The sequence below is a fragment of the Lytechinus variegatus genome, chromosome 4 (assembly GCF_018143015.1).
Source record: "Lytechinus variegatus isolate NC3 chromosome 4, Lvar_3.0, whole genome shotgun sequence".
NCBI lineage: Eukaryota > Metazoa > Echinodermata > Echinoidea > Temnopleuroida > Toxopneustidae > Lytechinus > Lytechinus variegatus.
In genome coordinates, this window is record NC_054743.1 from 19,305,579 (window position 1) to 19,377,667 (window position 72,089).

Genomic DNA, 72,089 nt, shown 5'->3' on the forward strand with positions numbered 1-72,089 from the left:
ATTTAACTGTAAGCAGTCCTTAACAGTTCCCTTTTGATAATGCTAGAACAGTTAATACAAATTTCTGCTCGTGCTTGGCGTTCGCAGTAACCATCTAGTTACATACGAATCTTGTTCAGGATTACACATAACATTGCCCAGAGTATTACATTTTCAGGAAAAAATACATAAAAATAAAAAATTAAAAATTAAAAAATCGCCCGCGATTCGCGCTCACACTTTTTCATATGGCTTATGAAATTATTTCATGTTTATTTTGTTTTATAAGAATAAAACTAATATGTGACTGATCGGGGAAATTATATATCTTGGTGAAGATAATTTCGGCCCCGTTCCCTATTGGCGAAAGTCGGATCCGCCCTTGTGACACATACACACACCGGAAAAAATGGCCGGTGCCCCCCCCTGAAAAGCAAGGACCCCCAGTGCCCCCAGGAAAAAAAATCCTTGTTACGCCACTGCGTATGTTTCCCTCTCCTTTCTCATCTATCCCGTTTCATTTCCAACTCAATATCTTTCGTTAGACTCCTCGTCATTCCCCCATCCAAATTCCATTTTTCAAAAATAGATTCATTTTCAGGAGTACTCGCATTATGGACTACATGAACTAGGAGGTTTTTCCATAAAATTGAATATCATGTTTACTAGAAAACAGAAATATTTGTGACTTGCTGGTGATATCTGATTTTTATGATTCATTTGATCTCAATCATATCATTTGACAATCTACATAACAGGTCATATTCAAATAGATAAGACTACCTTCATGTGAGGGCTAGTGCTATTGAAATGAAATAAGTCCAAACAATTTAAATTTCGGTCATATTGAAATAAATTTATAGTTACGTATATGTATTCTGAAAAGAACACTGTCAGTGAGTCTACCCTTTACGGTATGTCTTACAATTTGAATGGTTTATTTTATGTATGGCTCGACGTCTTGTTTTTCAACCGATCATTCTTAATGAAACTATGATTTGTTTTTATTTGTACTATTTCAATGTCAATTCGAGATTGATAAATATAATATTAATCATAAGACATCAATACTAACGAGGATAATTATGATGTCTGGAAATACTAGGAACACAGTTGGTGAATAAGAGAAAGTAGCTCCATGAAAACAGGGACTGAAACAGAGACTAGAAAGGTTTTATTGTTAGTAGTACATCCATGCAGGGAATATAGAAATAGGGATGGGGAGGGGTAATTTCGAAAGGTCGATAGACTTGTGTAGATCACTTTGCTCAAGGCGTCAATCATTTACAGCTAAGTAAACATTAGATATAACATGTGAGTTAAAGCAAACACACATTGTCATAAATTTGATCCAAAGAGCACTGACATATCTTCATACTATGTGTTACGTACCTTCAGAGAGCACTAGGCCTATACCATAACCATAAATATCTTGAAGCTTGCTCTTATGGCTCGATGATAGACCTTCTTGATAAACAAATGAAACAACTTCGATGAAATACACCTCACTGCAATAGCGTAAACATATTCTAAAGATATCAAAAAAATATGACAAACAGAAGATATCAAGCTTATCATGATCAGTCGTAAATAGAGATAACTTACACGCATCTCGTAGTTATGTACATGATGAATATTGAATAGTATAAAATACATTAAACATGACTAAGTGTTCTTTACGAATTCTTTACATCAAAATGTATGATACTTTTATTTTGGAACACTTCTCATTTTAGTAATTTCAGTTAGAGAACTTTAACTTTGTAATAATAAAGTACATGATATAATACATCCATATATATTATGCATGCACTTCGTGGAGTAAAAAAAAAAACCCTACAAAAATGAAGCAAAACACCCTGCATTTAACGGGGAAGTTCACCCTGAAGAAAAGTTTGTTTTTAAAATTGCAGGAAAAAAATATTGGTGAAGGTTTGAGAAAAATCCATTAAAGATTAAGAGCGTTATTAGAATTGTAAAGTTTGGATTTGCGACATCATAAACGAGCAGCTGCCCCATGTTTTATGCAACATAAAATGCATGAATTTCATCTAAAAAAAATTCCTGATGACTTATTTGTGTTTTCCCTTTAATGATCGGGTGTGATCATGATCGGGTCTATTTATATGCAAAGGGACAGTAACCAACAATGTAAATTTTCTCAGAAAATGACACTTCATTGATGCTTTACCATACGATATGTAGGAATGATGTTCGCATATGACGACACAAAACAATCTTTAAAATTCTTCATTCTTTGATGGATTATTATCAAATCTTCGGCAATAATTTTCATTAAATTTTCTGTTATTTCTAAAATTGAATTTTTTTCAGGGTGACAAAAGATATATTTCTTACAACAGAATTCAAACTCCGTAACCAAAACAGGATATAAGGCACGTATGAAAGGGTATAATGGACTGATTTAGAACATTTTGTTTTCATTTTTCATGGATATGTTCTTTTATGTTTTATGTTGGTGTTAAATTATGATCTCCACAAGCTCACCCACCATGCTTGATCTTTCACACCTTTATGACCATTGTTTCTTCATCGAGTAATAAAACCCCATCGTGTTTGGACATTGCTTATTGGCTTTAGGGAGGGAACCTTTCATATGAAAAAAATGAAAATGAATAGAATGGTAGAATTTATTGTGGTTTATTGGCACATGTTATGGCAATCATAAGATTAAATAAAAATGATCTAACAAATATTGACATTGATAAGATTTACGATAAATGGTAAGCGAAAAGAATATATGAGATTGGGTAAAGCTTTCAGATTGGTCCAGAGCATAAGTACCGATCGTTTCAAAGAGCTTCACCATGCTCATGGAATACAAACACCGGGGACCAGTAACATAAAGTTTATCGATTGATTCTGGAGCTCATTTCTACAATTGATTACATTGATTATTACCCAATATTCATCGTAAACAAATCCCACGATCAATTGCTAAGCTTGATGCTACGTGGCCCAGCTATCGAATATTATCATAAACTGAATTGCCCAAATGATTATTCAGTCATGTGATATTACATCCCAGTGGTATGAAAAACCCCGGGGAACAATATGATTGCGAAATGATGCAATCTTAAAAGTCAAGTGACTTAAGAGGCGTTGCCTTGAAAATTTCCTAAATCGTACAGAATGTACTGTGATAAATTTTTTTTTTCAATATGTTGATCTGGCGCCAAGGCGGAACGACTTTTTTCAGGACTCGGTGATACTGGCATGATTGCCGTCTCCGCTTCCCAAATTGAATGTTTTCATATTTTTCTGTTATCACGCTTCTTTTGAAAATTCAACTTAAGAAACGAACGAGACTAGAATATTAATTATCAACAAGAAGTACAACGCTGAATTATTGTGGAGAGACGATATTTCTGAATACATGTATGTCTGATCGATGAAAAGTAAGTACAGGAAATTAATATCAAACTTATTTTTTCAATTTTTTACAGCAAGCAATGAGAATTATCTAAGACAATGTACTATTAACATAATAGCGAATAGCAAAATAGCACGATATATTAAAAAAAACCTACATAGTCATTTGTGATGCAAATGTGATTTTGATCACACCAATGACAATCGTGTAGTCAGCTCTGTAATTTTACTTTGAGAAATGTATGTTTTTTCTTCCGTTCCTTGAATCTGATAAATCTGATGTGTTTATAAAGAGAATGTTACAAATTAGATGACAAAGAAAAAAAAATACTTAGACAAAAAAAATTTCTAACTTCTAATTTGGAACTTCATAATGTTCATATGACTTACTCTGTTGATCATATGTGAATTGTTTTTCTACAAATCATTCTCAAACTTTTAAACATGAAATGTATTTTTCTAATACATGAATCGAAGCATCAAACAAACGGTACAGGATTAATTTATCTGGCCATCTTGCTCTATTCACCGACAGTGATTTTGTATTCATCTCTTTTTTTTTGCACCGCAAGAAAAAAATAGCTCATAAATTTTGCTTTCTGTTATTCGTTTGAGACAATTAAGTCTTCCAGAACTGCGTAGATTCTCAAGATTCAACCTATTAGTAAACCGGTATCGGATGCCAGAGTTACCTAGATAGAAATTATCATAGCTGATAGACAAAGTGTGCAACTTGTGCCTGTCTGGCAAAAAGGTGTCTGTGGTTTTACTACCGGGTTTAGTGAATAAGAGATTGCCTCCTCCAAATAATTAAAAATAAGAAAAAAAACACACTACGGAAAGAACAATTGTGAAAATTTTTAAACCAAGAAAATGTTTTCCCTTTGATATGATATATAAAATAAGAATTATTATATGAAAATGCGTTATAACGTAAACATTCTCCACGAATGAACGCCTAATACAAGCAAAAACAACACATTATCACTACAGAAAGAGATGTACATGTATATATTTTTTTCAAAGTCTTTATATCAACTACTTGAACTGCTACACTCTTAATAAACTTAAAGAAGTTTTGCCGAGCTTCCTTTTCATTACTAACTCTATAATTATTTTACAGGTTGATTTCACCATGGGAGTAAATACTGATGGGGAGGAGGTGAATCCAGAAACATCACTTCGGGATGATAATCAGGTGAGCATACGAAAATTTAATTAATTTGCAGAAATTTTTTTATTACGTTTACTCATTCTAAAAAACCGTATAGTAGGTTTTTGTGGGAGTTGTGGTTGTTACTTACCGCTGTGTTGTGTGTCTGTATGCTAGTGTGGTCTTATGTGAATATATGACACAAGTTTAATCTCTCACATTTTGTTCATGTTTATGCGAAAAACTAGTGTCAAAAGTAATCAGTATTAGATCTGCCGTTTACATCATTGGCTAATACTGCTTTCACATCAAGGTACGGTCGGACAGATGTGCTTTCACACTGCCGTTAAAATTTGGTTAGGCCCAGAGTGATCGGTCGCTGTAAATTTGTGCGTATCACCATGAACCTATCGTGCCTATAGGTCCATGGTATCATGATCTGCGCATATTTTACACTATTGCACTGACGTAATCCATTTGAGACGCCCTCGAAATGCACCTCGCCGGGTGGCCTTGCAAGATAACATACAGGACAGGAAGGGTAGTCTTGCACGATTTCCTAAGAACTTTTCATTCCTCTCTTTCCTTTACTTTTCTAAGATTTGAAAGAAATTATTCTGTTTTGGGAAAAAAAGGAAAGCAAATTTACAAGGTAACAATAGTCAAAACTGACTAGTTTGCCTTTTCAAAATAACAACAACAACGTCAAAGAGGATGAATAGGGAATTTCGATCAGTCACCGAGTACGATATGCTTTCACACCAAGCTTGCATTGGTCGCGATCGGTCGCTGAAGTACGTCTCCGATTGTACTCAACGACCGATCACTTTTTATCAAAACGATCGGTTGCTGAGTACGATGAAATGATTTCATCGGTAGCTGACTACCGTCTCTGCGACTGTGCCCTGGTGTGAAAGCAGCATAGGGTATCTTAAGAAGAATATCACGGGAACATATGAATATCAAGTTGAAAAGATTTATGACCTCATTTTCATTAATGAGTGAAAACGTGGGTTCTAATAATGGCCATTACTGGAGTTTTATTTTTCTCATTTCATTGGATGCAATAAACCAGCAGTATAGTACTTGTCTGAGTGCATAACTCGTTTTGCGGGGAATGAAAGTTCTAAAGTGCAGATATAACTGAAGACATTGACGGGCGATCGATTTCAGTTCGGGCGGTTGCTGTTAGATTTTTATTTATTTACTTTATTTATTTAATCATTCATTTGTTCATCTATTAATTTATTTGTAGTTTTATTTATACGGGGTACTATTGTTAGTTTCATAACTGCTTTCCACAACGGCTCTGTCCACATAACATACAGTTTGTTATAATAATTGAATCTGTAATGTTTACATAATAGCACAATTAAATATTCACGTACATACATAACTGTATAAGTATTGTTCCACCATGGACCTATTGATGTCCAACTGTCCGCACAATGATATTACTCATATACTGAGAAACTCTTCATGCGAAATCGTGTTTCAATTTCAGGACTCGGCCTGGAAAACATACATTTCAGATAATCAGGTGCAAGATTATTCAGGCATTCATATACTTGGATCATTCTATGTTGATTCCATCGAATGGGCAGTTCTTACCACTGTAGTTCTCTAAACATATCATCTGAGTTCGTGGAACTGCTCCCAGAATCATTCTAGCCATTCAACTGTGTAACTTTACTAATCTATCGAGATTTTTTTATAAGGCATTTAACCATGTAACATCACAATAATCTAGAAGAGACATCGTCTTAAAAGCCCTATTGTTTGAGATACTTTACTGGCTGTGTAATCGATGTGCTCGTTCCATACTAATTGTTCATCAAACATGACACCAATTTTCTTCACTCTCTTTATGTGCTGATCGGAGAGCATTAAATGCAAATTAGAGAATTATTTAAGTTTCTGTCGAGTGCCTATACAGTGCGTATCAAAAAAAGTTTACACTTAGAAAAATCCTGTAAAATCAAATATCTGCAATATTCTGAAGATTTTTCCACATTCTAACATTGGTACAGATCAATTTAAGCAAATGACGATATAACTGTATTTTTCCGCTTGAGTGAGCACCTCTCACTTTTGAAAAGATAGTGAAAAATGATTTGCGCAGAACTTTGAAATAGTTCTACGAATAAGGTAGACCTTAATCATAAAAAAGTGGAATTTAGCTCGTAACATTGATTTGAAGATATGTTTTACCCTTTTTAACTTGTTTCCTTGCCCAAAACACTTCGGAGAGTGGATTGCGCCCCATCCCACTTCCCCACACACTGAAGCCATCGTGATGATATTTGCTTAACACTGGACTGTGATTTACATGAAATAGCTTAGGCTCAATTTCCATTTTCTTGATCATTAGATACAATTACCAATTGAAAAATGAAATGTAAACGTACTTTAAATGATAAAATTTTGGTGAAAAATGCTGGAGATGTCTGATATAAACTTTTGTTCAGATTCAGTTATGTCCTCAGATCCAGCTGGGGCAAAAAGTGTAAAGTTTGAGCTTACTAAGTGTTGAAATTTCAATTTGGGTGGCAAAATTATTACTAAATGCTTGAATGCATCCGTTTTATTTCAACTGACTAAAAGAGCAAAGGAATAGTATGAGAAATGTTGTGCAGGATAAGTTTGATTTCACCCTTTCCCCTTGACACAGCGTGAAAGCAAGCATTTCTCCGAAAACAGATTTCTGCGAGCTTTACAAAAATGGACAATGCTCACTCGAGTGTAACATTCTGTCAAAACTTTTAATTTCATTGGAAAGATGAGACCTAAACCCGAGATTATATGTGAAAAAAATTACCCACATGCTGTATATTTTTTAATTCCCAGGGCTTTTTCAAAGTGTAAACTTTTTTTTGATACGCACTGTATAGTAACATAAATTTTGCATTCCTTAGGTTCAGTGTCAGCTTATAATACTGGTAAACCATTTTCTGCTACCTTCATACTAACTTGCATATCATTTTGTAATTCATCAACATTCTTTTGCTATAAAAAGCAAGACGGTATCATCAGTTTACATATGTACCTTGCATTCGAGATCAGTTAAAGCCACTGGAAGACTATTGATTAAATTACAAACTTTAGTGACCCTAATATTGAGCCTTGTGGTAATAAAATGGTAACCGTGGAAAGTGAAGATATACTATTATCCCTTTAATTTACTTGTGCTCTCTCTTCAAAATACGATCTGAACCACTGTATTCCACGACATTTGACTATAAACTTTTCAATATTAACATCGAGAGATCACTTAGGCCAATCGGTATAACTTCTAATTTATTAACCATGTTAACCTTTTCTGGATCTGATGAAAAAATAAGGTAAATGCATGAACTAGAATTTTCTGTTAACATAGTGGGTTTTTATACAAGTTGTAATAAATGTGATCATAACAAAACTCGTTTAACTTTTCTTTATATTTTGGATCAAATACATCTATATTGAAGTCACCACCAATAATATATTCCTTGTCATCACTCTCTATCTGGTATAATGTTTCATCAAGTTCATCTCGCAAATCTGAATTTTTGTTTGTTAGATAGACGACTCCTATTTCTATTTCAATCCAGCACGATTCAAAAGTTTTTTCACGACATCGCGAATATTCTTAAATGAGATATTACTGTGTAAATCCGGGATGAATCCCCTTGTACGTCGTACGGGACATCTTAAATTAAAGCCAAACTTTCTTACTTTATGTCACTTTGACTTCTTCAATCACATTATTTGGCTGATGATAATGATAATCCCATCAAACTAAGACATTCATTAGGTTAGAAACCGCTATTAGGTGAATATTTCTGTCAATATATCATAAACAAATAATGTGTCGTACGGGACAATTGTGTGTCGTACAGGACACTTGTGTGTCGTACAGGAATCGCGTGTTGTACTGGGCAGCCTTAATAAATAAACATGAACTTTTTATCAATCAGAAGGAGCATTACCCCTAAATTATTGTTTTTTATGAATAATCTTTTAATAAGCAGTCATTCAGGACAATACAATTAAGTAACCTCAATATATACAATTGGGAGCAATATGTTATAATTTTTTTCATGATGGGAAATGTACAAGTGTTCACAGCATTTTTACGAGCTGAAAAACTTCAGGTTTTGTGTGAAGTTATATTTTAGGGAACTAATTGATGATTTCCAAACACTATTTAAACAATAAATGAATGAAACTTTGTATAAATTATGGGGCTAAAATGATGATGTTATGATTTTTTATATAAAATGTATATCTACATGATATATGTCACAACTGTCACTTTTTTGCTTTTTTGGTCACAATTTTTTTTTCTAAAGAAATGCGGTTCTACTTTTTCAAACCCATCTGCATTTCATGAAACCATATGGTTTGTCTTATTTTCCAGATTTTTTTTACAACTTGAAAAAAGTAAGGAGTTTCAATACTGTATATAAAAAATAGTGATCATCAAGGGAAGTCCAAATAGATGATCATGATGATTGATATGTATTTTTTTACATCTTATAATAATTCCACATTAGCATGCAAGAGGGAGTCATCTTCCAGGCTAGGTTGAAATAATTATAAGTTTTCTTTTCATGCTCAATGAAAAGAAATTAACCTGCTCTGATCAGTGAAAATCACCAGTTTAGCTGAAGGGATTCACAAAAGAATAAGCCTACATGAAATCAATTAAAATGTTTAGAATCACCTATTTCATATTCTGTGGAGATAAACAAAGTACTTTTTCAGTTCACTTTATGTTAAATCAATTAAATGAATTTAAATATGCCTACTATTTATGGTTTCTGAATCCAAATCCTGCAATTAAATGCATTATTATATTGTGTGTCGTACGGGACATGTCCCGTACGACACAGCGTGTGTCGTACGGGACATTTTTTAATAGGACAATAATTGAAAAATGAAGGGCAGTAATTAGATCCTTATGGGATAAATCGATCACCCATGGGTCAAACAACGAGAAACTCATTTTATGAAATTGCATCATCAAAAATAAATTTGTAGGAAAAAACTTTTGCATTATCATGTGTCGTACGGGACATTGCCAAAAATAGGTTCGGAAAAATCAGGCTGCCCCTATTATGGATCATGAAAATGTTGTAGATATTATTTGGAACCATCAATGATATATTATTCTATTGACCTGCAATATTTTCAATCTTCTCTTGCTTTGCAAATAATTGTTTCAGGTGGAATTTGTACTTGACTATTCAATGAGCAAAATTATTGAAAATTTAAAATTCCATTGTTCTCCCCCCAAAAAACTATATCTGTCTTCACTTTTGGTTAAAACTCATAATTTTCATAAAATTTAGGTATCATAGTAAAATATTACACTACTTATGACTTATTGAAAGCATGTTGAAATTTATGATATTTTTCAAGTTCTAGTGTGGAATCGCCCTTGGGATAAATTTATGGTTGCATGAGTTATTCAATTGAGATTAAACGCATGAGTGAGCAAGAATTGTAAATATAGTGTAGCATTATAACTTTATGCTGTGGAGCTCAGCAGTGTGTCCATGGGAGTGAGGATAACGTGAATACATGTTGCATGCAAGGGAGTGAGATAGGGTAAGACTTAAGAAGAGATTCTTCTTGTTGTTGTACTCACTGCCCCCCCCCCCTTCTTTTTCACTCACTCACTTCCTGGATGTGCAGTTGTTTAAATTAGAAAAAAGTCCATTCATGTGCAGTGGTTTTACGCAAAAATATTCAAATTTGCGTATCATGAATTGTATCATAAGGATGGATAGAACATTTACCACCCCCATCCTTAAAATGGGAGCATTTATGTTAAGCAAAAACTAGCTTTTCACATATGAGAGGTGCATAAGAATTTATTTAACAAAACGTCTCATTACAAAGATAAGGGTTCGTCAAGTGATTGTTAAGATTCGTCTTATTTGTTGTATAGTCTCAATAGATGCCCCTGAATATTTTTTCCCGAAACATTCCAGATGTGAGAAAGAAAATCAAAGCGGATAACTTTTTCACGTCAATTCAAAATTATAACAACGATATATATATATACATTTACAATTACAAAGAAATGATCATTAAAAAGACGGAGGGATTGCCCTACTCAGCGTTGATGGTTAAAATAATATTTTAATTTGTTATTGTTTCTGTTGAATTTAATTTTTTTCATTCAGCGTTATGTACTACTTAAATTGACAAATGATTGTATTTCAAAACGCTAATTCTAGATTTGTGTCAAGCTCTAAAATAGGGACTGGTTGAAGTTCTCCTGCTAAGCCCCCACCCCCGGTCCCGCACCCTTCGGCTCGGATACCTCGCTCCTTCGTGGAGCGTAACGGGCCTTTTCATTTACATGTTTTTGCAAGTGTAATGTTATCATGGTCATGATATTGTCAAAGACGCCTTTTCTATAAATTTGTATATAATTTTAGTGCTATGGTAGATTTGGCCTTTAATCCAGAGAGGCCTATAGATTTTGTTTCCGCTGCAAAATTGACGAGTCTTCATCATCATCATGACCAAATCTCCAAGAACATGTCCGTGTCATGGCAATAATTTTCCGTTATATCATTGTTTGTGTCCTTTCTGTTTGTTTTTATTTGCTTTTTTTCTCTCTGATGGCTTCATGATTACTTATGAATATTATTAATAATATTTATCAATTGTGTTTGATTTGGTATATTAGATTTGTATCTCACTACATATAATTATGACCAAATCGTGATTAGGTAAAATTAAGATTTTTGAGTATTTTATTCTTAGAACAAAATCCGATGTATGTTACCAAAAAATAACCAAAATATTCATCTTATTTTTTTTTTCATTAGCACACAACAGGGTTTCGGCCGATGGAACACAAGACAGAGCATGCTAGAAGCAAGGAGAGCTTTCTTTTAGACGATGATTGTACTGGGGGAATTCAAGATCCAAAACTGTAAGTTTTGTTCTATTTATAATTATCCAAATACATCAGTTCATTTATTTGTAATGGAAATGATAGACATGTGGATAATTGATAGGTAAAGGCCGCATTGTAGGAAATTTATTAATATCGGTTTCCAATTAAACCATTTTTTTCAACTACTATCTTCCTTTTTGGAAAATCATCATTATTATACTGAATGGAAGGGGAAACACAAATAGTACATAAAATAATGGGAAAAGGGAAGGCAAGAAAACGACTATGGTAAATATTTTATTGTTTGAACTTGTATAATTAAGCAAGGAAAATCAATCAAATCAAACCAGTCCATCAAATTACATACTAACAACAGCAGAAGCACAGAATATAGCTGAGGATCGTAATGTCCTCATCGCCATGTACGTCGCTTTCGAATAAAGCCTACACCAAAATTGTAAAAGGTTATATTTATTACACCAGTTATTTATCTTATAAAGTTCATACAGTATGTTGATCCTCCAACATTCCTTTGGGACTTAACTGTTTTTTTTTTATAAAGCCGGTCGTTTATTAATTATTTTGCCTAATTATATGCCATTCAATTCTCATAAATTCAAAAAGGACCGCCATTATGGAATTATTGTTCGTTACTCTTCATATTTTGAGTTGATGGACGATAAGATAGAGGACTCTTGGCAATTTCATTATTTGCCGAAACAAGAAAGTTTAATCATTATTATCATACTTTATGTCGTAAAGGAAGGTCAAATTCTGAGACTCTCGTTCCGTTTTTATCCCGTCTGCACCGCAGAGCGAAATTATATTCGCCGCTTTTCCCACTGCGGCGACGGCGTCGTCAGCATTGAAATCTTAATCAAAGCTAAAACTTTTGAATATCATCCTAACTTGGATTTGATTTTGTTTTATTTCATTTAGACTTAAAATTCATTTTTGTTTTATTTCATGAAACTTGGACATAATGGAATCTTGCACCATTGCTTACTCTCCCCGGTTTCAGTTCACATGACCAAGGTTAAAGGGGAAGTTCACCCTGAAGAAAACTTTCTTGTAAAAATAGCAGAAAAAATAGTAAAAAATATTGGTGAAGGTTTGAGGAAAATCCGTTAAAGAGTAAGAAAGTTATTAGAATTCAAAGTTTTGGATTTGTGACGTCATAAACGAGCAGCTGTCCCATGTGTTATGTTATATGAAATGCACAAATTTCAAATTTTGTATGGTTCCTGATGACTTAATTTTGTTTTCTTTTCATGGTCGGGTGTGAATCGATTTGTCTATTGATATACAAAAGTTACAGTGAAAACCATTTTCAATTTTCTGAGAAAATTTCTCAATCATCCAGTGAATTTTTTTATCAATAAATCCGGTCCAAGGTATGCAATTACTTAAATTATTTGTATTTCCCTGAATCATTAAATTTCGGTCAAAAAACAGTTTTAAATCGCGATCTATAAAATGCTAGTTCACTATACGTTGTCTGTAGCCACGGACCCCCAACCACTTCAGTCTATGTATGGTGAGTGGACCCAACGCAGTTCAGCGGAACAACCAAAATACAAAGACTGAAGCTTTTGGTTAACAAAGTTACGTGCTTTCAAAACCGCTTAAAAGCGAGACCAATTACATTTCCATAGGAGGTAGAATATGAAATGACCTTCATGTACATTTAGTTGAGAATGCTAACATATTTTTTGGTTAATTCACACCTGTGCCAGAGGGACATATTTGGGGGACGCCTGTATGTTACTAAAATGTTCAAAGTGACATTGAAGAACAATACGTTCAATTATAATTTAAAGGAGTTCTACAATTACCTCATATGAACCATACCGAGAACAATATCTGTTTCTTGCAGAACGGGTGCAACGGACACCTCCTTCATCTCACCTCAACAGCAGATGTCATCAAAAAATAGGTCTGTGGTTTCCATTAAAGAAAAACCGACATCTGTCGCAACCTGCAACTCTTGTCCATCAGATGACATGTGTGCCCAACAAAAGGAATGCAAGTTGCAACCATTTGATATCACTAAGATCTTAGACACCGACATTAATGGTGCTTGGGAAGATTGGGATAAAGCATACAAAACACTGCTCGATGAAACATTCTCTAGTGATGGGAATGGACCTGCACACGAATTACCACTCAATCCGGCGCTCAATCCTGATATAGACAAGGTGGATGATGAAGGATATACTCTCATGTACAAGGCAGCCTTAGTAGGTAATCTAAAAAAGGTTGAGTATCTTATTTCACAAGGAGCGAACATAGAGTCACCAAGCAAGGGTGGACTTCAGCCTCTTCATGTGGCAGCTAGAGAAGGGCATGCTGATATTGTGGATTGCCTCATTCTGCACGGAGCGGATCCTAGTGTCCAATGTGAAATGGGTCAAACACCTCTTCACAGAGCAGCAGTAAATGGGCATATCTGCATCTTGAAAAGTCTTATTGCAGAAGGGGTCAATGTCAACAAGGCTGATAAGCAAGGTTGGACATCATTCAATGCTGCCATTGCATACGGTCATCTAGTAGCTGCCAAATATCTCATGGATAAAGGTGCCAAGCAGCACAAATATGATGGAGCGACCCCACTATATGATGCAGCTGAATTGGGTCATTTAGATATCGTGGAATTCTTCATTTCCAATGGGGGTGATGTTAATGAAGAAAATGATAATGGGACAATCCCATTACATGGAGCTGCTATTAAGGGTGACCTGAAGATCATGAAATATTTCATTCAACAGGGGTCTGATGTGAACAAAGCTGATTCAAATGGTTGGACACCATTCAATGCTGCTATTCAATATGGCCATCTAGAAGCTGTCAAATATCTCATGGATATAGGAGCCAGGCAGAACATGTATGGTGGAATGACCCCACTCTATGCTGCAGCTCAGTTCGGTCATTTAGACATCGTGGTATTCTTCATTTCCAATGGATCTGATGTGAATGAAATTGACGATAATGGGAGGATCCCATTACATGGAGCTGCTATCAATGGTAACGTGGAGATCATGGAATATCTCATTCAACAAGGGTCTGATGTGAACAAGGCTGATACACAAGGTTGGGCACCATTTATTGCTTCCATTCAATACGGTCGTCTAAGAGCTGTGAAATATCTCTTAAATAAAGGAGCCAAGCAGAACGGATATGATGGCATGACCCCACTTTATGCTGCAGCTTTATTAGGTCATTTTGATATCGTGAAATACTTAATTTCTAATGGCGCTGATGTAAATGAAGAAGATGATAATGGAAGGATTCCTCTTCATGGAGCTACTATTAACAGTAACATGATGATCATGGAATATCTCATTCAACAAGGCTCTAATGTGAACAAGGCCGACAAGGAAGGTGGAACACCATTCAATGCTGCCATTCAATACGGCCATTTGGAAGCTATGATCTATCTCATAGATAATGGAGCCAAGCAGAACAGGTATGGTGGAATGACCCCACTCTATTTTGTAGCTCAATTTGGTCATTTCGATATCCTGGAATACCTCATTTCCAATGGGGGTGATGTTAATGAAGAAAATGATAATGGGACAATCCCATTACATGGAGCTGCTATTAAGGGTGACCTGAAGATCATGAAATATTTCATTCAACAGGGGTCTGATGTGAACAAAGCTGATTCAAATGGTTGGACACCATTCAATGCTGCTATTCAATATGGCCATCTAGAAGCTGTCAAATATCTCATGGATATAGGAGCCAGGCAGAACATGTATGGTGGAATGACCCCACTCTATTTTGTAGCTTTATTAGGTCATTTTGATATCGTGAAATACTTAATTTCTAATGGCGCTGATGTAAATGAAGAAGATGATAATGGAAGGATTCCTCTTCATGGAGCTACTATTAACGGTAATATGATGATCATGGAATATCTCATTCAACAAGGCTCTAATGTGAACAAGGCCGACAAGAAAGGTGAAACACCATTCAATGCTGCCATTCAATACGGCCATTTGGAAGCTGTGATCTATCTCATAGATAATGGAGCCAAGCAGAACAGGTATGGTGGAATGACCCCACTCTATTTTGTAGCTCAATTTGGTCATTTCGATATCCTGGAATACCTCATTTCCAATGGGGGTGATGTTAGTGAAGAAAATGATAATGGGACAATCCCATTACATGGAGCTGCTATTAAGGGTGACCTGAAGATCATGAAATATTTCATTCAACAGGGGTCTGATGTGAACAAAGCTGATTCAAATGGTTGGACACCATTCAATGCTGCTATTCAATATGGCCATTTGGAAGCTGTGAAATATCTCATAGATAATGGAGCCAAGCAGAACAGGTATGGTGGAATGACCCCACTCTATTTTGTAGCTCAATTTGGTCATTTCGATATCCTGGAATACCTCATTTCCAATGGTGCTGATGTGAATGATGAGAATGATAATGGGATGATTCCATTACATGGAGCTGCTATTAACGGTAACACGAAGATCATGGAATATCTCATTCAACAAGGCTCTAATGTGAAAAAGGCCGACAAGGAAGGTGGAACACCATTCAATGCTGCCATTCAATATGGCCATTTGGAAGCTGTGAAATATCTCATAGATAAAGAAGCCAAGCAGAACGGATATGGTGGAATGACCCCACTTTATGTTGCAGCTCTGTTAGGACATTTAGATATCGTGAAATACTTCATTTCTAATGGCGCTGATGTAAATGAAAATAATGATAATGGAAAGATTCCTCTTCATGGAGCTACTATTAACGGTAACATGATGATCATGGAATATCTCATTCAACAAGGCTCTAATGTAAACAAGGCCGACAAGGAAGGAGGAACACCATTCAATGCTGCCATTCAATACGGCCATTTGGAAGCTCTGAAATATCTCATAGATAAAGGAGCCAAGCAGAACAGATATGATGGAATGACCCCACTTTATACTGCAGCCCAATTAGGTCGTTTAGATATCGTAAAATTCTTCGTTTCAGATCCCGCTGATGTGAATGAAAGAAATGATAATGGGAGGATCCCATTGTTTGGAGCTACTATTAATGGTAATATGAAGATCATGGAGTATCTCATTCAACAAGGGTCTGATGTGAACAAGGCTGATTCAGAGGGTGGGACCCCATTCAATGCTGCGATTGACTGCGGTCGTCTAGATGCTGTCAAATATCTCTTAGATAAAGGAGCTAAGCAGAACAGATATGATGGAGTGACCCCTCTTCATGCTGCAGCTCTATTAGGTCATTCCGATATCGTGACATTCTTCGTTTCCAATGGCGCTGATGTGAATGAAGAAGATGATAATGGAATGATTCCTCTTAATGGAGCTGTTTTCAGCGGTGATATGAAGATCATGGAATATCTCATTCAACAAGGCTCCGATGTGAACAAGGCTGATACAAAGGGATGGACACCATTCAATGCTGCCATTCAACACGGTCGTCCAGAAGCTGTCAAATATCTCATAGATAAAGGAGCCAAGCAGAACAGGTATGGAGGAATGACCCCACTCTATATTGCAGCACAAGCCGGTCATTTAGATGTAGTCAAATTATTGATATCCAACGGTGCTGACGTCAATGAGGTAGATGACGAAGGAATTATCGTTCTTCACGCTGCTGCCCGAAACGGAAACATCGAAATCATTGAGTATCTCATTCAGCAAGGCTCTGATGTAAACAAGGCAGGCAACATTGGGCTTACACCACTGAATGCAGCAATCATTGAAGGCCGTCTGGAAGTTGTTAAATTTCTGCTCGCTAAAGGAGCCAATTATGTCAGTTATGAAGGTATGACTCCACTTTACATCGCAACACAATACGACCATATCGACGTAGTGAAATTCCTAGTATCCAAGGGATTTAATGTGAACGAAGGGACTGAATGCGGGAAATCTCCACTCCATGCAGCATGTTACAATGGCAACATTGATATGGTAGACCTCCTACTTCTCAACAATGCTAATGCTAATCAACAAGATCAAGATGGATGGACGCCACTCCAAGCCGCTGTACAAGAAGGATATCAGCACATATCCGATTACCTTTTAGTACATGGGGCACACATGAAGGATAGTGATGTTTTGGCATTGATGCATACGTCGCCAAACACAGGTCATTATACGCTAACAGAAGGAATCCTGAATATACACGACATTGCTGAAGATGAGACACGAGTACAAAACCAAAATGATCATCAGACAGCCATGAAAGAAGAATGTGTAATGGCATCCATGACGGACCTCGAGAAGCGGTTAAAGACAACACATACCAAACAATCCAAACTACAAGTGCAAAATATCTATAACGGGAATACATTCATCCAAGCTGACACCGAAGATGAAAGATGCGCTGAACTCTCGTTGAGGGCTTTCTCCACTGGGGCTTATAAAGCTGATGATCGCGCCAATCAGGAGCTTTATCCTTTTCTTGATGCCAAGTCGAAATCTCCTGAAAAATCTGAAAATGGTTCGACCCGGGATGACATTGACGCAGTACAGAACAACATGACTAGGAAACAATACAACCTAGCCAATGATACAAGCCGTCGTGACTCGCAAGTTGAAGATGGATGGACGCAAATTCAAGCCGCTAGACAAAAAAGCCACCTACAAGATACTGAGCATCACCCAGTGTGTGAGACACACATTGTGGATAAGGATGGCATGACTTCAGAACAGGCGCCGCCAAACATGGATCATTCCACACAAATAGAAGGAATTCCGGGTACTGATGCCCGTGCTCAAATAGCGACACAAGATCAACAATATAAAGGCGATCAAACTGCAATCACATCAGAATTCACGACATACATGGTAGACCACAATACGCAATCACGTGCAACAAATACAGAACAATCCAAACTACGCATGCACAATATCTACGATAGCAATGCATTTATCCAAGCTGGCATAGGAGAGGAAGGATGTACTGAACCCTCGTTAAGGGCTCCATCCACTAGGGCACATAGGGCTAAGGATAGCGCCAATCTGGAGTCTGGTGTCAAGTCGAAATCTCGAGACAAATCAGAACATGGTTTGACCAAGGATGGCATTGAAACAGTAGAGAACAGCATGGCTAGGAAACAATACAACCGAAGCAATGATACAAGCCGTCCAGTCTCGCTCGGACCTCAGAATTGGCAATTCAGCGGATTTGACCCACCAATTCTCCGAACACAGAAACACTCCATGACCAGTGGCCAAAATTCAGAAGACCCACGGTCGAGATTGCATCTCTTAACTGAAGAGATTGGACAAACCAGAGTGAGTCATCGTTATTTTTTTAGAATCAATATGTGACCAGCAACGCCAAAACCAAATATGAGCCGCCGAAATTGGGTTTGAAATTTCTATTCACCTTGATAAGGCATATTCTAGGCTTCAAATTGGTATCTAACTTCTTAAAGTTTATTCATACAACTATTAATGTCACGTCTAATTCATTCAATGAGACTTCAAAAAAATATGTAGAAAACAAGTTTTAAAGTTTGACATGTTTGAGGTTGACTTTAACATGAGTTGTGCACAATGTGCAATATTGGTAAGAGCAAACTGTAAAAAGTGGTGTAAAAGAAACTTTTGAACCTTGCATTTTTATCTTAATTCATATTTTGACAGTATGTGAAATAACAAATATTCATTCAGATAAGCTCATCTTTTCTCTTCGGAGACAAATTTATATTTTGATTATTTACAGAGAATATTCACTATGTCTTTACATTGGCTTTGGGATGGCAGGTCACATTCGTTTACGGTATAGGCTTGGATAACTAAAATCATTTTGAAACTTGGAATCACGTTCTTACGTGTGTTATTAAATGGAATCATATTTGAATTTACAAGAGATTGTGTTTAACTGGTATTCGTAACAAGTAATTAAATCCAATAATGAAAAAGACTATTTTCAACTTAATAAATGTATATGTGGGATATATATCCAAATTCATGAAGTAATCTTAATCATTTTTCTTGAAATTTAGACAACTCTCTGATCATATCTCTTTTCTTTTCAGGTCTGATGGTTTTGGATATATAATCTTCGTGAAATTCTTACATTATTTATTTTCTATTACAGAATCCTCCAAATCTGATCACTACAAGAAATGATCGTGCCATTCATGGAGCTTCGTCAGAGTCAAACAGGTAATATTTCTGTAGTAATTCATTAGAACAAAACTCAACTAAAACCTCCACCAGGATAAAATGTAAACTGTGCAAACTCGTAAAACATCATACTGAGCATTGAAAGTATAGACTCTTCCGATGAGGACTGGTTCCCATTTAATTTGTATAATGTATATTTTGATTAATATTTATAATATACATATTTGCAGGGGTTTTACTACGACGTTAGAACCCTTTTCAAGTTGCAGATTGCAGAAACCGTGCTTAAAGATAAAGGCAGTTCAATGCTCTATTAAACCACATTGAACCACACGAGCCGTGTGTGTGTGTGTGTGGTAGTGATCATCAGATAGGTTTTTCAGCTAAGATTTCATGGTTTCAAAAAGACAAGTTTTTTTTTTAAATGTACCAGGTCTAGATCTATTAATATACTTAGTCACATTTGACCTTGATTTCATATAAAATTTGTCATTAAATAATTATTTGCTGTATTTCCTCTACCTTGGACATTTATGACGCACGTCAAATTATCCACACTTCCATTCATTTAAAGGGGAATCCAGCCTTGGCCATAAAATGTTGTGTTGGGAAGGAGAAAAATAAACTAGACAGAATGGTGAAAGTTTGAAAGAAATCGGACAAGCAATAAGAAAGTTATAGCTGCTTTAAAATTGAGATCACTAATACTATGTACATTTCAAATTGGCAACTGGGTGAGTAAATTATGACAAAGGGCAAGGACAACTTTCCCATAGGCCATGTACTTTATTATCAGAGATTTGTGGTTTTCTCCCAAGTATCCATTCCCCTGGGGCAGTAATCTAAATATAACCCAGGTAGTATATTGTTTTACGTCCTCGTGGAAGAAAAATAGAATTTGAAATAAAACTTTTGGGGAAAATGACATTTTAGCCATAATATGTATTGGAGTACATGGAAGAGTAGTCCTTGCCTTACATCACTATGACATCCCAAGTGCGGCCAATTTGAAGTCTTCATGGGTATAGTGATTACCAATATTTACAACTTTTAAAAATTCATAACTTTCTTGTTGTTTGTCCAATATTGTTCAAACTTTCACCTATCAACTTGTCTGATTTTTCTTTTCCTTATAAAAACAAGTTTTATTTGGGTTGGATTTCCCCTTTAATTGATAGCTAACTTATTTGGGGCTTTTTAATGTTCTTCTGAACCATTTCTTTTTACCAGTTTATACTTACACATTTCTAACTCAGTACCCTAAGATCAAAGCCTTCATCAACTGGTCATCAAGATGTCTACTACAAAAAACACCTGTCCTACATGGGAGCAACTTCTAGCAACGCTGGATTGAAATTCTTGGTAGGTTATCCAATTCTCACGAGCAGATTTTGATGAAAGAAATTTGTCTCTATAAAAAATAACGATATTGTAAATATCTAATTAGTAATTAATTTCCTTCTCATCAGGAAGAATTCATGATTAAGTAAACAATAAAAGCCTGAAATTTAAAATCGATGATATAGTGAAGACATTTTGCTGTGAATGTTGTGTGCAACTAACTGGTAAAGGGAAATCAATGTTCACGATACATGTATGCTGCCCCTTTTTGACATTAAATTTCTTTTTGTCTCTCGCATTTCCAATAATTTTTTTATTAAAAAATAAACTTTGAGACTTTCAGGCTTCTAAAACTGATTGATATATATCCTTGTGTCTTGCAAATAAGAATTTTCATATGTTATAACAATACTCTAAAAAGACCTTCAAAGGAATGCTTCTAAACACTATTTTGTTTTCATTATGTTATTCTCTAGTCGAAATTTCGAAAAACATGGAAAGGTCGACCCCCTTCAGCTCTGCTGATCGTTGAAACTCTCCTGCAGGCGCTGTTAGCTTTCGCCATCATTCTTGCAGAATGTCCAGTTCACGTAGCAGGCAACGGTCTCACCGAACAGGTGACCCTGCAAGCAGGTAGTCAGGGTGTAGTCCCATTCCATTTGCCTTGGTCCACTAATGATACATCCCAAGGCACCCTATATTTTACAGTTCGGTTCGAATCGCAAAATCGGCCATTTTGCGTCAATGGAATGCATGTGATAGATGGGTTCAAAAGCTCAACGCAGTCTTCAAGATTTACGACATCTGTCACAGGCTTAGACACAGCTCCCTGCGTAAATCTATTCATAGATGATGTTGATACTGTAGACCAGGATAGATACATATTCACTGCAATCTGGTTCAGGCTAGGGGACATAAGATATGAAGTTATCAAGAAGGATGTCGCAGTAAAGGTTCCACCTGGATCAGCAAAATGCTTCATTACTTTAAGTGACAAATGCGCTTATGGAGAAGTACATTGTCGAGCCACCACTGGAAGTGTAGGAACTTCACTATCATGTTACCAAAATAACCAAAAACTTAATATCCTTGATGACATCTCAGATATTGGGCGGGAAACCTGTGGTACGTTTTGTCTTCTTCATGACACTGCTTTCTCTTGCTGTTCACATGAAGTGACGTCAGACGTAATGGTTGCGACGTGCAATGACTTCCAGTGGCCACCTCGCGTGCCCGGTAATCGTACTACAACACAAAACATACCTGAATCCCTTACCGATATCAGCAGTAGTAGGCCTACTTACACCAATCTTGAAACCAGTCAAATGAACGAAATAGAATTCGATATCGATTCCGGGGCTGGTAGGCAAAAGCCTTCACTTCTCAAATACTTATTATATCCGTTGATTCACGTCCTTCACTTTCATTAGTGTACTAAATTTGCAACTCTATTGTTTCACAAAGGAACTAAATATTTGTATTTCACATCTAATGTATACAATTTCAAAAGTAACTTTAAAACAACCATTAAAATTTATTTAGGATCTTACTTTGGAAAACATACAATCTTAAAATCTAATGCTAGTAATATCCAGATTGAATCAGATTAAAGGCCTGCACTCTAATTAGGAACAAGTCGATTTCATTCATCCCCAACTTTCATGTAAGTAAACCTTAGAGCTTCAAAATGGTTGTGAATAAAATAATTCCCTTCATTTACTATAATGATTTTTGAACACTTGAAATACAATTCATTTTAATGGATACAAAATTATATGCCGAGATTATTTCTAAACCAACGTGGATGAAATTTAGCTACTATTTACTGTTTACTTGCATATGACATGCAATATGGGTACAAAATACGATTCAGTATTTTATCATTATATAGTGCTTTAAAAATTTTCATTTATGCAAAAAAACTTGATAGGGCAAGGTGACGCAAAAGGTGACTTTTTTCTCAGTTGAATAATAGAGGTATAATTATGTAGACACACAAATCAAGCTTTTCTCTTCATTGTCGGCAATTTCGTTATTTTTCCTTTCGTCACCTTTTTTCTTCCTTCCCTTCATTTCTTTCTGCTCTCTCTACTTGATTAATCATAAGGAGCGGTGGATCCACCCCCCCCCCTTGTATGACTCCGCTTGTGAAAGGTATTGCACATTTAATTCAGTTTGTTATATCTTATTGTAATGTTTATCGTGTTGTAAGCCAACCGAGGGAAAGTCTATACATAAATCCCAGTAACCATGGTAACTAGATGTATTATTTTACAGACACAAGTTAAAAATAACGGTTTGTATATATATATATATACGATGTCCATTTTATGAGCAGAATAAACATTTTTTTTTCGAGAATGTGATAATGCTCATGCAAGCATGTACAAGCTATCATGTAGATATTTAAAAATAATCTTAATAAATTGAAAATTTGTGTGGAGTCTAATATTTGTACAAATACAAGTGATAGAACTTCGAATGAGAAAAAACAAGATTCAGAATGCTATATCACATTTTTCAATCGATTTTTGTATGAAATTGCAGTCATGTGATAATTTTATGTTCCTGTATATACTGCTTTTTTTGGGTTTGACTACATGTTCTAAAAAAAACACATTTGTTCGAATGAAGTTACGTTTCATATTCTTTATCCAGTATATGCTTGTTAATAATGTATAGTCTTTTTGTTATAATTGTATGCTTTCATTTCTTACAGGAAAAATGATTATTTCTGAACCTATGGCAGGCTTTACTGAATAGTGTGGAATATTTTGATATCTATCTACAATATAAACAAATACAAAGAACGCACTTGAGTTTACATTACAATACTTGTTATTACATATTTCTTCTATTTTCTTTTTTAAGATTAAACTTGAGATTTTCCTGCTATAGAATAGAAAGAAAAAAATTATTGTATACTCTTAAGGTTTCTATAGCAACTATTATGCAGAGTAAATTTAACTATATTCATGCCTAAGCTTCTGGTCATATGATTCCTTTTCTAAGCCAGCGTGTCTAAAATGTTTAAGAAGAACAGTTATTTCGTTCAAGCCTAGTGTTTTTGAACACTTTTTTTCTTAAATAAGAAGAAATGATCTGCATATCAATTGCAACCTCACATTATATGGCTACGAATGTTCATGGATCTTAGTAAGGCTTTTGACACACTAGACCACACAATCCTTCTCTCAAAATTGGAACACTATGGAGTCAGGGGTGTAGCTTTAAAAAATGGGTTACAAGTTATCTAGCTATGAGAAAACAATTTACCTACTGTAACTCATTTAAGTCAGATATCTTGTCTCTGAGATGTGGCGTCCCGCAAGGATCCATCTTAGGCCCTTTGTTATTCCTTGTATATATCAATGATATTTGTGATGTTTCTAATCTTTTTAAGTATACTTTATTTGCGGATGATACAAGTGTGTTCTTATCTCATCCTGAAATCAAAAGTCTTGAACGTACAATTAACTCTGAACTGCCAAAGTTGGATTCTTGGTTTAGAAGTAATATACTCTCTCTCAATGTTCTAAAAACGAATTTTATTCATTTTATTGGTAGTGAATCACATCAGTGAACCAATCTCTCGAAATATCGGTGTGTTGTACAAAGTTAGATATTACGTTGCCACCAATATATTATTGATGCTATACAATACTCTTGTTTTACTACATTTCATACTGCAATATTCTGTGTGCAACAGCTAAGGGTTTGACAAATATTATTATTCTTCTGCAAAAGAAATCTATTGGGATACGACTCGATCTTATTTTAGAGACCACACAAATCCTCTGTTTGTAAAACTTAAGTGTTTGAAAGTTGACGACATACATTTTGTTCAAACTGCCATATTCATGTTTTGATATAACGCAGGATTCATGCCAGTCTCTTTTACTTCCATGTTTCAAACGAATAGTGCAGTTCACTTACACTACACAATACAGGCATCTAATATACACTTAATCAATCCTCTCACCGCATTAGCCCATAAGTCGATAAGGCACAATGGTCCTTTACCGCAAAGTATTCGCAATTTACGTAAAACATATTCCTTTAAGAAGGCAGTTAAGAGCATGCTCATCTCGAAACTATGATGAAAATGTAGGCATATAATGTTTTCTTCGAAGATAGTTCATGTCGTTGTATTTGCTTGACAAATTATGCATATATTCTTATATAAAGTGGGGGTACCCTCCTTTCTATTATTGTTTCATCTTCTCTGTATACTTCTATGTAAATATTGTATATACATGTACCTGTATGCATATATACCCTTTCATCAGTTTCTTTTCTTTCTTTTTTTGGTTAGTGTAAAACAATGGTTTTGTAATGACTCAAGCTTATGTTGCAAGACCTTTGTGTGCTCTGTTAATGATAGATTATGTAATATTTTCTTTACGTGATATTGTCTTTATGTAATAATCATGTATCACTGTATTTTCATATATGACATTGTGGATGATGTGAACGCACATGAAACAATAGATAAATGAATAAATATTCTAGTTTATTTTTGATGTGACTTTGTATATATCTAATATTATTTCATTAATTATTTCAAATTAGTGTACATCCTAAAAAATAGAACCTTCTGTTTTTACAATTGCATATCATTTTCACAGTATAGTATCTTTTGATGTCAATTCAAAATTTTAGTATTTTTTCATTAAATGTTTTTTAGTTTTTGTTTAGTTTCTTTTTGTTTAGTGAAAAGCAAATATAAATATGTACAAGCGCAGTTCAACTAGTTATAAATCTTACGTACATTCACTTTTTTTTCACAGAATTTTTTTTTTCATTTGTATATTTCATTGTCTACACAACTTTTTAAATTTCTGTAGTAAGCGGGTGACAAACAATGTCATAGTTTTGTCTAATGCTTTCAATTGGTAAAAAGTTAAATATATTTGAGTGTCAATGCACCATTCGAAACTTACAAAAAAATGTAGTGATCATTGGATGCTTTCTTTATTAAGCCATTACAATTTATGACATGTCCAGCTATTTTTTTTAACCAAGTGCACACCCAGTTACCAATAATGCACATATCATTTCCATTTATTTGAAAGCAGGATAAAAGAGCATTGCAGATTAAATGCCTTGCTCACAGTAGCCTATAGGTGGCGCGGCCGGGGATTGAACCCCGGGCTTTCCATGTATAGCCAGGCGCCTTAGACCACTCGGCCTCTGTGGCATGTTGCACCCTCTTTCGGTATCTTTTAATTAAACACAACCCTTTAAACATGTACTTTAATTCCAAATGTAAAACTTGGATATTAGAAAGTTACGGGCAAATATTATATCCTGACATTTCAGCCCAGTCCATACTTTAAAAAGCTTTTAATTATAAACAAACGGATAAAACGCAGATATTTTATTTTTATCGTACTTCGATAAAAGATATATTCTAACATGAATCCGGTCAAATTATCCAATTACAAAAACTCATCTTAATCTATTTTCTTCACACACCAATCGTTTGGGGGTACCTGCATTAATATAACTTTGTAATGAAATGGAATAGTGACATGCAGTTTTGGGGCATTAACCAAAACTAAATAGTGGTCTTAATGTTTATAAAACAAATCGAGGCATGTGCAAAAGTGGCATTGTAATGTGTAAAGATAAGTTCGTTCATTGGCATCACTTTGCATATGCAGGATTAGGGAATAACGTATATTATACGTTATTCCCTAATCCTGCATACAAGTTAGGCACTATTGTTGTTTGTTAAGGTAGATATTCGTATATGTCCTCATTATGTTTATAAAATGATATGATAATAAAACTTTTTGTCATTAATTTTGTAACCATATTTATATTTACGTTATGAAATTCTCATATTCATGCTTACAAAATTATGTCCTGATAAAAAATTTCTTTATATAAAAATATATTCTTATAATACTTGCATGTTATTTTCTTACTACCATTAACACAAAGTGTTTTCCTCTTATCATTTCACTTTCTGGTCATGCTTAGCAAAATCATATAATGTAAAGTATATATAAATCGGTATAAAAAACGATTGCTGGTTCAATTTCTTACACTTTAATATGTAATTTCTCAATGCATACAAACATGACAAGCATGACAAAACGCATGTAGTAAAACTTATCTAAAGCTTTTATAGGAAAAAAAACATCCAGTTAAATTATAATAATATAACATAAATTGAAATTCTATATATTAGTTCACTTGTTTCTAATGAAGCTCATAGCTTATATTTACGTTTTGCGTTTGAATTTCGTTCAATATTTGATACTTTGTAGTGGAACACACTCCCCTATTCTTGTGTTGCCAATTATTGTCATTGCTCTATCCTACAACGCGTCTTACATTCATTGTACAATACAATCGACAGAATTAGTTGTTTATTAATAAATACGACTTGTTCAAGGAGTTTTAAGAACGAAAGTAAGCAGAGTGTTTTTCATGCATTTAAATGGAATTGTCTTGTACATTGAACATTCTCTGGTAAGAATATTTGTGAAATAATCTTTTTGTAATAAGAGTGACTACTTGAGGGAGACTTGTCCAAATTACTGAATTGATTCTTTGTATACGATAAAACAATTTTATGTTCTATTTTGGGTTAAAATTTTTCATCTATTCTAAAATTGCATTTTATAAATATGCTCACCAACGTGTTAGTAATAAAATGTAATTTTTACATTGACTATATAAATATAATTTACAAAGGTTACTTCCTGACAATGCTTATTAAAATCCTATAAAATGATAATAAAAATATGTGTCATGTTCGTCTTTAATCAATTATATATTCCTTAATACATCTTTTCTTTCAATTCTAACTGAAATTGTATTTCTTCTCAAAAGAATGAACTGCCCTACAGTGCATACCACTGTGTGTTCACAGTGTGGAACACAATGGGAAATCACCTTCACACTGTTGAATTTGAATCACAAAGTCGACCATACGAACTCGCTGTCGAGGTGTCCAAAGTGTGAAAATTTAAGCAGAGCATTTAAACAGTTTGAATAATATTTTCACACACTCTGTAAATTCAAAGGAGCTAATCTGGTCCCTAATCACGCTCCTCTCAGAGTTAGATGAGGTACCAGTCCTGATGGAGTGAGATTTCCATCTTTAAAGAGTGAATTTTCACCTCTTTGGGAGTGAAAGTGAAAAACATATGCACATTTTCACTCCTTAAAAGTCGAAAATCACTCTTGAAAGACCGAAATCTCACTTCAACACGACTGGTCCCTCATGTCACTCTGAGACTAGCGTGATTAGGGACCATACTAGTTCCTTTGCATTTACAGAGATCACTATGCGGACACACTGTTCTCACGGTAAATTACCAATTCGTCTACTGCCAACTAGTCCACTCACCACATAGTCTGCTTTCAATTGTTATAATGCATTCCTTCCATGAACATTTCGTCTAACAACCATTCGGTTCATTAAACATTTGGTCCAATCATTGCTTCGTCTAATCACCATTTCGTCTCATTACCAGTTAGTTTAACATCCATTTAATTTTCATTCATTTTGCATAATTCAACATTTAGTCCAATTACATGTAAACCAAATGATATATGGAATAAATAAATGGCTATTGGACCACCAGGTGAGTGTGGTGAGTGGACAAACTGATGGAAGACCAAATGATAGAAGACAAGTTGGCCATAGGATGAATTGGCATTAGACGAATAGGAAATAAACGTTTCTCACAGTGTGTGACACTTTATTTTTTCCTTCAGGGATTCATCTTGCTAGAAGTCGGAAAGCAATTTAAACTTTACTCTGTTCTAGTTTGCTGCTTAACGGCAGGTGCATACTCAGTAGGCATATAAATGAAGATTTGAAATTATAATTTTAAAATTGTCTTTTGTAGGTTTTAAGATTTCGGCACTTTTTCACGTTTTGATAATTTTAAGTTCTTGAAAAAATGAATGATTTTTTCGCAAAAGAAAATCATTATTATCATCAGACAATGAGCATTGGGTTACGTGAGTTTGTATTGCTACCACTACAAATAATGATAATAATGATAACGATGATAATAATAACAATTACAATTATCATCACTATTATTATCATTATAATCATCATCATCTTTACTTTTACTTTTATCATTATTCAACAGCGTTAAGATTTACTACAGAGAAAGAAATGAGAAAAAGAAATGAGAAAAAGAAATGGAGCGAGTTAAATATTGTCTTGGTATTATGTCACATTTTATCGAAAATTCGCTTCTGTATCACAAAGGTCGATATATTTACTAGCATCTTTTTTTAGAACTTTTGCTTTATCTGCAATATCCCCTTCAAAGTTTTTGGTTCATAAACTAAAGTTAATAAAATCCGAAATAGTCTACTTCATAACGTGCCACCTGAATTAGAGCCGGTCACCTCTTCCCACCTCGGATCTTTTCAACATACCAGCGCAGGCGAAATTCTTTCCCTTATTCGTAAACTGCCTCCCAAATCTTGCCAGTTAGATCCTGTTCCTACAATTCAAGTTAAGGACTGCGCTTCCACTTTTGCCCCAATTATTTGTCAAATTGTTAACCTCAGTATAGATCAAGCTACTGTGCCTTCTGTTTTAAAGTCTGCTCTTATTCGTCCTCTGTTGAAAAAAAACCCTCCTTGGATCGGGAAACCCTGACGAATTATCGTCCAGTTTGCAATCTTCCCTTTATGTTTAAGATCCTTGAGAGGGTTGTGTTCACTAGACTAAACGATTATTTGTTAGAACACAATTTACTTGACCCTTTTCAGTCGGCTAACCGACCCAACCACAGTGTTGAGACTCTACTCACAAACGTTTCTAGTTTCATATTGCAGAAAATTGACTCTGGATCTGCTACAGCAATGGTCCTATTAGATCTGTCTTCGGCCTTCGATACTGTAGATCACAAGATACTTCTCAATACTTTTGCAAGCTTAGGTATCCAGGACCAGGCTTCTGAATGGTTTACCATTCACAGTCTGTCGTTCTTGGCGGTTTCACATCCTCCTCACAGTCATTAGGTTGTGGCATGGAGCTTTTAACAGCTCTATGGTTGTGGAGTACCGCAGGCTCTGTAGGCGGACCAACCTTATTTTCAATTTACCTACCACTCTTAGAAAAAGTTACCCCATTGGTGTTAAAAAATAACACCAAAATGTGTTGAAAGGGAACATGGTCGTCTGTGGTGTAAAAATTACAAACCTTGAGTGGTTAGATTTTACCCGACACTTGTGTAATATTTTACACATCTAATGTGTAAAATGTTAATTTAGGGTAACATTTTACCCCTAAACGACCATGTTCCCTTTTTTACCCCATGCTGTGCAAAGTTTAACCACTAACAGATGTGTAACAATTCAGCCCACATATGTGATATGATTTTACCACGAAAGAGGTAAAGAATTTACCCAGTTTTTCTTATCACATCCCCAACGTGTCATTTTTTACACAACAGAATGGTACATGTCTACACCAGGATGAGTTGAAACAGGAAGGAAAACAATAGTAGAATTAAAATGAAGTTTTTAAACTCGCATTTTAATGAAAAGAAGGCTAAAAACAAAGTTATAACAACAATTTTACACTACAGCACAGTTTATGCAAAAATGATAGAAAGGTTGATGTTCACATAAAAAAAAAATGATTTACATAACAAGTATACTATAAATGCTGAAATGTGGGGCAATGGCAATAAAAATAAATGTTTTTTTCCCCAAAAAATATGTGGTCAATTTTGCAAAAGAAAATGGCAAACAACTTAGCCAAACTTCTAAAATTTAAAAAAAATTGAATATCAATCATGTAAACCTTTACAATAATATTAATATTATTAATATTAATTTTCAACAATATAAACATGATCAGAAAGCTTGACTTAAACAGTGAATGATCCATTAAAAAAGTTATTTGATTAAAACACATTATTTGGAATGATTGAGAAACCACAATATAACAAATAATGAATTTGAGTGTTTTTTAACACACACTCACGCATACACCCCGCCCAATTGATCATGGATGCACCTACACATGCACCATAAACATGACAACATGAACGCAATCTGTATTGGTTCATTTTGAAACAAAACAAAGACCAAAAAATGAAGTACAAATATTTGCTTGTCTCTTTTTTTTGGAGGGGGGATATGTCAGAACAAGTTTATGTTACCCATTTTGATATATGTTACACATTTTGATATAATTTTGACAAACAGTTTTTTTCAATAAAAAATTGGATTTTGATAACGGAATATCTAAACAACGGACTCTTAGCTGTAAACATCATCAAAATGTTAATTTTTGCATAAAACAGATAGCCACACAATTTGCATACAACTGTATGGTTTAAATCTTGCTCTTTGGGTCAATCACAATTAATCAATTTGGAGTATGAGCACAGCTCATTTTCACAACCGGGTCAATTTGGCAAAAGAAAAAGGGAAAAACTAAATGTTACTTATTTAGAAAATGGTCTTTAACATTTTGAAACGATTTGGACAAACATGATTTAACTAAAAAACTTCCACTTCCACATTGTTGTATCAAAATACAACAATAACAGACTTCAAACTACAAACATGATCAGAAAGGTTGAAATAACACCTTAAACCAAAAAGGTTTATATAAAACGATTTATATAAGTTTTCCTCTATAGGAATATACTGAAATGTTTCAGCTACTCTGTCTTGGTGTGTCCTTCCTGACTCCCTGTCAATTGCTTGCTTATGAATGTAACCTAATGTAATATCCACTGGTTCTACAAGAGCTCCCTTCTCCTTTGCATGTTGTTTTTGTTGGTATTCAGTTGCGAGGTTTGAAAATGGCTCTTTGACTGATTGCAAAGTTGATTGAATGTTTTCAAGGCTTTCTTTGGAAGGACATACACTGTCATTGGCATCTTTTATAATAGGGGCTACAACTTCTTCAACTGCACATACAATGTTATGAATAAGTTCACTGGTCCCTTCAATAACTCTTTGCACAGTACAAGTTGGTATGGAGGAACTTTTAAAATCAGCTATGAAACTTGCTGCTGCATCTTTAACTGCTGCTCCTATTTCTGTTGAGGATCTTGGGAGAACTTCACTTATGGTGTCTTCTTGGTTATTCTCAGGAAATGTAGCAATCACTGCAGCTTCCTGCTGAGCTAACTGTTGAGGAGAATTTGACCCTTGAAGTGCAGCAACTTCATTTAATGAATTATGATCGGAGTCCAAGTGCCTTTTATAGGCATAGCCAGAGTAATAAAATTTTGTACAATTTCCCTGTCCACATATGATCTTTCCTTTTGTTTATGTAGTTATGTTGTGGACAGTTCTCAAGTGTTTCCACAGTTTCTCATTATCTGCTAGTTTAAGAAGACATTTAAAACAGCTAAACATATTTTTGGCATGAGGAGCAACTTCTCATCTTCTATAACTAACCTGACTTTTATGAATGTATGATGCAGGAAATGTTTCACAATTTTCAGTCTTTGCCCCAGCTTTGGGATATTCATTTCCAGCATGGCACGGTCATTGATATCAATCAGCATAATTCATTCCTTATCAAATTCTTGATCTGTGAATAAAGTAGACAAAGAGAAAGAAAACATTTATTTCAAATATGAATAATTCTATTTAAACTTTAGTCGGATTTAGGGGGATTTACGTTTTTTTAAATAAACATGGGTATGGCTTACAAATGATAGACATTGCGATTCTCGACAGAAAAAAAGTAAAGGAATGTCACTGTATGCCTGTTCTTGTTGTGGACATATTGTGTGACACATCAAACAGGGTTGATTCATCCTCCCTCCAGCTTTTTAAGGGTTAAGTTGACAAGGTAAACTATTTTAGTTTTTTTTTTCAATTTTAGGGGCTGGGCATTGATATTTCTATTGAAATCTTGACATCATCCCCCTTTCTCTCTGCCCCCCCCCCTTTGCTGTGAACTTTGAGTATAGCAAGGTTAGCCCTTCCCAATGCTGATTCCAAAATTGTAATCCATCAAGATGATGCAGAAATAAACTGGGGAGAAAATGGCCTGCCATTTGAATAGAAGTTGACTTTAAAAGCGGCCTATAGCAGGGCTAAACAAAATAGTAGGTTCAGATCTACCTTAGACTCCTAATTCTAGACTTTATTAGACTAAGTCCCACTCAGGGGACCTACCAGCACATGCAAATCTTGTGCACACAAATCCATATGGCACACATGTTGTGCCAGGTAATAACCTTGCATTATTAAACAGAAGTCACAACTCCCAACTCTATAGGCCTATCATCTCTTCCCTTTTTCAATAATGGCTCCGCACAGATGCCAGGGGCCGTCGCCGGCCTTCGCGACGGGGTCTTCCGAACTGAAACGCGACATCAATCACATTCCTGTTCAGTACTATTTACAATCATCTCTGAGACGTACTCTGGATATATATGATGAATTAATAAAACTAATATAATCTAAATAATTAAAACAGTAATGTTTTACCTTTAAATGAAGTGATTACATCTTGGGGCATCCCCCAAGACATCAGCAACGACTCCATGATGGCTTCTTTCACACATCACCAGTTCACCACGTGTGTGTATTATAGGTGTAAAGTGTAAACCCCAAACTTGTAAACTGCGTGTGTTGATGATTATCCAAAATGGGGTAACATTTCAACTTGTTACCAAGAGCCGACAAATGGGGTAACATTTCATTTTTTAAACCAATATCCGGGTTTCATTTTACCCCTGTGCAGGTGTAAACTGTTACTCGCAACCTGTGTACCTTTGTTTCATGCTTCTACACATATATGTGTACATTTTTACACATATTTTTACCACAACTGTTTAACCACAAGTTTCTTTACCACCCATTTATACTCGGTCTTCGGCATATTTTTCAAAATTACCCTGTTCATTACCATATTTATGCCGATAATATACAGGTTTTTGTCTATTTTCCACCGGATCAAACTCAAGCTTTCCAAGCTTCCCATGCTTTGCGCATTTTGGAAAATTGCATTTCTGCCATTGACACCTGGATAAAATCAAACTCACTGCAACTAAACCACAGTAAATGTGAGTTCATGTTTTTTGGCTCCAAATCTCAATTAAGTAAACTTAACATATACTCCATCTTCATTGCCGGTAATCCTGTTCCTCTCTCTGATTCTTGCCGCAACCTTGGTGTCATTTTTTATTCCCAAATGTCAATGTCAAATAAGGTCACAAGTATTTGCAAATCTGTCCGCTATCAATTGCGCAACATTGGTTTCATTCGAAAATATTTAACTCGTTCTGCAACAGGGAAACTTGTGCACTCACTCATTTCCTCATGTCTTGATTTCGGTAATAGTCTTCTCTTTAATATACCTAACTCCAAAATTACCCGACTTCAAAAACTTCAGAATTCAACAGCTCGCATTGTTTCTCTGTCAAATAAACGCGATCACATTCCCCCTGTTCTTAAAGATCTCCATTTGTTGCCCATAAAGGATCGCATAGTTTTCAAAATTCTACTTTTCGTTTATTATATCATCAATGGATCCGCATCCGATTACAACAAATCTCTTATACACCACTATCAACCTGCACGCACACTGCGATCGTCCCAATCTAGTCTCTTGCATATCCCACTATCTAAAAAAAATCCTGGGGCGATCGAGCCTTTGCTCATGCCGGACCAGCCCTGTGGAATTCACTACCACAGGAGCTGAGGAACTTAAACTCTGCAACATCCTTTCAGGGCAACCTAAAATTGCTTTTGTTCACCAGCAGGTACTAGGTTTGAAGACAGTCATTTTCCTCATTTTTAAATGTGCCCTTTTTTGTATTTCTCTTAGTTCTCTTTACTTCCATGTCTTACTCTCTTAAGCGCCTTGAGCATTTAATCAAAATAGAAAAGACGCTATATAAATTATATGTATTATTATTATTATTATAAACTTACTATTATTATTATTATTATTATAACTTTTGTTTTTTTTATTATTATTACCATTATTGTGTTTATTATTATTATTATTAACAATATTGTTTTTATTATTTTTAATATTATCATTATTATTAGTAGTAGTGGTAGTATAACTATAATATTACTGAAAATATCATTAGCGTTGTTTTTATTGATGTCAGTCATCATATAGGAATTTCAATTAGAGAATCATTAGCTGTGTCAGAAGATGGATTTTTAGAGGAACGGGGAAGTTTAAATGGTACAGAGGAAACCCGAACCAGATGGCAGGTGAAAAGGCAAACACATGTGCGACTTATTGTGGACTTGGTGCATTTGATTTTGTTTTAACGATAAATGGCGCTAAACAAATGCTGTTTATCATCAGCAGCAGCAACGGCAGCATCTTTATCAGAATCATCTGCTTGCTACAGTCCGATATCTTTTTTAAGAAATCCTGGGCGAAATCCAAGGTTACGGGTTGGGGGGGTGAAGAAGCCAAACGTCACCAATTAACTTTCGGAAACTTCCCGTCGCAAAGATTTTCTGACAAAAAGATCTTCGAGGGAGGAGGTAAGTGCCACTCGATCCCTTCCCGATATTAACTCGGCTGAGATAACAATTATGTAATATACATGAGTTTTTTTTAATAAGACATAACCTCACAATAATTTTTTTCATGTGCGAAATCATAATTTTCGGACACTCATACAATACTTATAAGCAAACCTACATAAGACATACATGTGTACATGTTCGCTCCTTGGGTTAAATACAAAATGGCCTGGAACTTCTTTTCTTATTCTGCCTTCATCTGATCATTGCGTTGGACTGAAGTAGATCATCAATAGTATAAAGCAGACTCTACTCGATTATCTTTGAAAGTGTTGTGAGCACCTTGGAAATCATCACTTGAGTTATCGGACAGAAAATATGTATCTTGATTTCCCTCACTGGAGAATGATTCGGCTGTGCCCTCCGATGATGACTCCCTTCTTCGTTCTCCGCATCTTGTGACTCCTCTTTCTTCTCGTTGTCCCTGGCCTCCTCCTTCTCCCCATCTCGATTTTCCTTCACGTAATTGTTCTCGTCCTTCCAATTTTTCTGCTCCATGAAACTTTTGAGTGCTAGTTTGGCTTCCGCCTGGTCCAGAATCTGGCAAACTTTGTTTGATCTTGGTTGATGTTGGTTTGTGCAAATCAGCATTAGGAACTCCGTAGAAAGGGGTCTCATCTTGGTTGCGTTACGCCTTTTGCAGATGAAGAGGTTCCCAATCCCAAGGTTCTCGGGGTTCCACGGACCCTTCTTCGATATGCCACTATCATGAAGATAACCAGTAGCAAAAGACCAATTCCAACTGAAATGGAAACAATTACCAAGCTCTTATTAGAACGTGCAGAATATTCATTTACATTGGTAAATAAATATTCACTCTCTTCATGGCGCTCTTCTTGCTGAGAATCAGCATTGATTGTGCCTGGCATGCCTGGGTCTCCCTTATCAACTGGATGGTCGAGGATTGTGCATGCAGCTAACTGGTTAAAAGATAAAATATGTGATTTCATGTTCTTGATATTGCAAGCGATAATTCTCCGCTTTGCAAATGTCATGACATTGTAAACAAGTAGATGACTGTAGCCATTAGGGGATTTGATAACATCGTAATCTCCTCTGTGTTGGGCGAAGAGATGGCCATCCAGGTACCATTGAAATGTAACATCGTGAGGTATACTGCCAACTTCAACCACGCACTTAAATGTATCGAATGTTTCATTGCCATGATTGTAGAGAAGGGTTGGGAAGCCTTTATCCCTGGCAGATAGGTCGAATTCGATTTGCAGATATCTAGCGTCATGAGCGTTGGACCTACCAAGTACCTCACGTTCACAGTAGAGTTGGACTGTGAAGTTGCAAAGTAGTTTGTTGCCTCGCATATTACATTTAGAGTATCCTCTGAGCGAATATCATCCAAGAAAATTGTGATATTGGGTGAACTGGATGTGCATTGGAAAAATAGTTCTTTCGGATGGCAGATCCAGCTATAGCTGTAAACCTCAGGGTATGCGTTGGCAATACATTGAAAGGTAATTTCGGTTACTAACGGCCATGTTGTCTCAATGTGATGCGGAATGACTTCTACGACAGGAGAATGGATTACAGAATATGGCCCGAGAGAACAATTTTTTTCTCCAGGAATGGCCTCGTTTACAGCAATAAAATACAGAGTAATTGACTTTTTGTGGAGAGATGAAGTAACAGTGATGTTTCGGACTAACACTGATCCAGATTTGGCAATTCCGGGGGAAGACATGGCAAGGGGTTGTAACCACTTAAGTTTAGATCTGGGGTTGGTCTGGACACCATGACACTTGATGGTCACTTGGTCATACTCTTGAAGCGTCGAACCTGAAGGTCCACTGCAAGCTAGCTCATTGTTCTTGAGAAAATATAATACTTCTAGGTTGGCAAATTCAGATGAAACTACGGTTTGAGAATGATCTGCGAATTGTACGATGATCCAACATCTGTACAATCTGCTAATATTTCTACGAACATGATGAATAGTAAGGTGTGAAGAAATGGACTTGGTATCACTGCGAAAAGTCGTTGAAACATTGTGCATGTTATCATGATAGATAAGCTCAGTGAGAATATTTTCCCAGTGCGAACTTGCGTCCAAAAAGTGGATGTTTGATGTCAGTGTGCAGTTGAAAGACGCAGTTCCATCCTCTTTAACACTGATATCAGCTGGTTGGGTAACAAACTCAACATCATGAGTGCCGTTTGAAACTTGCAAGATAATCTGAAGAACAGAGAAAGCTAGAAGTGTTTCTGTTGAGACAAAATCTTTAGATATCCGATGCATATTGCAAAATTTAACTGGGACAATGCAAATTATTACTATCAGCACTGATAAAAAAATCGCAATGATTCTAAATGTGTGTACTCGAAATGAAGAAGAAATGATGGTTCATATGATTTGAATGTGAAGAAATGTCAAATGAGAATAAACTTCCTCGAAGTTGATCAAGAATAAGTGTTTTGATAGAAACTAAGAAAAGTGATTTATCAATCCTATAATTTCCGTTTCTCCTTCATTTAGTTGTGAAAGTGATTAATTTGTTACATTTCTTTCGACAGTGATATTTCATACAATAGTAATTGTGTAAAATCAATTATGAATCGGTTTCCCATTCATGGCAATATATCTCCTTATACATGTTATATATGAAAACACGACCAGTTTATCACATTCATTATCGATTTTATAGTTATCAGACTTTATAGAATAGGTCAAAAAAATCAAATCATAGCCTAAAATAATGAGTTACAAGATTGAGAGATTAATCAGTGTTAAATGTGAAAACAAAATCGTTCTTGTTCAGAGGCAATTCTGGTAAATTCAAGAAAATTTAAGACCAAGTATGCTTTGTCAGAGTATATGAGGTGTGTCTACTAAGCTTTAAAAAGAGGCGAGGGCGCCAAAAGCTTCTGAAAAAAATTGGAAAGGTGACTTAAAGTGTGCGATGTTGGAAGTGGAATGTGACCAAAGCCCACTATAGGGATTTTAAAATTTTGCCTTCGAAGAGGGAGACTTTTGATGCAGTCATAATTATTGTATGATTAATTATATGAAAACAGTTTATCATATTCATTATCGATTTTATAGTTATCAGACTTTATAGTATAGGTCAAAAAAATCAAATCATAGCCTAAAATAATGAGTTACAAGATTGAGAGATTAATCAGTGTTAAATGTGAAAACAAAATCGTTCTTGTTCAGAGGCAATTCTGGTAAATTCAAGAAAATTTAAGACCAAGTATGCTTTGACAGAGTATTTGAGGTGTGTCTACTAAGCTTTAAAAAGAGGCGAGGGCGTCAAAAGCTTCTGAAAAATTGGAAAGGTGACTTAAAGTGTGCGATGTTGGAAGTGGAATGTGACCAAAGCCCACTATAGGGATTTCAAAATTTTGCCTTCGAAGAGGGAGACTTTTGATGCAGTCATAATTATTGTCTTGCTCAAAAACATTCCTCAAACATTCAGTAAGTTATCAAAAATTCACCCCTATTTCCTTTTGATAAAAGTAAGAAATATCGTAATATCCTGATATCGCAAGTAGTCAGCCCCTAGCCTGGCCTTTCAGGCTTGTTATGGACACGAATAAACCACGTAGTGAATGTTTGCAGCTTATCTACATTGGTGGAAAAAATTATCCAACAAAATGCTTTATTGTGCATTATTTACAATAACTAATCTGAGACAAAATGTCCTCGCGCACCTTATTGGGAGGAGATGGGGGGGGGGGGGGGGCGCGGCAAAAAAAAATCTGATGAGCGAACCAAAAAGTAAACACTTGCCATTTCAGAAGCACTTTTTCGCACAAAAAACACAACTGATAATGGGTAATCATAAGTCATCAGCGCTGTCCTATGTTTGTATGCTATCATGGCTATTATGATTTTTCATCATTTTGATATTGATAGGAAGGGCAGTATTGTCAGTGAAACTCAGGTGATCAATGCCTGACCTAAAAAAAAAAATTCAGTTATAATTACGACAGTTATTGGGTAGAGGATTTATTTCATCCTTGACAAAACTACTAATATAAAAAATATACTATTATTTTATAAATCTATATACATATAAACTCGAGAATCTATAAAAATATAAAAGATGCTCACCCAAACAAATTCAAGGATGTCCCTGATTTTGTATGAGCTGACAGGTAACAATTTAGAGTTGACATCTTTCGTGAAACAGCATCTAGTCCTATTTACACACATGCATTCATATGATCCTGAAAAGATCGATCGCCTTCATGGAATTTGTCTGGATCATATTTAATTTTTCATTTGCAACAAAATACATGGAATAAATTTATAAACAATTTGAAATAAGAAAGAAATATGAAATAATATAGATTATGAACATTTGAATATTAAAACATTATATAAAAAAACAATATGTAAATGCCTATTCTGAAGCTTTGTATTAAAATTGTGGACCATGAGAAAAATGAATACATTTTCTGCGAATGAAAGTCTTTATCCGTAAACATGGCAAATAGATTGATCTGATTGGCAAGACTTTACGCATTTTCATGAGTTACAGCGCGGCCGATACTACCCAATCTACGACGAGTAATCGCCAGTCTGGAGACGTATGCAGAAACGATTAAATTTCGCTCTTAATAACTAATTGTTAGTCTAGCGATTATTTTTCCAAAAAAAATAGGGTATTCTTCTTTATGGTACCGCAGCAAAAATTATTAGAAGATACACTGCAAACGCTCTGGTGTAGATTTAAAACCAGCCCGGAATCTATATATGTCCACACCAGAGAAGTACTGAAACAACACCAGTTTGGAATCAAACCGATGCTGTTTTGATACTATTTAGTGTTGTATAAACACCTCTCTGGTGTTAGAACGAAACGACACTACTCTGGTGTGGAAATATATAGATTCCAGGCTGGTGTTAAATCAAAACCAGAGTTTCTGCAGTGTATTTAGATAAATCACATAATTATATAACACTGAAAACTAATACTAAATCAGAATTCAATGAGAAATTTATGATATTTTCCATTTCCATTCCTTTTCACGTAAGCACGATAATGCAAATGTATACATGGTATATATTTGGTGATTTCAAAGGAGGCCGAATAATAATAATACTAACAATCCGCTTTTATATAACGCTTAATAAAACGACGTGTCTAAGCGCTTTATATATGTTCACCCCGGTCATCGGATTCAATCATTCATTCCCGCACGCAATGTGTGCACATCCTCCACTCCCTAAGGAGTATTCAAGTCAATTGCTGGTGAGGCGCACATAGCACTGCACTGCATAGACTCCGGTGTTGATTTAACACCAGCCCGGAATCTAAATTTATATCTGTCCACACCAGAGAGGTGTTAACAGTCAAGGAAACTCCCGCTTTCGCGAGAGCGACAGAATCTCGAATAACAGGGATTTGTGGTCGCATGACGTAATCTTTTAGGATCTCACCGAATAGCTTTCCTGTACAAAGTGAATGGGGTTTTCTGACATACCTCACTAAAAAAATCATATATAAAAAAAGCGGATTTTTATTTTCAAATATGTTAAAGAAAACTAAATTTCTCATCTATATTCGAAAAAAGAGAATTCGCCACCGTGGTGCTTAGATGCTATTGAAGAAAGAAGACACATTTATGATGGAAAAATGCAAGTAAAAGTTCTCGTAAGAGGACGTTAGTCTCTGCGTTCAGCCTTTGTGCCGCGATACTCCGCTGCATGTTGTAGCCGAACGTGTGGTGTGTGTGTACTGCGTGTACAAAGTGTGCATACATTGTAGAGCTATGGTACTACCATGGACCTTCCATGATCATGCTGAAAGTTATTTTGGGTACGGCATTACATAATATCTGATAAGAAAGACTTGGAAAATATATTCGTTCCCATGGTATAACCTCTAACCAGCTCTCCGGCGGTTAGTGCTATCATGGGCTAAATGGAAAATGGACATGCAGTTTTCGATAATGTTCATAATCTAAACCATTGATCTCACACCTGTTCACTGCTAGCATGGATCATGTCGAATGGAGAATGGTCATGATCATAATGACATGACATCATGATATTGCTTTTAACTCATCTGGGCTGGACGTTTGGGGGAAGTTTGGACATGGATCGAGCTGACAGGCAGACTTTTATAATGCACTTTATTTGGTGACCGCTAGCCCCAATACTTTGCAGTATGTTTGTTTTGAAGGTGAATACAGTATACTTTTTTCCAATTCGTTGGCTTCCATTGTTTTACGACGTACAGACCTGTATTTGGCATGTTTTGAAATTGCATATCGACTTAATAATTTCCATGACTTCCGCCGGCACTAGTGGAAATAATATTATAATGTATTGATCATGGATTGTGCAGCAGATCATAAGCTGAAGATGAATGCTCAGGAATTAACATGAAAGTTGGATATTACGGATATACATGACGGTGGATCCCAAAATATGGTCTAATTACGGCACATTTAACGTCCGGATTAAGGGTAAGTGATGAACGAAAATCAATTGAATGCTTGACAATAAATGAGAGAGAGAGAAAGAGAGAGGGGGAGAGAGAGAGAGGCACATGTTTTACAGATAACAACAATGCACAGTTGTATACACGCGTACACATTTTCACCGCTCTTACCGAGTGTTTCGCACACATACATAAGGGTCTGAAAACAGCCGAGAGAGACTACACAGGGCGAAGGTTTTCAGCGGTGATTCACGCTTTGGTGAACGCAACTATCTCGAAAAAGGGACTTTTCAAACGATCTCGGAAAACCGGGAGTTTCCCTGACTGGTTAAAGAACACCAGTTTGGTTTTAGTCTAACACCAGATATGTGTTTATACAACACTAATAAGTATTAAAATAGCATTGGTTTGATTCCTAACTAGTATTATTTCATTACTTCTCAGGTGTGGACAGATATAAGGTGGTTTCAGACCGCCTCGAAGTTCGCCAGTTCCAGGTATTCTCTGATCGGGAAATTTACCCCGATCAGAAAATACCAGGTATTTTGGTAATGTGAAAGCAAACTACGCGTAATATCCCCCGAAAGAAAATACCCGCTAAATAGTAGGTACTTGGCGAAATTACGAGAACTTTCGCGGGGATTTTCCCCGGGGGGGGGGGGGGGCACTTCCATTCACGAGTGGATACCATGCGCGACCATGGGGTCTCGAAAAGCACCCTAAACACGTAATTTCCATATTCTGAAAATGCGCCCCTTAACAAGTATTGGCGTGTGAAACCCTACCCTAAACAAGTATTGGAAACAAAACTATACTCTTGGCAAATATTCCCTGAAATGAACCCCTAAACAAGTACATGTACAGGAGTGTTTTATTGTTACGGGTCCTAATTCGGTCGTCGGCTATACCTTTTTTGGTTTAGTACAACCCCACCTTCTACAACTCGCGCAAATCGGACTCTAAACACGAAGTGTTGGGGCAAAAATGACACCCTTTATAAAACATTTTCATTTTGTTTTATCATCCCCGCAAATTCGACCCTAAACACGTAATCTTCCTAGCGAAATAGATACCCTTTTTTCATTATTTTTGTGTTTTTGACACCCTTATCACGTTACGTACGTAACGTGCCCTATCGTTTTACGTGTTTTTTTGGTCGCGCATGGTATCCACTCGTCAATGTAAGTGGCCCCCCCGGGGATTTTCCCAAGGTCGCAGGTATTTTGGCGATGTGAAAGCAAATTACGGGAACTTTTATCCCAGCGTGTCGTTGGGCGCGGCGGCGTGGGTGGCTGCTGGGCTCGTGATTTTGAATCTCCCGCCTTGCCTGCTTATCAGACCACACTGCGCATGCTCGTAACTTCGGGAACTTATCCCGAAGGATGTGTTTCGGGGCGGTCTGAATGCAGGAATAATTAACAGGTATTTTTTAGCCTTAAAATGTTCTCGTAATTTAACGGGGATTCTTGTGATCGAGGCGGTTTGAAACCGCCTATAGATTCCGGGCTGGTGTTAAATCTACACCGGAGGTTTAGCAGTGTGGACACGCTAAAATAACTTCCACATCCTACCAGGTACCCATTTAGCACCTGGGTCGAGAATGGCAAAGTGCGGATTAACACCTTGCCAAAGGACGCCAGACCGTGGTGGGATTCGAATACTCGACCTTCTGTTTATAAAGCAAGTGTGAGAACCACTACACTACGACTCCTCCACTTGAGTGATTATATGTCATACACTCACAATTTATTTGATACATCAATTTTTGGTTTCTCTAATCTCTCATCAATATGAAAAACTGATTCCACATGTAACATAATTATTACAGCCTTTATGGTATTTGACGAGTTTATTAAAAGGCTTATTATACTGTAATATTTTATTTTGGAATAGAACGTAAACAGTGAGTAGGCTAACTTCATTGAGTCCCATATTTTGTATAAAGATCATGATGTATATATAAGTGATCTATTTTAAAAGATAGAATGTCAAAACTATCTTGTTTTACATTCCGACATTGATCTATCTAAAGTTGGAGTACAGTGTGATTTTGCTCTATTCATTTTATACATCAACTTATTTGGAGAAGGCTTGTTCACTTTGAACATGCTTTGAACGAAATCATTTTTACAACCATCATATCAGAGAGGAATGAGGTGATTATTTTTCGAGTAATAAATCAGAAGAGAAACTCGCACATCGACTCTTTTATGAGTGTTGACACGGTGATTTGAAGGGGGGGGGGCAAGAAATACGGAGAGTGAGTGAACGACAGATAAAGATGGTCTCTGCGAGAGAGTGGATGTCATCTAATGGGACATTGCAAGAAAGTTGCAATCAATTATTGATTAGGTCACAAAATCAGTCGCAAGTCTGCCAATTAAGTGCAAATCCACACTTGATTGCTGGTGCATACATTCGTAATTCCGAAGGTTCGGTTATTCCGAAGGTTCGTATTTCCGAAGGACCGTAATTCCGAAGGTTCGTCAATCCGAAAACGAAATAAGGTTCGTAATTCCGAAGGTTCGTCAATCCGAAAACGAAATAAGGTTCGTAATTCCGAAGGTTCGTTAATCCGAAAACGAAATAAGGTTCGTAATTCCGAAGGTTCGTTAATCCGAAAACGAAATAAGGTTCGTTAATCCGAAAATTAAATAAGGTTCGTATTTCCGAAAATGAAAAATTATTCATTTTGGTAACAAAAACGGTGTTGTCATTACAAGATTACACGATATTATGCAATGACGATCGATGATACATGCATGTGTTGTGGCCAAAAGCATGTATTTCATTAAGAATAGGCGCCCTGATCAAGCATATAGGCTAATTTCGATTTTATCTGAGCAATTGCTGCCTAAGCAAATGGTTTAAAGATGCAGGGGATCAAGTGTGTTGGTCGCGTGCGAGTAACCTCTAGATAAAAGGATTTGTATTGGAGGGGATGTCATTTTTAATAACAGCTTCTGCTGGTAATAAAAATAAAAATAATACTATAATAATGATCCTTGTGAGATGTTGAAAGCGCGAATCGCAAGCTCAAACTAGTAGACATTTCATGTAACAAGACGTGAACTTAAACATTCTGAGCAGTTTTTGTAATCGTGAGAAAGATGTGTATCTTTTTAAACATGCTAAAGAATTAACTCGAGGGCGAGTTGTAATTTGTTTATATACTGACCTGGGGCCCGTTGCATAAAACTTTTTACCTGAGAAAACTCAGGTTGTTTTTACCGGAGTTTTTGCCCTGTGCTAAAGTCAATGGCGGAAATCAGACTAACCTTAGTTTTCAGTTTTTACCAGAGTTTTCTCAGGTAAAAAGTTTTATGCAACAGGCTTCTACTAAGTAATCTTTTAAGGACTGCATTTAGTGACTCATGAATAGAATATATATCTCACGAACTAAATAATGAGAGCGCGAACCGCAAGCTTAAAATTTGTGATATTCCACCTGAAAACTGGACATTTTATATTTTTTTGTATCCAGGAATAGAATGAGTTCCTCAATAAACAATACTTGATGCGAGCGAGAAACGTGAGCCAAAATTTTCCGATTTTCCAACCTGAAAACTGGACATTCTAAGCATTCTTGTAAAAAAATAATAATAGCTGGGAGAACAGTTTTCAGAACTGAAGTGGCTTCCCTGGGTAAATAATATCTATATCATTATTATCATTCTAGGCCTACATGAAATTTCCAAAAGTTTGAGCACGTGATTCGCTCGCAACATCTCACAAGGATGCCCTTTTAACAGTAATTGACCAAAAAGGCGAATTTCACATCTTCAGATTTGATTTCTTTCCCCCCAAACCGGTTGCTCGCTACCTTCGCAAAAATGAAACGTAAATATATAATTTATCAATCAGTGATCACTTAAATTTTTTTGCTCAATTCAATTACTACAAAACACACAACCTCTTTACACAAATGATAATCTCATGGTGAAAATATACGTTTGCACCAAATTGCCCCTATTGGCCCCTTTTTTGGCTTTGCCACCCCCCAAGGAAAATATATTCCGCCGCCACTGGTTGAAACACGCATCGTCTTCATGGCTAACTGCAAAAAGTTCTTTAAATGTCCCCTTTAGATCAGAGCTTATATATTTAAAATTTCTGTTTGCGATCTTGCTCGCAGTTATTATCTAAATTTAGTTACATAGGCATCTCGTTTTGAAGATCACAAACATATTGTCCATCATATTAAAAAAAAATATATAGCTCGCGCTCGCATTATTTAAAAAGGGTTTATCATGTTATTACATATTTACTTTATTTTATAAGTCTAAAGCTAATTATTGACTGTTAGGACTACCCTATCAAAGAAAGAAACAAAAATCAACTTTAAGCTGCCGATCGAGGAAAATGTGGCTGAAAAAAATATTGCCCCCCTCCCCCTATTTGACGAAAGTTGGATCCGCCGGGAGGGAGGCAGGGGGCACTTGCACCCCAAAAATGAAATAAAAAACAGGGAAATTAATATTTTCCAAAATGGGAAAGTTCCTTTTTCAAAAATAAATATGCCGTTTTTCGTGTTTTTTCGAAATAAAATACTCTTTTTAAAAGTATACAAGTTAAGTTTTCAGGCTGGAATATTGCAAATTTTCAGCTTGCGCTTCGCACTCTCATTCGATTGGTGAAATATGCATCCTAAAGAGGTCACTAAATGCTTTCTTTAACAGGTTCCTTTTCTGGTCAGTATGTTTAAGCTGCGTTTTGCGCTCGTGTTAATTTTTTAGTTAGATGCACATCTTTTTAATGACAGCAGAAATCTGCTCGGATTAAAAAAAAAAGTTTTAGCTTGTGATTCACGCTCGCAACACCTCGCAATTATGCCATTTTAAGAATAATTGACCCCCAAAAACGTTTTACAACTTCACCTTTGAATTTGTTTTACCAAGCCGCTCGCTCATTACACTCTCTCCCGAAAAATAAAGCCTAAATATACGTTTTGCCATAATAAGAAATCACTTCAAAAAAGGTTTTTCCTCTACTTAATCACTATCAAACACACAATGACTTCAAGCAGATGATAATCTTAAGGGGAAAATATCACCGAAGTGTCCATTTTGACGTATGAGTTTCATTTTTTACCCCCCAAACGAAAATTCGTTCGGCCGCCCTTGCCTTCCCATCCTCATAACAATTGAACGGCAACAGTGTCCCCCGCCCCCCTCCCCCTTGCCTCTGCCTCTGCTTTCCCGGTTTTCATTTTTCGGATTAACGAACCTTATTTTGTTTTCGGATTAACGAACCTTATTTCGTTTTCGGATTAACGAACCTTCGAAAAAACGAACCTTATTTCGTTTTCGGATTAACGAACCTTATTTCGTTTTCGGATTAACGAACCTTCGGAAAAACGAACCTTATTTCGTTTTCGGATTAACGAACCTTCGGAACAACGAACCTTATTTCGTTTTCGGATTAACGAACCTTCGGAACAACGAACCTTATTTCGTTTTCGGATTAACGAACCTTCGGAACAACGAACCTTATTTTTTTTCGGATCATCGAACCTTCGGACTAACGCCACAAATGTTCGGATTAACGAACCCTTTTTCGTTTTCGGATTAACGAACATCAAGTTATAGGCAATTTACGTGTTTCGAAATTACGAACCTTCGGAATAAAGAACCTTCGGAATTACGAAGCTTCGGAATTACGAAGTGTAGCCGATTGCTGGTCTGTTTTGTTACAGCAAGTACTAAAAGGAGGTTTGGAACATGTTTATGGACAACTGATATATCAATTGGAAATTAGATGCAAAAAGGGTGCAATTGATTGCATTTTTTACTTAACGTATGTGTGAGGGCACGAGGACTGAGTGTAGGTGAGTATGTTTTGTGTTGTGTGCAGGAGGGGTGGTCATGGCAGGGCGCATACATTCGTAATTCCGAAGCTTCGGTTATTCCGAAGGTTCGTATTTCCGAAGGTTCGTAATTCCGAAGGTTCGTCAATCCGAAAACGAAATAAGGTTCGTAATTCCGAAGGTTCGTCAATCCGAAAACGAAATAAGGTTCGTAATTCCGAAGGTTCGTTAATCCGAAAACAAAATGAGGTTCGTAATTCCGAAGGTTCGTCAATCCGAAAACGAAATAAGGTTCGTTAATCCGAAAACGAAATAAGGTTCGTTAATCCGAAAACGAAATAAGGTTCGTAATTCCGAAGGTTCGTTAATCCGAAAACGAAATAAGGTTCGTAATTCCGAAGGTTCGTTAATCCGAAAATTAAATAAGGTTCGTATTTCCGAAAATGAAAATTATTCATTTTGGTAACAAAAAACGGTGTTGTCATTACAAGATTACACGATATTCTGCAATGATAGTAATAACGATCGATGATACATGCGTGTGTTGTGGCCAAAAGCATGTATTTCATTAAGAATAGGCGCCCTGATCAAGCAATTGCTGCCTAAGCAAATGGTTTAAAGATGCAGGGATCAAGTGTGTTGGTCGCGTGCGAGTAACCATAGATAATAGAATTTGTATTGGAGGGGATGTCATTTTTTATTACAGCTTCTGCTGGTAATAAAAATAAAAATAATACTAATAATGATCCTTGTGAGATGTTGAAAGCGCGAATTTGTTTATATACTGACCTGGGGCCCGTTGCATAAAACTTTTTACCTGAGAAAACTCCGGTTGTTTTTACCGGAGTTTTTGCTCTGTGCTAAAGGCATAATGGCGGAAATCAGACTAACCTTAGTTTTCAGTTTTTACCAGTTTTCTCAGGTAAAATGTTTTATGCAACAGGCTTCTAAGTAATCTTTTAAGGACTGCATTTAGTGACTCATGAATAGAGTATATATCTCACGAACTAAATAATGAGAGCGCGAACCGCAAGCTTAAAATTTGTGATATTCCACCTGAAAACTGGACATTTTTATACTTTTTTGTAACCAGGAATAGAATGAGTTCCTCAATGAACAATATTTGATACGAGCGAGAAACGTGAGCCAAAATATTCCGATTTTCCAACCTGAAAACTGGACATTCTAAGCATTCTTGTAAAAAAATAATAATAGCTGGGAGAACAGTTTTCAGAACTGAAGTGGCTTCCCAGGGTAAATAATATCTATATCATAATTATCATTATTATCATTCTAGGCCTACATGAAATTTCCAAAAGTTTGAGCGCGTGATTCGCTCGCAACATCTCACAAGGATGCCCTTTTAAAAGTAATTGACCATAAAGGCGAATTATACATCTTCAGATTTGATTTCTTTCCCCCAAACCACTTGCTCGCTACGCTCGCAAAAATGACACATAGATATATAATTTATCAATCAGTTATCACTTAAAATATTTTGCTCAATGCAATTACTACAAAACACACAACCTCTTTACACAGATGATAATCTCATGGTGAAAATATACGTTTGCCCCAAATTGCCCCTATTGGCCCGTTTTTGGGGCTTTGCTCCCCCCCCCCCCCCCCCCCCCAGGAAAATATGTTCCGCCGTCACTGGTTGAAACACGCATTGTCTTCATGGCTAACTGCAAAAATTTCTTAAAATGTCCCCTTTAGATCAGGTCAGAGCTTATATATTCAAAATGTCTGTTTGCGCTTCTTGCTCGCAGTTATTATCTAAATTTAGTTACATAGGCATCTCGTTTTGAAGATCACAAACATATTGCCCATCATATTAAAAAAATATATATAGCTCGCGCTCGCATTATTTAAAAAGGGTTTATCATGTTATTACATATTTACTTTATTTTATAAGTATAAAGCTAATTATTGACTGTGAGGACTACCCTTTCAAAGAAACAAACAAAAATCAACTTTAAGCTGCCGATCGAGGAAAATATGGCTGGAAAAAATTGCCCCCCCCCCATTTGACGATAGTTGGATCCGCCGGGAGGGAGGCAGGGGGCACTTCCCCCCCAAATGAAATAAAAAAAACAGGGAAATTAATATTTTCCAAAATGGGAAAGTTCCTTTTTCAAAAATAAATATGCCGTTTTTCGTGTTTTTCGAAATAAAATACTCTTTTTAAAGTATACAAGTTAAGTTTTCAGGCTGGAATATTGCAAATTTTCACTAAATGTTTTCTTTAACAGGTTCCTTTTCTGGTCAGTATGTTTAAGCTCGCGTTTTGCGCTCGTGTTAATTTTTTAGTTAGATGCACATCTGTTTAATGACAGCAGAAATCTGCTCGGATTTTTAAAAACTTATTTTCATTTTTTATTGAAATTCCCTAAAGTTTTAGCTTGTGATTCACGCTCGCAACACCTCACAATAATGCCATTTTAAGAATAATTGACCCCAAAAATGTTTTACAACTTCACCTTTGAATTTGTTTTACCAAGCCGCTCGCTCATTATACTCTCTCCCGAAAAATAAAGCCTAAATATGCGTTTGCCTTAAGAAATCACTTTAAAAAAAGGTTTTCCTCTACTTAATCACTATCAAACACACAATGACTTCAAGCAGATGATAATCTTAAGGTGAAAATGTCAATTTTGACGTATGAGTTTCATTTTTTTGGCTTTACCCCCCAACGAAAATTCGTTCGGCCGCCCTTGCCTTCCCATCCTCATAACAATTGAACGGCAACAGTGTCCCCCGCCCCCTCCTCCTTGCCTCTGCCTCTGCTTTCCCGGTTTTCATTTTTCGGATTAACGAACCTTATTTTGTTTTCGGATTAACGAACCTTTTTTCGTTTTCGGATTAACGAACCTTATTTCGTTTTCGGATTAACGAACCTTATTTCGTTTTCGGATTAACGAACCTTATTTTGTTTTCGGATTAACGAACCTTATTTCGTTTTCGGATTAACGAACCTTCGGATTAACGAACCTTATTTCGTTTTCGGATTAACGAACCTTCGGAACAACGAACCTTATTTCGTTTTCGGATTAACGAACCTTCGGAACAACGAACCTTATTTCGTTTTCGGATTAACGAACCTTCGGAACAACGAACCTTATTACGTTTTCGGATTATCGAACCTTCGGAATAACGAACCGTCGGAATTACGCCACAAATGTTCGGATTAACGAACCCTTTTTCGTTTTCGGATTAACGAACATCGAGGTATAGGCAATTTACGTGTTTCGGAATTACGAACCTTCGGAATAAAGAACCTTCGGAATTACGAAGTGTAACCATGGCAGGGTGATATCCCCATTCTTTCCCCATATTTGTTTAAATTCAGCTTTATCACTTGAAATGATAAGAGATCCCAGGATGGAAATTTATTCAAAAGAAATATGACGAGAAATAAAGCTGTTTTTGTCAAGAGAGAGAGAATAGCACGAAGAATGCACGAAGGAAACAATGGATTGAGATTAAGGATAAATTTTGAATATTAAATGTGGTCAGTAATTTGAATAAGCAATGCAGGGGCACATATCCTTATGAAAACTCAACCAGGTGCATAGTCCACAATTTAAGATGGGGGTGAGTATTAGTTCAGCAAAGAGTTAGTGAGCAGCAAAATCAATGAAAAAGGGCCTATTTTGCATGCCCTCGTTTTTAAAGTACATGTACATTTTCATTTGCCCTACTGAGTAGGGTACAAGATGGGAGGGCGGGGGGGGGGCTTCACAAAGTGAACAAAACAATTTCGCCCAACATTTCCCTAGAGAATGATATTTTGTCAGAGAATGGATATTTTGTCCCACATTTGATGTTTTCTTTTCGCGATTTTTTTTATTTGTATACCAGAGTCAATACATTTTACTCATACTATTTCCAGGCTTTCTGCAAGTGCATGCGTATCGTGTAAAAGTTTCGATGACATACCCTTTATTTTATCTAATTTGAATGTAAATAGTTGTGCGTACATACGTAATGTTATTGCCAAAGTACGGATTTCCTCATTTTTTCAAGTTTTTATCTCCGTATGTAATACTTTCTTAATGAAACTAATTTTGATAAATATTGTGTACATTTTGCGAAGAAATGAACATATACCACAATGTCTTGATTTTATTGGATACATTGGGAAATAGTTCTGAAATGACATTCTTTACAAAGTCGAATGATCATGATTGACGGTGTACAGTAACACCTCCAAACAAACTCCATTTTCTGTGACGGAAAAAAACTGGTGAAAAATGAAGGAAAAGAGTGTCTCCGGTGGTGAAATGTGTTACAAATCATTGTCAGGGGGGGGGGGTGGAGTTATACCCAAGATAACTCACCTCAATATGCCACTGCACTACCAGTAACTCCTGTTTAACAAGCTTTGCTTTTTAGTGGATCCCCTCGTTAATAAATCTTAATGGCATGACTGGACCCAGGATCGAATCTACGACCCCTTGCTCTTGAGGATGGTATTCAACCATTCAACAACCACACGAAATATTTGCTTTGTAGGGAGGAATGTTTGAATTGAAGTTCATGGGCATGTTAAATGGTCATAAAAATGAAATCAATTTAAGAATATTGATATTGATAGGGTTCGCGGTAGAAAATAAGCGAAAAAAAGATAACAGATAAGAATAATGATTCCCATTGGACCAGGACATAATTAAGTACCAATTGTTTCAAAGAACTTTGACTCATCGTGCCCATATAATTCCAAACATTAGAAAATGATTAACCACTGAAATATCAGTACAAACAGACAATTCCTTTGCCTAGTCTGGTCATGTCAAAAACTACGCCTTGCTTCAGTAATTCTATATTTTGTTCAGATTCTTTACGATGGGAAATTTATATATTTAAGAATAAATATTAATATATTCATGAATAAACATGTTTATGAATAAATATTCATATATTCATGAATAAACATGTTTATGAACAAATATAACTACAGCAGCCGATGTAGAGCTTTATTTTTTGTAATCTTCAACATGTGCTAGCTAGGTCTCACAGTGTAATTTTAACAGTGTATTTTATATGTTTCTAATCTTCATAGACATGACTCCTTGGTATGGGGGCCAGGCGCGGATCCATGGGGGGGCCGGGGGCCTCGGCCCCCCCCCCCTTCGGCTAAAAAAAGAGAGAAGGAAAGAAAGAGAAAAAGAGGGGAAGAGGGGAAAGAAAAGAAGAAAGGAAGAAGGGAAGAAAAAAGAGAGGAAAAGGGGGAAAAGAAAAGAGGAAAGGAGAGAGAGGAGAGGGGAAAAGAAGAGGGGAAAAGAGAGAGGAAGAGGGGAAGGAGGAAGAGGGAAAAAAGAGAGAGGAAAGGGGGAAGAAAAGAAGAAAAAGGAAAGAGGGGGAAGGAAGGGAAGGAGAGAAAAGGGGGAAAGAAAGAGAAGGAAAAAGAGAGGGAAAGGAAAAGGAGAAAAAAAAGAGAGAGAGGAAAGAAAAGGAGGAAGAGAAGAAAAGAAAGGGAGAGGGAGGAAAGAAGAGAAGAAAAAAGAGAGGGAAAAGAAGAAGGAAAAGAAAAAAGGAGAAGAAGAGGGGAAAGAAAGAGAAAAAAGAGGAAGAGGGAAGGAAGAGAAGAAAAAGGGAGGGGGAGGGAGAAGAAAAAAGAGGAAGAGGGGGAAAGAGAGAGGAAGAGGGGAAAAGGAAAAGGAGAAAAAAGGAAAGAGAGGAAGAGGGAAGAAAAAAGAGGAAAAAAAGAGAGAGAAGGGGAAAAAAGGGGGAAAGGAAGAGAAGAAAAGGGGAAAGGAAGAGAAGAAAAGGGGAAAGAAAGAGAAGAAAAGGGAGGGGGAGAGGGGGAAGAAAAAAGAGGAAGAGGGGAAAGAAAAGGAGAAAGGGGAAGAGGGAGAAAGAAAAAAAGAAAGGGGAAATAAAAGAAGAAAAAAGGGAAAAAGAAGAGGGGAAACAAAGAGGAAGAGGGGAAGGAAGAGAAGAAGAGGGAGGGGAGGGGAGAAAAAAAGAGGAAGAGGGGGGGGGGGAAGAGAGAGGAAGAGGGGAAAAGGAGAAAAAAGAAGAAAGAGGAAGAGGGAAGAAAAGAGGGATGAAAAAAGAAAGAGAGAAAGGGGGAAAGAAGAGAAGAAAAGGGGAGAGGAAGACGGGGAAAGAAAATGATGTTCGAACCAAAAGGGCGCTGAAATAATGTTCGAAGAAATGTCAAAATGCTGTTCGAACTGGGGGCAGAATTGATGTTTGAACGGGGGGGGGGGGGGGGGGCGAATTGATGTTCGACTTAGGGGCGCCAAATTGATGTTGGAACTAGGGGCGCCAGATTGATACTCGAGCTAGGGGGGGTGGCGAAATGGTATTCGAACTAGGGGCGCCAAATTGATGTTGGACCTACATGTAGGGGCGCCGAATCGATATTCGAACTAGAAGGGCGCCAAAATGATGTTCGAAGGGATGCCAAAATGATGTTCGAACTGGGGGCCAAATTGATGTTCGAACGGGGGGGGGGGCGAAGTGATGATCGACCTACATGTAGGGGCGCCGAATTGATATTCGAACTAGGGGCGCCAAATTGATATTAGACCTACATGTAGGGGCGCCGACTTGATATTCGAACTAGGATGGCGCCGAAATAAAGTTCGAAGGGATGTTAAAATAATGTTCGAACTGGGGGCGCAAAATTAATACTCGAACTGGGGAGGGGGGCCGAATCGATGTTCGAGCTAGGGGAGCGCCAATTGATACTCAAACTAGGGGGTCGCCGAATTGATGTTCGAACTAGGGGGGCGCAAAATTGATACTCGAGCTAGGGGAGAATGATATTCGAACTAGGGAAGGCAAATTGAGTTCGAAGGGATGCCAAAATGATGTTCGAACTGGGGGCCTAATTTATGTTCGAACGGGGGGGGGGGCCGAATTGATGATCGACCTATATTTAGGGGCGCCGAATTGATGTTCAAACTAGGGGGCGCAAAATTGATACTCGAGCTAGGGGGGCGAAATGATATTCGAACTAGGGAAGGTAAATTGAGTTCGAAGGGATGTCAAAATGATGTTCGAACTGGGTGCCGAATTAATGTTCGAACGGGGGGGCACATTGATGATCGACCTACATGTAGGGGCGCCGAACTGATATTCGAACTAGGAGGGCGCCGAAATGATGTTCGAAGTGGGGGCGCCAAATTGATACTCAAACTAGGGGGCGCCGAATCGATGTTCAAACTAGGGTGGGGGGCGCAAAATTGATACTCGAGCTAGGGGGGGCGCCGAATCGATATTCGAACTAGAAGGGCGCCAAAATGATGTTCGAAGGGATGCCAAAATGATGTTCGAACTGGGGGCCGAATTGATGTTCGAACGGGGGGGGGGCAAATTGATGATCGACTTACATGTAGGGGCGCCGCGCCGTACTGATATTTGAACTGCCGCCTTGTTGTTGGCTCATTGTTCCATATATTGAAAGTTTTTAAATGCCTTGGCCTTGGGGTTCCATGCCTTGGCCTTGGCCTTGGGGATTGAAGCCTTGGTCTTGGGTATTAAAGCCTTGGCCTTGGAGGTTTGAGCCTTGTCTACAACACTGATGGATATATTGATAGATATTATTTACAGAAATTTTGAAGTTTACTTGCACACACTAAGAAATAAAGGTTTAGAATTGAACCCCAAAAGGCTGATGCAAAATCAGCACCCTATGGGTTCAAAAATTGAACCCCTGATTTGGGGTTCAAAAATTGAACCCTGCGGTTGGGGTTCATTTTTGCACCCTGCGGGTTCAAAACTGCACCCCTAGGGTTTCAATTTGAAATTTAGGGGTGCAGTTTTGAACCCGCAGGGTGCAAAAATGAACCCCAACCGCAGGGTTCAATTTTTGAACCCCAACCGCAGGGTTCAATTTTTGAACCCCAAATCAGGGGTTCAAATTTTTAACCCATAGGGTGCTGATTTTGCATCAACCTTTCGGGATTCAATTTTGAACCTTTATTTCTTGGTGTGCAATATGTAAAAGAATAAATGAAACATTCATTGTAAAGGTGAAAGTTTCGGATGCGTGTTTTATTTTTTGACGAATCGTCAAATACTCAAATAACTGAAATAACTGTATGGTTTTTATCGTTCCTATATTGTTGTTTCATGTAGTAATGCGTAAAAGACAGCTATATACAGTTCATGATACGACACCTTTTCGTTTCCAACCTACAGTGGGATACAACTTTTTTGACTAAAATTTACGGTTGAATAAACACAAGTCCAAAATTACTATAATTGAATTTTGTACACATTTCTATCAATAAAAATGATAGAATATGATGACAGTTATTTTGGGGGAGAGCATCTTCAACAATAACCATCGTTTCACGGTTCAATGAATATTTATTGAAAAAAATACGATTTTATAAATATCATAGGCATGTATTGTTTCATTTTGGTAACTGAAAATTATCTTTTCTCAACTTTTCTTTATGTTCATGACCAATTAACATGCTTCAATGATTCAAAGGCGTTTAATTACACATTCACGCTTGAATGAACATGTGGAATGTGATCAGCTCGTTTTTACGTTATTAGAAAAATGCAATTTGTAACTCTGTATATCTTTCACAAACCTCCTTGCATAGTTCATTTGATTTGATTCGTATGAAAATCCCGATGTTTAATGCATCAGTGAGCACACAATATTCGAAAATTATGCAAATGAGAAGAAAGTTCTAGGCCTTAGCCCCACTCTGTGCCGTATCGAATGATTCTTTTGGTGTGCGCGGCTTTTAGATAGTGTTACCTTGAAGCCATGTGCGAAGTTTCATGAAATATTTGTTGGCAAAAGTAACAAAACCGTCCATGACACAAACCCTCATTTCATATTTGTTAAAATTTTGACTTCCTCTCTCATAGACTTGTGTACATTAAAGGTGCATATATTTAAGAATAAGTAAGCCCTTATTCAATATGGTGGAACTTTTTTCACGGCTGTCTTTAGCAATGTCACTTGGCAGTAATGTTTATCAACCTATGGGCAGTCTTTCTGTGCAAAAATGAAATCGATTTGTATATTCATGGATGAGCGAGCACGCATCAAAGTGGGAAAATTGGTATTTTCAATGTCACAGACTCATTTTAAAGGGTAATAAAGTGAATATTGGGGGCAAATTCGGTTTCAAATGTGACTTTAATTGCTGTTGTCTTATCATCCATCATTTCTATCACTACACACGTTCCGAACTTTAAATATTTTCATGGTTGAGCGAGCACATTCGAAAACTTAGGTATGAATACTCTTTATACTGCATAAATGCATACTTCCCTAACAATTTCTCATGATCAGTTTAATTTATGGACAAATCAGTCTGTCAGTGGTGGATCCAGAATTTCGAAATGGGGGAGGGGCCTATAATCGGGGAAGACATCAACATTTCCAAATTTTAACATGATCTAACAAGTTTTAGAGGATACTACCATAAACCCCTATGATGATACGTCACAATACAGGGGCCGCGGAACGGTTTTGAAAGTGGGAAGGGGGCTGACCATCCAGAAAATCACAATCGTATGATCATTTTTACATTTGTGTACATGCTTTTGGAAAAAAGTGAGGGGCTGAAGCCCCCAGCAACCCCCCCCCCGCGGCCCCTGCAATACATTGTGTTCACTCAACCATGAACATACAATATCAAAATTGTGTGTGGAGTGGCTAAATGGATAGTAAAACAGCATAACACCATGAAATTCACCTAAAGACAATTTTTGCCCAACTTTGCATATGCACAATCTGAAAATCGATTCTTGTGACTTTCAAAAATAGTCATTTTCAATTCAATCTTTAATCACTCATGCATGACACAACCGATCAATCTCATTTTTCACCAGGAGTTGCTTAATGAGTGTAGAAAACCACCTACGAAATATCATATCTCAAAATAATTCTGTTCAAAAGTTACAGCAATTTGAGGGGGACTTACTTTTTTTGTTGTGTATTTACTCAGGCCTAAACTGCATTGCTATCATTTACATTTATTGTTACATCTTGAACTAGTTGATGTATACAAGATACATGGGACCTTGGAATTCATGTTTCGCTAGTATCGTATGAAAGAGAGAGATTAGAACTTATCGTCCAAAATGATGCGAACTTAAGAGCATTGTTTTCATATTTATAAAGACACTGATAATAAAGAATATTTTTACAGTATATTTATCTTTAGTATCTTATTTTCTATTTATATACACCGTTTACAGTCACGCATTCTGTTTCTTTTGAAAATCTATTTGGAGTATATAAAATTTGAGCAAGATTATAAGATACATAACCTTTTGATACTTTATATGATTTTTGCAAGAGCGGAAGAGCCAATGTTTGTTGATTAGGATTGACAAGACAACTCACTGTTTTGAAAGGATTTCAAGCGAATAACAAACGATTATATAATAAATCCAAACACAGATCTAAGTAGGCAGTGCACTCCCAATTAGTAAATGCTGAGTGCTGACTACGGAGTCTACCTCAACTATATAATAAAAAGCATGTTAATTTATATCTTTTGAAGAATATCTTACCCAAAATAAAATATTAATTTTCTTTGATGCAGAATATGCAATTTAGTTATTGCACAACCAGTTTTCATACCTGGCGATACAGGGGTGTCATCCCCCTAAGATTTTTCAACCCTGAAACAAAAAGTAGAAAAAAATGGGAGTACCCACAGGAACGAAGAATGCCTACAATGCAAGAGAGGTTTCTGTGAGAATTAACTGAACTAGACATTACCCATTCGGCAATGGGAGTCAATATTTCGGCACGATTATTACTTGACTTGAAATTAGGGCCCCCTAAGAAATCCTGGATCCGCGCCTGGCTCCCGCTCACATAATTCTAGCAGGGCCTACTCTGATGAGAAATTAAACGAAATTGAAAGCATCAAATGGTTAAAATACAAATCGCTCGAGTTTCCCGCTCGCATTGATTATTTTTATAAGTGATATTACATTTATTCATGCACACATCATTATAAATCCATTATTCATTTGCCTCTTCTTCATGCATAGGCGGATCCAGGTGGGGGCCCGAGGCGCCCGCGCCCCCCTATTGGTAGAGCAAAAAAAAGGGGAAGGAAAGAAAAAGGAAGGAAAAGCAAAGAGAGAAAAAAAAGGAGGAAGACGAATGAATAAAATAAGATGAGAGGAAGGCTTGGAAAAAATATTTCATGTCACTATATAAAATTTTCGCTCGCGCTTCGCGCTCGCATTGCCTGTTAAATGATCCACATATCTTGTTCAACGTGGAGCTTAAATATCAAGTTTGGAAGTCAGTATACAAAACATATTTCTCCTTGGAAATCGAACTTTCATTAATATTTGTGATTTACATATTGAATTTTAAAACGTGCTCTGTAAAAATGTCAGTTTTATGGTCTGAATATTAACATTTTCCAATTGCGCTGTGCGTTCGCGAATTTGATTTATCAGGTACCTATTATTTTCATGTATTCCATAAAGTTTTCAAAATATCCCTTTTTAGGTCTGATTATCAAAACGCATCAGCTAGCGCCGCTATGCTTGCATTTTTAATTGGCGGGTTATGTATGTCTCAATATTGATTGTATAACAAACTACCTAAAATCCCCTTTTCATGACAGTTTATCAAAAATTTCGGCTCGCGATTTGCGCTCGCATTAATGGTTAAAAATATATCAACTAATTAATGATGCATCCTATTCATAATAAAAAGGTGCTTGAATGTACAGTGTTCAGGCCATAATATCATCAGATTCCGCGCCCTCATTATGCATGTATACTAAGATATCAATTTAATAATTAAATTGTCCCTTTTTTAATCTCGCGCTTAGCAAGATGAAAAGGAAGATATATAGTCATCATGTTCATATGATAACATGTCCTAAGGATGGCAAGGTCCTATGTCTCAAAATTAAAGTAATAATGAAACATATCCGCTCTTTATCAAGTGCGATTTATATCCACCTTACAAGTTTCCTGTAAAGTGTTTGAAATATCAGATCGGAATATCAAATATTTTAAGCTCGCGCTTCGCGCTCGCTTTTATTTTCATGATAAAAGATTATGTAGAATGCCTAGATTATAGGTCTAAATCTGAAACACGCGCGCGCATTTTCATTAACTTATCCAGTTTCAGATCACAATATAAAAAAATTCCGCTCGCCCTTTGTGCTCGAATTATTAATGTAGGAAGATCCCCTTTCTCATCCCTTTCATGATTTAAACATGAATAGAGTATCCCGTTCAAGGTCGAAATCACGATTTTTTTTTACGCTCGCACTTTGCGCTCGCATTATTAATATAGGAAGATTCCATTTCATTCATCTTTTTCATGATTTAGGAAACAAATCTAGAATTTTTCCGCTCGCACTTCACGCTCGCATCAATTGATTTGATTTGATTTATTGTTTTCTTCTGCATCCATAACATTCGTATAATACATTTTTCATAACATAATAAACATAATATTAGCATTTTTGGCATGAATCATAAATAAAGAGTACTAAAAAATAATTCCAGACAAAATTATTAACTATATGATATTCACAATTTGCAGGAGAAGGATTGTCATCATAAGCAGATTGCTTGAAAAAATGACAATCCCAAACTTATACTAATTGAATTAATACATTTATAAAGCAGAATGGGCATATATTTTCAAATACGAAACATGAATTCATGCAATATCATAGTGTGAAGATGAAGATGATAAAGCTGAGGGTGACGGTGATATGATGATGTTGTTGTTGTTGATGATGATTATGATGATGATGATGATGATGATGAAGGCCATGGAGATGATGGTGGTCATGATGAAGATATTGGTGATGACTAAATCGAAGGAGTAATAAATTCACGATAAAAAGGATACGACACAGAAATTTTACTTCAAATATTCTGATAATAACATAGATTTAACGTTAGCCTTAAATGAGTGAAGAGACGAAGATTGTTTTACAGACTCTGCTGGTAGAGAGTTCCACAAATCTGGACCATGGTGTCTTATGGATCTCTGCGCAATAAGCAGTTTGGGGTTGATTAAATGGAAATTTGAAGAGTAACGGGTAGGGTATGAATGAATAGATGTATTAAGAGTATAAAAATTGTGGAATGAAGGTGGGAGCATGTTATTTACGTACTTAAACATAAGTAGTAAACTTTGAAGTGTATTGTGTCAAATACTGTTAGAGTCTTTAGTTTATGGGATAATGGATTTGTGTGTGATAAATATTGGGAATCAGTACAGATTCGAATTGCTTTTTTCTGTAATAAGTATATTGTATTAAAGTTTTCCATTCTTTATGTAGAAATGTCAAAAATTTTCAGCTCGCGCTTCGCGCTCGCATTATTTGATTGATGAAATATGTAATGTCTTCATGGCTAAATGCAAGCAGTCCTTAAAAGGCACCTTTCGATCAGTTCAAAACGTATACAAACATTTTCTGCTCGCGCTTTGCGCTCGCATTCTAGAATTCTCGCAAATCTAGAATTTTTCCGCCCGGACTTCGCTCTCGCATCAATTGTTAAGTAATACTGTATAGCTATCCTGTTCATGATTACAAAAAAATAATTAAATTTTTTATGTAGAAATGTCAAAAATTTTCAGCTCGCGTTTCGCGCTCGCATTATTTGATTGTTAAAATATATCACGTTTTCGTGGCTAACTGTATGCAGTCTTTAACAGGACTGGTAGGCCTACCTTTCCGATCAGTTCAAAACGTTTATCACAAATTTCTACTCGCGCTTCGCGTTCGCAGTAATTATTGCAGGCACATCTTTTTTTCAGAAAGTTCAAATTTTAGGAAAAAATTCATGCAATTTAAAAAAAATTGCTCGCGCTTCGCACAGGCATTATAAAATAAGGATTATGATATTATACATTTATGTTGATTTAAAGAATAAAGCTAAGATGTGACTTGTAAGACTACCCCCTTCAAAGATCTTCGAGCGGCCGATCGGGGAAAATATGGCTGAAAAAAAAAATTTGGGCCCCTTTATTGGCGAAAGCTGGATCCGCCCCTGATTCATGTGCCTATGAAATAAGATAATTTAACATGCATTTAAGGCACTTATGATTGCCTGGGGAGGGAGGGGCCGCCATTTTTCCGAAAAGTACACAGGGGCGCCAAAATCAGGTCGAATTTGGGCCCCCCTCCCTACGAAATCCTGGATCCGCGCCTGATGGGGGCCCCTGTTTATTTGACGGCTACCCTGTAAATGATATACCGAATATTAAATGAATGAATCAATGAATAAGTAAATAAATACATACTTACATACACACGCACACACACACACCCATACAGACATACACACAAACCACCCACCCTCACATACATAAACATACACATAAAGAATAATAGAAAGTAAAAAAGGGAGAAATTTACCCAAGCATGAATTGATGGTTGTATTCAAATCCAATAATGCTTCACTTATCTCTCAAGTAAATACAGAATGAAGTGACATCCATTTAGTATCAAATTTGTTAAGCAATTCCTATATATGTAAACAAAAAAGTAAGTCCCCCTAAATCAAATCGCTGTAATTTTTAAACGGAATTATTTTGAGATATGATATTTCGTATGTGGTTTTCTACATTTCATCATTAAGCAACTCCTAGGGAAAATGAGATTGATCGGTTGAATCATGCATGAGTATTTAATTCAGATTGTGCAAATACAAAGTTGGGCAAAAGTTGTTGTTAGGTGAATTTGATGGTGTTAATGCTGTTTTACTATCCATCATTTAGCCACTCCACACACAATTTTGATATCGTATGTTCATGGTTGAGTGAGCACAATATTGCAGGAGCCGCATAAGCGGGGGGGGGGGGGATTGGCTGGGGGCCCCAACTTTTTTTCTAAAACCATGTACAAAAATGTAAAAATGACCATTGTGACCAATGACGATTGTGATTTTTTGCATGGTCAGCCCCCCCCCCCACTTTTGACTAAGCCCCTCCCCCACACTTTGAAAACCGTTCCGCGGCCCATGAATTGTGACGTATCATCATAGGGGTTTTGGTAGTATCCTCTACAACGTGTTAGGTCATATTAAAATTTGAAAATGTTGATGGCTCCCCCGATCATAGGCCCCTCCCCATTTTAAATTCTGGATCCACCCCTGATTTGTCCATAAATTAAACTGATCATGAGAAATTGATAGGAAAAGATACATTTATGCAGTACAAAGAGTATTCATTCCTAAGTTTTCGAATGTGCTCGCTCAACCGTGAAAATGTTAAAAGTTTGGAGTGTGTAGTGATAAAAATGATGGATGATAAAAACAACAGCAATTAATTAAAAGTCACATTTGAAACCGAATTTGCCCCCAATATTCACCTTATTACCCTTTAAAATAAGTCTGTGGCATTGAAAATACCAATTTTCCCACTTTGATGCGTGCTCACTCATCGATATATAAGCACATCGATTTAATTTTTGCACAGAATTCTGCCCATAGTTTGATAAACATTACTGCCAAATGACATTGCTAAAGACAGCCTTGAAAAAAAGTTCCACCTATTGAAAAAGGGGTTACCTATTCTTAAACATATGCACCCAAAATCTACACAAGTCTATGAGAGAGCAAGTCAAAATTTTAACAAATTTGAAATAAGGGTTTGTTTCATGGACGGTTTTTGGTTTTCATGAAACTTCGCACATGGCTTCAGAGTAACACTATCCAAAAGGCGTGCACACCAAAATAACAATCGATACGGCACACAGTGGGCCCAGGGCCTTGAACTTTCTTCTCATTTGCATAATTTTCGAATATTGTGTGCTCTCTGATGCATTAAACATCGGGATTCTCATAAAAAAATCAAATCAAATGAACCATGCAAGGAGGTTTGTGACAGATATCCATTGTTACAAAACTGCATTTTTTTTCAAAAACGTAAAAAAGACCTAATCACGTTTTACATGTTCATTCAAGTGTGAATGTTTAATTAAACGCCTTTGAATCATTGAAGCATGTTAATTGGTCATGAACATAACAAAAAAAATGATAAAAGATCAGTTTCAGTTACCAAAATGAAACAATACTTGCCTATGATATTCTAAAATCGTATTTTTTGTTTTCAATAAATGTTAATTGAACCGTGAAACGATGAATATTGTTGAAGACACTCTTCCCCAAAATAAATGTCATCATATTCTATCATTCTTATTGATAAGAATTTGTAAAAATCCAATTATAGCAAATTTGGTTTTGTGTTTATTCAACCGTGAAATTTAGTCCAAAAATTTGTATCGTCTTTTAGAAAGTACCTTTTAAAAGCCTTCTGACTATTTTTCATGATGAGAATGTGGAATCAGTTCCAATAAAATGGGATCAAAATCATGATATTTGGCTTGTGACTTTTGAAAAGTGACATTTTTACCATATGACGGTGCTCACTGAGGCATGACGTAAAATACGTCCATAACATTAACTCAGCTGGTAGCTTATAAAATTACCTACACGCTCATGCAAAAATATGTCAAAAACTCGCATTGGTTCGGAAATTATTTATGTTTGTTCAAGGGAGGGCTTACTTTTTTGTTGTGTGTATATATAGAACTAATATATATCTGAATCTTTCATCTTCATAATGCTGAATTATTTTTTTTTCTTTACATTATATGTAAACAGGTTTTTTACTATTTAACTTTTTAAGAAATTAATATTCCTTTATACATACAAAACAATTCCATGCACCCTTTATTTTCTCATCGAAACCAAAAAATTGATTTATCAAACTAAATTGACGTGTACCTGAGAACATTCATTTATCCGATTTTCTGTTTTCTTCCAAATTTCTTTACTAAATTTATACATTCATAAAAAAGTGTACAATATTTTCTCCTTATTACAAAATGAAAATTTTCTTTTTATTTTTAACAATCTTCATCTTTTGTAATTTTTTTATTTAGAAATAATATTTTGCATATTCACAACTTAGTTATATCATGGACCTAACAGTGTCCATGGGGAGCGTTCCATGAAAGGACTTGTCGGACGTTGTCTCCGATAAGTCCCATGTTTTTTCTCACAGTTACCATAGTACTGGTGCTTCTCAGGCAAAAACATTCAAGGAAAGATGTCAGACCTGACAATTTGTTGGACAAAATTGTTGATGAAACACTGCCCATGGTCATTATATTGTCAACAGCTTTCTGTCAGCATGGTCAGTCTGTATTTTTAGCTTGTGTTTTGTTTTTACCGTATTATGACACCCTTACCAGTCGTCTGACATGTTTTTTTTAACAAGTGCACACCTAGTCACATATAATGCATATAGCATTTCCATTTATTTGAAAGCAGGATAAAAGAGCAGTGTAGATTAAATGCCTTGCTCACGGGCATAGGAGCCACGGCAGGGGATCGAACCCCGGGCTTTCCATCGACCACGGCACCTCTGCTTGTTTAATAGTCTTTGTACTTATCATGTATGAAGTATCGACGATGAGGGCGTGCACATCCTGCCCTCATGACTGCTTGAGAGGTAAGTTACATTTGACATGTGTAATATTTAGTCTGCTGGCTTTTATCATTTTATGGTATTTGGTTGAACGGGGTATTTTGGGATGTTAGTATCTCTGATGAAATCTGGAAAGCCTTTACATCCGAGAGACAATTTTTTAAGATTATTGAAATATTGGTCATGGGTGCCACACCGTGGGAAATGTTTCATCATTATTTTCATTTATCAAGTTGATATATATCATAGCTTTCCTCGATTTTGGTTGGCTGAGAAGATCAGTTCCGTACGTAGCAGTCAGATAAAACAAACTGTCGGATAAAACATACTCTGTCAGAAAAAAAAACGTTTTACAAGTCTTGAAATGAAACACCCCCTGTCTTATATGGGATTGGATTTTCAAAAAGGTTTATTCTCTTGGTCTACTTCTTCCTAATCTGAACCTACTTGGTGGAAAGAAAATCTTATATTTTTTTGGTATCATTGGTGAGTAAAAAGAAAATAAGTTTGTGTTATAATTTTTTTTTTCATGATAGACAAATCAACACTTTATCTATCAAAATGGCATAATTTCATGGTAAAGTCAGTTGGAACAAAATGTTTGGTTCATTGGGAAATGCGTTACAATGTATTTTCATCGTGTTAAGTTGTGCTCATTACTGTTCGGTACATTCTTCCTCCAAAACTGAAATGACTCTTACAAGATAACATTTTTATTTAATTTGTTGCGATTCTTATTTAAGTGATAATTTGGTATTTAAACAATCTTTTGTACAATTCTAGCCTACCATAGGCGGCGGAAGCGGGGGGGACGGGGGGACGTGTCCCCCCCTAAATTTTAGGTGGGGGGATGGCACCCCCTAAATTTTGTTTCGATAACCTTTTTTTTTTTTTTTTGCTTGTCAATTTTTTTTCCTGCGTCCCCCCCTAAATTCACGTGGACCCGTGTGTTGTCACCCCCTAAAATTTAGGTTGATGACCTTTTTTTTTTTTTTTTTTTTTTTTTTTTTTTTCTTCTCAAAAATTTTTGGGGCGCTTGTCCTATTTTTTACATGTGTCCATCCCAAAATTTCAGGTGGACACCCCCTAAATTTATTGGCTTCCGCCGCCAATGTAGCCTACTACCCGTTTGGGGGGGAGGCTGATGATAGTTCTGGTACCAGCCGCAGCGGAGCTACGACTGGTGCCGTTAGTTACATACGCAAATGTAAAGTGCGGTCAAGTCGCGTCCTTTAATGGTGCTTCTAAAGGCATGGTCACACCGCCCGTGCGTTGTTGGAGCGGTCGTGGAGCGGAGGGAAAAAAATCATCACCGCTCTCTACCGTTCACCATTTTCGATTTCGATTTTTTTTTCGATTTTTTCCCGAATTTTGTGAGCGAAATTCGACCCTTTCTCCCTACCGCTCAACGACCGCCGCAACAACGTTCGGATGGTATGACCAGGGTCCCGTAACACAAAGGTTAGCGATTGATTTCAAAGGACAATTCTGATTGGTTCCTTGTCAGTCTATTTAGCAAAATGCGATTAATCGCTAACCTTTGTGTTACGGCGCCAAGGCCTTGAGATTGACGTTCAGGCGTTGAGCAAATTCGCATGGGGCACTAAATTCAGTGCGAGTGTGGGGTTCAAACAAATCGGTCAGTGGGTGAACTACCAAGGCATCGTCAGTAATGGCTACTATACCACAGGAAGCTGGGAGATCAGGATGGGCAGGGAAATCAGTGGTCAGATGTGGTGATGGTGGTGTCATTACAACCGCAGCGGGCACTACGTGGGACTACATAAACCTTCTGGCCCATCAGAACACGTGGAATCACGTCACTGTGACGAATGACGGATCGACCTTGCAATACTATCTCAATGGTACCCTTCAGACGGCCAACAACCTGAACTGCTGCAACGTTCCTATTCTTACTCGTAATAACCCGATCACTATTGGTCAAGCAGGTCAAGGAATGTCTAACGAGTACTTCTATGGCCTGATTGATGAGGTCAAGATCTACAGCCGAGTGCATAGCGCCGCTGAGGTTCAGAATATGAATCCTTGTCTGTAGAATGCATTTGGTTAACCGGAGCTTGACGTATTTGAAAAGAAAGAATACAATATTTAAAAAATAGTATTTATAGTCGAGTTATTGGTTTGGGGCCTGAAATTCATTTATTTCTTACGCTCATTGTTCAATAAATTAAAAACAGAGTCACGGGCATGTTATGTTATTTTTCTCATATTTTCATTATAACACAAATATTCAATGTGTTGCATATTCTCAGGTAACGTTAATAAGGTTTATGTAAAATATAAACCGGAATTCATGAGACTGGGTATAAACGTATATATAATGGAAACAGAATCGTGATATAAGATGGATTCCATTTCTCATAGACGTAATAACCATTGGTCGTATAACCTTAGAATATTTATCCAAACGTTAAGTCAACAAATTTTGACATTTCTTTTGAAAAGATGACGCGGTATAATATTCTGTCTTTATAGGAAAAAATATAACACAGAAATCTCTCTTAAGGACCTTTGAACGTGGTTTCTGCAACATGATAAACCCGGTGCATGCTCAAATCATGAAAATTCCTAATAAGTCTATTAGATTTATTAATAGGTACTTTAGGATAATTCGTTCTCATGTATGGTTTGATTTCATTTACCATATGATTGATACTTTAAGGAGTATTTGAAAAGACGTTATTGTTTGTTAAACATGTAAGACTTCAATACATCATTGGATAACGAACAATGTTTAACTTACAATATCTCAACTTATGATGACTAGACAATGTATGATCCTGAGTTTCAGTGGTTTTATATTGGCGAGATCTATGTTGAAATGGTCAAGCGTGGTGTTGTTGGGCTTTAATAATAATAAAAAAAAAATCATGTCCGTTTAAATATGAGTCGGAAACATCAAAACGCACACCTTTTCCATCACGATCATGCATCGTTCATGCTTGTAATAAAATCTGGAGACAAACATGAACAGTACAACTATTTGTTTAACCTGATTGTCTCAGGTAGTTAATGTGTTTATGATTATGCGGGGAAAGTTTCGGGAAACAACTGAAAAAACGAGAGAACAAAAAGAAAAAAAGAAAAAAAAGAGGAAGAGAATCATACAAAACGATCTTATACATGTTATATGAGTGACAGGGGTTGAGGATTGGACGACTTGACAGACGGGAGATGTAAAAGAGAAAGCCGGTGAGATTGAACAAAATAATTTCAAAAAGGCGGAGAACTAATGAATGTGTGTGCAAAGTCACACGCCCTTATTAGCATGATAAGGTTCGCTTACAAAGAAGAAACTGGATATCAAATAAAAAGAGTAATACAAAACTTTCTTTTTCTTATCTAGGACGAGATGACCAAGAGGGAGTCTCCTTTTACGGACTTTATGGGGACTTTATTAGTTACCCGAGAAACCTGATCAACGCTGTTGCTCCAGTTAACTTTTGGGGCAATGGCTGAAGTGAAAATAGCGGGGAGATAATGATATCTTCAGGAGAGTAAATAAAAAAGGAATGCGAGAGTAACGGTGGGTTGATGTGTGTGTGTGTGTGGGCGAGAATGATGTTTTGCAATAACTGGAACGTCTCCATCGAGCTGGGGAGTAAACTGTGTAAGGGTGTGTGTGTGGGAGGGGTGGGAGTGTTTTTTTCTAATTGAGTCTTTCCCGCTTTCCCTTAAAATAAAGTTTCATCTGAAATGCAAATTAATTACCATAATTTTGGGAAGAATAAAAGACCACTCCACACACAAAATAACATATGTTCTACACTGTTAAAAATGATTTAAACAATGCTATTTACTATGTGAATTGCACAGTAGTTGTTTGAACAGCTTAAACAAGTATTTAAAACATTTAACAACCATGCATAATTGTTTGGATTTGAGCTACGTTGTTTAAGATTTTAAACACTTGTTCAAAATGTTCAAACAACTATTGTGCGATTCACATAGTTCAGTGTTGTTTGAATCATTTTAAACAGTGTACATATGTTTTGAAGACGAAGATGAAAAATTCGATTTGAATAAATAAAGGATGAAATGGTTCATACATTGATAGAAAATTTATCAACCTATCGAGTTTCATATGATATGAGAGTTTGCACGATGTTAAACATAAGGTAGGAGTATAAGGTCTGGATGATGGAATGAAGAGAAGTTGATGAGAAGTTCTTATAAGACTGTGAACCAGATGAGATGTGACGGCTTGAAGCAGAAGTTTGGTTGAGTTGAGGAGTCTCAGCAGGGATGAGTGACTGTCCCAGTAGAAGTGGCTGCTCTCCGCAGTAGATGGTATGTGTGCGTGTGTGTTTTCCTCTCCTTTCGAATCTCCTATTTCATTTCCAACTCAGTGTTTCCTGTTGGACTTCTCGTCATTCCCCCATTAAAACTCCACGTTTCAAAAATAGATTCCTTCTTTTAGGAGTACTCGCATGATGAACTATGAGGTATTTCTACAAAATTGAATATCATGTTTACTATAGAAAACAACAATATTTTGGACTTGTTTGTAAAATCTGATTATTATGATTAATTTGATCTCGAATACACAATTTGATTACGTACATATATGCAACAAGTCAAATTCCAATAGATAAGGCTGCCTTCATGTGTGGGCTAGTGCTATTGAATTAAATAAAGTTCAAACAATTAATAGGTCATATTGAAATGAATATAGTTATGTATATCTGTATTATCAAAAGGATACCGTCAGTGAATCAAACCTTTACGGTACATGTATGTCTTACAATTCGAATGGTTCATTTTATGTATGGCTCTATGTCTTTTTTTATAATAATAATGATAATAATAATAGGTCCATTTATATAGTGCAGTTACTATGTGCATATACTCTACTGCGCTTTGATAATTGTTATCATATTATTACCCCGGCTGTAGCTGAGCCGCCATATTAATAGGCGCTAAAGCGTTCAAGGAAAAATCCTACCGGGTACCCATTCACATCACCTGGGTCGAGTGCAGCACAATGTGGATAAATTTCTTGCTGAAGGAAATTACGCCATGGATGGGATTCGAACCCACGACCCTCTGTTTCAAAGTCCGAAGACTAATCCACTGGGCCACAACGCTCCACTATTACTGATCATTCCTTAGGAATCAATAATTTCTTTTTATTTGTACTGTTTCAATGTAAATTTGAGATCGATAAAAACGAAATGAATTATAAAACATCAGTAATAACGAGGAGAATTATCGTGTTTGTAAATACGAGGAGCACAGTTGGCGAATAAGAGACAGTAGCTCCATGGAAAAAATAACTGAAACAGCGACTAGAGAATTGTTAGTAGTACATGTATATCCATGCAGGGAATATGAGAATAGAAATAGGGATGAGGAGGGGGTCATTTTGAAAGGTCGATAGACTTGTGTAGATGACTTTGTTCCAGGCGTCAATCATTTACAACAAAGTAAACAGAATATATAATATGTAAGGTAACGCAAACACACATTGTCATAAATTTGATCCAAAGATCATTTACATATCTTCTTGGTATTTGTATTGCGTACCTTCAGAGAGCATATCATAATCATAAATACCGTGGGGTTTGCTCTTTACTTATGGCCCTCTTGATAAACAAATGAAACAAATTCGATGAAATACACTTTACTGCATTAGCGTAAACATATTCGAAAGATATTAAAGAAATATGACAAACACAATATATTAAGCTTATCATGATCAGCCGTAAATAGAGATAACTTACACGCATCTCGTAAGTTTGTACGTGATGAATATTGAATAATCTAAAAGACATTAAACCTGACAAAGTGTTCTATACGAATTCTTCACATAAAAATTTATGATACTTTTCTGGAACACTTCTCATTTTAGTATTAATTTCAGTTTGATAACTTAAAATTAAAAGTACATGACATAAAATATCCATCTATATATATCATGCATGCACTTCGTTAAGGAAAAAAAAAACCTACAAAAATGAATTAAAACACCCCGCATTTAACGGGAAAGTTCATCCTGAAGAAAAGTTTGTTTTAAAAATTGCAGAAAAAACAAATTGGTGAAGGTTTAAGAAATCTCCAATGAGGATTAAAAAGTTATTAGAATTTTTAAATTTTGGATTTGTGTCGTCATAAACGAGCAGCTGCCCCATGTGTTTTATAATATAAAATGCATTAATTTATTATTTTATTAATTTTTCCTGATGACTTATTTGTGTTTACCTTTCATGATCGGGTATGAACATGATCGAGTCTATTTATATGCAGTAACAAAAAAAATGTGTTTTTTTTTAGAAAATGACATTTATTGATGCTTTTCGATTTGCTATGTAGGAATGCTGCTCGCATATATGACGTCACAAAAGAATCATGAAAATTCTAATAACTTTTTCATTCTTTGATGGATTTTTTAATCAAATTTTCGGCAATATTTTATTATTAATTTCTCTGTTGTTTCTACAATTAACTTTTTGTCAGGGTAACAGAAGAGATATTTCTGAAAACAGAATTCAAAATCCGAAAACCAAAACAGGATGATAGAATTATATAAGGCATGTATGAAAAGGGTATAATGAATTGAATTGTACATTTTGTTTTTATTTTTCATGGATGTCTTCTTTTATGTTTTATTTTGGTGTTAAGTTATGATCAGTTATCTCCACATCCAAGCTCTCCAACAATGATTGATCTTTCACACATTTATATCCATCGTTTCTTCACAAGGGCGCCGGAAGGGGGGGGCACTTGCCCCCCCCCCAAAAAAAAAAAAACACGAGATTTTGCCTCCCCCCAACGTGCCCCCCTGAAAGATGAAAAATGATAAATTATTTAAGGACAAAAGTAAATGAAGGCACTTTTCTGCCTGAAAATTGTCATTTCCATTGTCAAAAATGAAAAATTTTTGCCCCTGACGGGGCAAATACATTATCATAGTAAGCCTCGCGTCTTTTGACGAACAGTTCCTCTGTGAAACATAGCTTTGATAAGCACCTTTTCCATCTTATTACAGTGTGATAACGTTTAACATTTTAATGAATACATTTC

At 36.2% G+C, this 72,089-nt stretch overlaps 2 protein-coding genes and 1 pseudogene across 2 annotated transcripts; all 3 read left to right on the forward strand.

The window, feature by feature from the left end:
* The first annotated feature begins 4,507 nt into the window (after nt 1–4,507).
* Nucleotides 4,508–19,455, forward strand: LOC121412867 (serine/threonine-protein phosphatase 6 regulatory ankyrin repeat subunit C-like). The gene is made up of 4 exons (XM_041605629.1): nt 4,508–4,570; nt 11,353–11,459; nt 13,300–18,700; nt 19,450–19,455. The coding sequence occupies exons 1-4, from the start codon at nt 4,508–4,510 to the stop codon at nt 19,453–19,455; spliced, it is 5,577 nt and encodes a 1,858-aa protein (XP_041461563.1).
* A 1,664-nt stretch (nt 19,456–21,119) lies between these two features.
* LOC121412868 lies at nt 21,120–22,311 on the forward strand. Its single transcript, XM_041605630.1, has 2 exons — nt 21,120–21,134; nt 21,358–22,311. Exons 1-2 carry the CDS (start codon nt 21,120–21,122, stop codon nt 22,309–22,311), a joined length of 969 nt encoding a protein of 322 aa, XP_041461564.1.
* A 42,700-nt stretch (nt 22,312–65,011) lies between these two features.
* LOC121412590 lies at nt 65,012–67,101 on the forward strand (annotated as a pseudogene).
* Nucleotides 67,102–72,089: the final 4,988 nt, after the last annotated feature.

Excerpts from the sequence above, each read along its gene's own strand:
- LOC121412867 (XM_041605629.1), top strand. The coding sequence starts at position 4,508 with ATGGGAGTAAATACTGATGGGGAGGAGGTGAATCCAGAAACATCACTT. Across the intron at positions 4,571-11,352 it reads CACTTCGGGATGATAATCAG|CACACAACAGGGTTTCGGCC; the intron begins GTGAGCATACGA and ends TTTTTTCATTAG. Across the intron at positions 11,460-13,299 it reads GGAATTCAAGATCCAAAACT|AACGGGTGCAACGGACACCT; the intron begins GTAAGTTTTGTT and ends TGTTTCTTGCAG.